The 51,251-nt window shown below is 41.2% G+C and overlaps 1 protein-coding gene across 1 annotated transcript; it reads left to right on the forward strand.

Annotated features, from left to right (window-relative positions):
* Positions 1–5,656: 5,656 nt before the first annotated feature.
* LOC137445010 (sodium channel protein type 5 subunit alpha-like) lies at positions 5,657–44,521 on the forward strand. The gene is made up of 27 exons (XM_068146414.1): positions 5,657–5,911; positions 7,297–7,415; positions 9,002–9,109; positions 11,650–11,778; positions 12,909–13,000; positions 13,835–14,038; positions 16,476–16,484; positions 16,537–16,594; positions 17,264–17,405; positions 18,247–18,441; positions 19,406–19,588; positions 20,375–20,758; positions 21,477–21,603; positions 23,735–23,973; positions 24,765–24,965; positions 26,383–26,736; positions 28,609–28,916; positions 30,977–31,089; positions 33,661–33,815; positions 34,474–34,647; positions 34,898–35,005; positions 36,123–36,401; positions 37,004–37,057; positions 39,737–39,874; positions 40,513–40,617; positions 41,288–41,558; positions 43,323–44,521. The coding sequence occupies exons 1-27, from the start codon at positions 5,657–5,659 to the stop codon at positions 44,519–44,521; spliced, it is 5,703 nt and encodes a 1,900-aa protein (XP_068002515.1).
* Positions 44,522–51,251: the final 6,730 nt, after the last annotated feature.

The following is a 51,251-nucleotide window of genomic DNA, read 5'->3' on the forward strand; positions in this document are numbered from 1 at the left end:
CTCTCTTTCTTCCTTCTCTCTCTTTCTTCCTTCTCTCTCTTTCTTCCTTCTCTCTCTTTCTTCCTTCTCTCTCTTCCTTCCTTCTCTCTCTTCCTTCTTTCTCTTTCTTCCTTCTCTCTCTTTCTTCCTTCTCTCTCTCTTTCTTCCTTCTCTCTCTTTCTTCCTTCTCTCTCTCTTTCTTCCTTCTCTCTCTCTTTCTTCCTTCTCTCTCTCTTTCTTCCTTCTCTCTCTCTTTCTTCCTTCTCTCTCTTTCTTCCTTCTCTCTCTTTCTTCCTTCTCTCTCTTTCTTCCTTCTCTCTCTTTTTCCTCTTCCTCATGTTACAACAAGGGACTAGTCTATGATCATTAAAAGCTTTTCAGCTCTTTTCTCTCAGATCCCTGCGCTGCCACAGAGTTTCTTAACTTCCTCAAGTGCTTGCAACTGGCCGTTTGACAACTTGTCAATTGACTGCTCAAGCACTTACAGAAAATGATCTCTATACAGATTTAAATTATTTATGATTGCAAAGTAGCTGAAAATTAGTCCATCCTTACCATGTGGAAGAAAATGTGACTTAACACTTCACTAATTGCTAAGTGGGCTTGTCCTGTAAGTAGTCATTAAGGAAGCAATGTAATATAAGGAGATCCTAGAATTTGTAGGTGTTCACAGGCTGCTGATGAGTAATGATGTTTGCCCAGTCCTACCTCTGACTGTAGAGTCTTTGCAAGTTTAGCAGTTATCCATAATTTGAGGCAGCAAGAGAATAGGCTTAAAGGATACAAAGAGTTGAATTTATCTCATCTCACTCAAGACATCTCAGGCCATCAGTTCTAGCCACTTGGCACTCTGAGATGTGATTCGTTGCAGTGTGAATGTGAAAAGATGTCTCAGCAGGCAGTGGGAGAGCTAGAGGAGATGAAGCCCTTGGAGATGTCTGTAGTGAAGTGAGGTGAATCCCACCCAAAGGGGCTTCCTGGATCAGTGTTGACAGGCATTATTAGACCTTTGTAAATTGTTTTGTGAATATCCGCACTGCTTGCTACCTTCATTCCTCATTTCAGGGGATCAAAAGGATCCAGATCAAAAGAATGGGATTTAGCTCAGATTTTTTTTTTTTATAGGCAATGAAGAAAATCAGTTACACTTTCCATCACTTTTCTGTCTTAATCTATATATTTACTTATCTTTAGCTGGTCTGTGTGCTCAATTTCATTGACTGCAAAGAGGGTGTGGAGTAGCTAGATCAGCTGTTGACATCTTTCATTCAGATGCCCTGCTGTGAGACTCAGAGGACTGGAGCTGTTGGTCAGGTTGTCTAGGGAAGGTAAACAGAGTTTGAGGTTCAACTTGGAATATTCAAATGATTGTTTCCCAGCTTGGTTCAGGTAAGGTGTGATGTTTCTAAAGGTGGGAAAGTAATGAGCAAATATGTTGACCATTGTCCCCTTTGGCAATCTCAATAGATGGTGTTATTCAGACCTTGTAGGCTGTTATAAATAAGTAGACTAAATGGTATGATATTTGTTTTCCTTATATAGAGACATTAAGGGAAAGAGGAAGCTGCCTTTTACCTTTCAAATTCTATTTAATATTGGGTTTGTTATTACAGTGGTTCATGGAGGGAAAATGTGGTGAGGGACATAATTTGAAACCACAGGAGGATCAAATGGATTGAGACACTCTAGTGTTGGAACAGATTCCTCAAATAGTTGTGCCATCTCTGTTCTTGGAGATCCATTTGGAGGAGTAGGTAAAGGTAGAGACCTAAAAAACTCTTGAGTTCCCTTACAACTTCATTATTAGGTGATAAAACAAATTGCATGTGTTAACATACAACATTTATTTTCACATGTGTTTTAAAGGTCATTAAGACAATATCAGTTTGGATAGATTAAAAAGACAATGTCAGTTGGGATAGATTAAATCATCTGCCTCAAAACTTATCAAAGTTTTTGAAGAAAGAACCACAAGAGGACACAGTCTCAGGCTGTGCCAGGGGAGGTTTAGGTTGGATGTTAGGAAGAAGTTCTTCACAGAAAGAGTGATTGCCCATTGGAATGTGCTGCCCAGGGAGGTGGTGGAGTCACCATCGCTGGAGGTGTTCAGGAGGAGACTTGATGGGGTGCTTGGTGCCATGGGTTAATTGTTTAGGTGGGTTGGATTGGTTGATAGGTTGGACACAATGGTCTTGAAGGTCTCTTCCAACCTAGTTTCTTATTCTATTATAACTTCTGTTAGCAAAATCTTTCCTTATTCAGTTCTAGAAAGAGTTGTCTCATCTTCTGGAAATGAAGATGCAGAAAGATGCAACACAACACACATCCACCATAACAACTTTGAGGGGTGCAGGTGGCATGTCTTTCTAAGGCCTGTTGATGCTCTTGACTCCTGACATAATTACGGGAGATTCAAACAGCTGGATCTATCTAGAGACTCAAATTTTGTTCCTCCAAGCACTGGGTGTTGCCACTGAATAAAAGTCTATTGCAGAAGAGTACAAAAATTACACTGTTTTGATTGTTCCAGTAAGACAAGTCCTCAAACAACTGTTATGTCAGATGCTGGGCCCCTCAGTTTAGGAAAGATGTTGAGTTGCTGGAAGGTGTCCAGAGAGGGGCAACAAAGCTGGTGAGGGGTTTGGAGCACAGCCCTGTGAGGAGAGGCTGAGGGAGCTGGGGTTGCTTAGCATGGAGAAGAGGAGGCTCAGGGGAGAACTTATTGCTGTCTACAACAACCTGAAGGGAGGTTGTAGCCAGGTGGGAGTTGGTCTCTTCTCCTGGGTGGTCAGCACCAGAACAAGAGGACACAGTCTCAAGCTGTGCCAGGGGAGGTTTAGGCTGGATGTTAGGAAGAAGTTCTTCATAGAAAGAGTGATTTGCCATTGAAATGGGCTGCCCAGGGAGGTGGTGGAGTCACCATCACTGGAGGTGTTTAGGAAGAGACTGTATGGGGTACTTGGTGCATGGTTTAGTTGATAGTGTTGGATGATAGGTTGGACTCGATGATCTCAAAGGTCTTTTCCAACCTGGTTATTTCTATTTCTATTTCTATTTCTATTTCTATTTCTATTTCTATTTCTATTTCTATTTCTATTTCTATTTCTATTTCTATTTCTATTTCTATTTCTTTCCTATTCTATTCTATTCTATTCTATTCTATTCTATTCTATTCTATTCTATTCTATTCCATTCCATTCCATTCCATTCCATTCCATTCCATTCCAATTTCTTTTTAAACCAAAGGGATAGTTTCAACAGGAAAGAATTGCCATCATCCAAGATTAAGAAGAATATAATAACTAAAAAAGATAATCCTGGCCACTCTGATCATACTAATTACCTTGGTCAGTCTGGTTACATTGTCAACACATTTTCATCTCTTTCCATAATGGATCATGAAGCCAGGAAATCAAATAATTGAGAACAACTTTTATTCATTAACCGAGGATTGAACTGCAATGGCTTTAACAGCGAGAAAAGGAGAGAAAACAACTTTGACAATAGCCTTGTTTCCCAGCCTGTCACAGGGAAATTCTGAAGAGGAAAACACACTTGGAGGAAATCAGCCTTACTTCAGAAAGGTGTCTAGCTACATGTCTTGGTATTTGAGAAATAGTTCTTAGAAAAAATGTTTGTTAGTTAAAAGAACAAAGCCTAATTTCTTTTCTTTCGGTTTTCTTGTTCTTCATCTTTAATCACATAGATTTCATTCAAGCACACTGAGGTCTTCAGTCAGTGAAAAGATAAGGGAACTTCACATTTTAAAAAGATATCAAATGTCACACTGCTTTGCAGGTATTTCAAGCCTTGAGAAAAGGCCAAATGATGCTTTGCTGCTTTTATGCCACCAAGGGCAAAAATGGTTTTGCATTAACACTTTTCACTGCTTTTGGTCAAATTGCTAAATCTAGTCCTGGCCATATAAAACATTAAATGTATCTCAGCTGCACTTTGTGTGCTGTCCTCCCTGAGACTATGAGAAGCAGCAGTTTTTATGGGAATATGTTAAAAGGTGCTTGAATGAATCAGGAACATTTTTTCCCCCCAGATTACTCCATTTTTAAATAACCATTAGATTTTATTCAGGTCCAGGCTGAGTAGCTCAGAACTGTCCATGAATGAAAAGTGTAGGCTAGCCTTCTACTCCACAGATTGAACCTGCTATCAATGGAAATTTTGCTACATGTGACACAGCAAGCATAGGACTTTATTTCCTTTCCTTAGTATTTCTTCACCTGTGGAGCAATTTATAAAACCATCAGTAAAAACTTCCCTGCCTGGACTACAGCTCTAGTCAAGAACCTGCAGACTCTACCTGTCTTCATGTTTCCTCCTACTTTTCCATCCTTGGATTCAGACAGCAACATGGTGTTTGGTTTTGGTTGGGTTTGGTTGTAGTTTTTTTCCCCCTAGTCAGTCTTGATGGAGAATGGTGTGACACTCACACTTTCTTTTCTGGGATTTGAAAGATGGTTTCATAGAACAGAGGAGAGAAAACCCCAAAGAAATCTGCCACAAACTCAGAATTGTAATGGTGAACTTTTGAGACCAGGTAGACTTTCACAGCAGTGCTGTGTGGAGGGATGGAAGGTCTGGATGATTTGGCACAATGCAAAATAAAGTCATTATTGTATTCCCTCTGTGCATTGCACAGAAATTGTGTCATTTCATGCATCATTCACAGCTCTCATTACTGATACCACAACATCTAAATTACCCTGAGCATCCACAAAACAAAAACCACTTTGGCCAGCTGAAGACTTGAAAACTTGGGAGCAGATGTTAAAGGGTTTCATATTTTGCTACAGTACCACACACAGCTTCCCAACTGCTAGCTTCATCTTGAAAAGTGCAAAATAATGAATATTCTTGTCTGAATGCCTTATTTCTCTTCCAGAAATGTTTCTGGTTTGTGCTGGAAGCAAGGGCTACTTTTCATATTTACAATGCTGTGTGCTTATTGAAGCAGAGAGGGAGGCAGGCTACAAAACAGAAGAGATTTCACTGCAGATAGTTTGCCACTGGCTTTCAGCTGTTGTTTTCCCAACAGTGGCTTCCTACAGTACTGTGAGGACAGCAGAAATCATATTGTATCTAGAGAGAAATGAAATGGCATTGCATGGCAGGAAAGATCCAGAGAGCCAGCACACAGGCAGTAAAACAAAGCCCTTTTTATTCAGACTTTGTTTTCCTGGGATGTTTATAGTGCTTGGAAAGGAAAGGTGAAAGAGCAGGTCATCTGGTAGCTGTCCCTTGAGGACACCTTACGCTTCTCAAGATTAAGCTCTGACTGCAAGTTATGGAGTCAGTTTTGAAGGAGATATTGAAGTGGCAGTGGCAGCTTCTGGGTGGAAGGGCTACGTGTCTCTGGTGTGCTCTTCTTCCATGCAGCCTGAGCAGTGATTCCCATCCCAGATGGGAGCATTTCACATTCTGTGGGTGGAATTGCACTTGCTTCATAGTTCCATGGCTCTGCACTGAATCAACTGTGAAGAAATCTCCACATAGAGCTTTTCAGTGAGTTTAGAAGCTGGTGTCTCAGTTGGTTATTACCTATGCATGGGCAATCAGATGTTTAATTTTCATAACTTAACCTGGTTAGAGTTACTTGACTTCCTTTCCACTTGTTTCTATTATTAGGGCAGAACTAGTGACAGGAAAAGAAGAATGAAAAATGGCTGAGTTCTTACTACCTGGTACCAACAGCTTCTGTAAGTTCACTTTGGAATCCTTGGCTGCTATTGAAAAGAGGATTGCTGACAAGAAGAATTGTCGAAGAAATACTATAGACCAGAAACCTGAGGAGAAACCACGTCCTCAGCTTGACCTAAAAGCTTTCCAAAAACTACCAGCACTCTATGGCAATCCTCCTCCAGAACTCATTGGGGAACCACTGGAGGATATCGACCCATACTACGAAGATCGTAAGGTCAGAGCCCACCAAGATGCTTGGGGTTTAATTTGGTTGACTGTGTTGACAAGAAGAGTTTATGTGAATAATCTGTCAAATAGTTTTGCTTACATCCCTTTGGAAAAACTATCATCCCTTTCTAGGTTATAATAATGCAGGCAGTTGGCACAGCTGAATGACAAGCTGTAATCTTCTTAAAAACAGCTTAATTTTGAATTACAGGAATTAAATAATGCAAACTTGATTAACATTTGAATAAGAATGGAAGCAGAAAAAAATAAAATGAAATGCCTAAAGGAAGAAAAATGGGGTTTGGCTCAGATCTACAAGAAATTATAGTAATTTTGTGAAGTTTCTTAAATTCCTTGGTTTGAATCACTGTTTTCCTCTCTATCATGTTCCAAATGCTCCACTTACACGTACAGTAAATGATCACCTAAGTAGAGAAATTATTTAAAACAGTTGCTTATGAATCCTTAAAACCTACTTATTCAAGCACCATGTTCTAGCCACCACAAGTAGTGCAAAATGCTGTTTTTAATCAGGAGCAAAGGAATGGAAACTAATCCATTGGAAATTATGCTTATTGACTGAGAAATGATTAATACTGTGGTCTAATTTCTGCAGTCTTAGAGCCGAAGGCTCACTATCAACAACAGCAAATAATGACAAAGGCTGCAATTCTCCCTTCTACCTCTGTGCACCTTGGTTCAATGAGAGCTTCATTTGAAGACAGCAGTCACTAGGAAGATTAGTTATGTGCACAACTCTTTGCAAGGTTTAACAAAGAAGCTCATGCTGAGGATTGCTTTTCTTTTGCAGCTTGGCAGTTAGAATAGAATAGAGTAGAGTAGAGTAGAATAGAACAGAATAGAACAGAATAGAATAGAAAGAATAGGAGTAGAGATAGAGTAGAGTAGAGTAGAGTAGAGTAGAGTAGAGTAGAGTAGAGTAGAGTAGAGTAGAATAGAAAGAATAGGAGTAGAGATAGAGTAGAGTAGAGTAGAGTAGAGTAGAAAGGAGTAGAGAGAGTAGAGTAGAGAAGAGTAGAGTAGAGTAGAGTAGCGTAGTAGAGTAGAGTGGAATGGAATGGAATGGAATGGAATGGAATGGAATAGAATAGAATAGAATAGAATAGAATAGAATAGAATAGAATAGAATAGAATAGAATAGAATCAATAAGGTTGGAAAAGGCCTCAAAGATCACCAAGTTAATGGGCATTAACTCTTTCATCATTTTATGACACAAGCACAGCAAACTATTGCAGAGAATCTTCCCCTTTAAACAGACTGAAGTAAAAACCAAGCTCTTGCTCATCACTGATGCAACAAGATACAGCACAAAAATTGTCCTCTCTTCAACTTCCTGAAAACTTTCTTTCATGTTTCTTTTTCTTCATAAGGTTTTCATAGTGCTAAACAAGCAGAAAACAATCTTCCGATTTACTGCTACACGTGCCTTATGGATCCTCAGTCCTTTCCACCCAATCCGAAGAACAGCAATTAAAATTTTAGTCCATTCATATCCTTTTGTTGAATTTATTTGCTCTGTTTGACCCTGGACCCTTGAGCGGTGCTGTGCTCCTGTATTTGAGATCACTGAATGAATGTAGCCTTTTCCTCTCACCAGATTAGTTGGATTTATGAATTACCTTAGAAGTTATTATTGTCCTGGTGCTCTGTGCTGTGCAGAAATCAATAGTGTTGTGAGCACTTCAGTACTCATAAAACTGCTGTTGGAGTCTGATTTTTCCTACCAATTTGGGTTTTGAGACTGATCACTGATGCTGATTTCCTGATGTCCCACCAAAAAAGTCTCACATGCTGAAGCCTTTCCCAGTGAGAACACTAATAAGATCTCTATCCTTTTTCTCATCTTCTGCTTTATTCTGTAAGAATTAAATTCAACTCATGTGCCAAAGCTGATCAACCATTGACCAATTTTAAGAGAAAAAGGCTGAGATAGGCAGGCATGTGTATGAAAACACACAGGAAGGAAAAAGCACACAAAGTTTATTTCATTGGGAAATCAGGTTAAAAATATTCCATCTTTGCTAGATGAAAAGGAACATTTCCATGGATGCTGTTGCAGGGCATGCCCTTGGAATATAAAGGTGATATAGATCCTGTGTCGTACATTAAATGTAGATGTCAAGAATCATTAGGGTACTGCTGCATTTTGGTGCTGAGGAATGAAAACAGAGCAATAACAACACTGTTGCTCACGGCTGAGTCAAGCCCAGTAGAGTCTGCAGTACCCCTGTGTGAATTAGGTTTCTAGCTATCTCCTGGCTGTGTGATGCTGAGTTAGCTACAATGAGTCTGAAGTTTTCATCATAGTAGAGTATAGACATCCCTGGAAGAGTGATGCCTCTCACTTGAGGTAGTAAGTTGGCTGATATTGACATTTCAACAGTCCATCTCCTGGGTTGGTGAGAGCTTGACGTTGTCTAGAGCTAAAGCCAGGGGATTTTTGTGGGAATGAAGAGCATGGATGATGGACAGGCTAGATGCCTTTCCCATGCACATCTACCTCCTGGATTGCCAAAAGGTGTGGTATGACAAAAGGCATGAGATTCCCCTCTGGAGCCAGAAGCTGTCTACACATGAGCTAGGCAGCCAAGTTCCCTTTCATATTCTATAGTCAGCAGATCCCACAGAGCAGCTGGGCAGTTTCAAGAGTTAGTTAAACTTGGGCATCTAGAGTTCTTTGAGACATTTGCAAGTATCCATGTAGACTTCAGAAGAGTGCAGCTCTGCCAATGCAGTCAGGTTTGGGCTTCACCTGTGTGACCTTGGGTGAGTTTTTCACTTCTATGCTATGAAATGAAACAAAAAAATTGCATCCTCTTCTCCTGCTCTTTGAATGATTGAAGATCCTTTACAAGTTTTGCAAATGCTTAGAGCAGCAGATCTCTAGCCCATGAAGAAATCCAGATGGCATGAATAACCATGCTTGTGTGTTGTCCTCTTCATGGCTCAGAATTGACAAATACCTGTGCATGCTGTTCTTACATGTGCCCTAAAATCAACATCTACGACTGCCAGATGATCTAAATGCATTTCTGAATCAATGTCACATTCTTTGCCTTCACTCCCATGATTTACATTATTCACTTTTTTTATCATGTGCACTATTCTAACTAATTGTGTATTTATGGCTCTGACTGAGACCACTAAGAACTCTTCATCTGCTTCATGGAACAAGTATGTTGAGTAAGTATCTTTGGGTGGGTATGGCTTTTAATTTTCTAGTTATATTGAATTCTTGAGACTCATCTTGGTGCCTTCACTCAAGAGTTTATTGGGAATTTAGAAGGAAAGTTGCTTGTGTTAGGGAATGTGGGTCTTTTTAAACTCAATAACTACAATAACTCTGGTGTTACAGGAGAAAGTAGATTAAGTTCCACTGTTGGACTAACCTCATGTCTGTCCTATTGCTTCAGCTTGTTATCCCACTGTCTAAGCTCAATAATCATTTGCTCTTTATCAGAACACATTTCCCAGTGTTCCTGACACTGATGAAGCACAAGAGTTGCTTTCTGCTAAAATTCTTTTCAATAATATTCAAATCTTGAGTTTTGCTCTAAAGGAAAAAAAAGCTTCCTGTCAGAAGTTCCTGTCCTGCAGGATGCTGTTGGGAAACAAAGCTCTTTTCTTCAGTGCTGCCAATGTTAAATTACAATAAACCCATGCCTTTGTAGTCATGCTTAAACTAGATAATCCCAAGTTTTTATTTCCTTAAAATAAAGTATTTCAGCTCTCAACATTTCAGTCTGGGAAAATTCTAACCCAGGGGAGAAGATTGCAAAATACTTAGAGACACCTGAAAATGGCAAATTCTCATGCATCCAGGAACAAGAGTCTGTGTGGTATCAACACAGATATGTTCAGAAGATGCTGAGATATGTAAGTGTAGGGTCCTGCATCTACAGAGGAATAATCCCATGTACCAGTACAGGTTAGGACTGGAACTTTGCAAAGGAACTGGAAAGGAACTTTGCAAAGAAAGACCTGGGAGTCCTGGGGACAAGAAGTTTACCACGAGTCAACAATATGCCATTGTGGCCAAGAAGGCAAATGGTATCCTGGGGTATATTAAGAAGGTCCAGCAGGTCAAGGGAGGTTCTCCTCCCCCTCCATTCTGCCCTAGTGAGACCACAGCTAGAGTATTGTGTCCAGTTCAAGATAGACAGGCAACTACTGGAGCGGCTGTGAAGATGCTGATGAGATAGGAGAATCTCTCCTGCAAGGAAAGACTGAGAGATCTGAGACTTTTAGCCTGGAGAAGAGCACACTGAGAGAGGATCTTGTCAGTGCTTATCAAGATCTAAAGGGTAAGGGGGCAAGAGGATGAGGCCAGACTCTTTTCAGGGGTGCTCAGTAAGAGGACAAGGGGCAATTCACACAAACTGGAACATAGGTTTTGTCTTTGCTTTGAGGGTAATAGAGCACTGGAAGAGGCTGCCCAGAGAGGCTGTGGGGTCCCTTTCTCTGTAGATATTCAAAGTGTGCCTGATTGCAGTCCTGTGCATCCTGCTCTGGGTGACCCTGCTTTAGCAGGGGAGTTGGAATAATGATTCCCAGAGGTCTCTTCCAACCCCCAGTTTATTGTGATTCTGTGACATTTCTTTAGCTATGAGAGCATTAAAGGTTAGATAAGAGTTGTATCTAGTGCTGGCATCAGGTCTGCTGTTCAAATGCATTTCAATAATAATTTCAGAATACTTCTTTCCAAATGAAAAGGGAAGCACTACATGTGTATCTCTTCTTAGTGCATTTACTGACTACTGACTGAATGCCTCATGAATTCTGTAGGGAGATCTCTGCCTTGTTGAAATGCTAAGTGCACTCAGTAAGTCCAGAAGAGCTTTTACTGATAATTTTCCATTAATAAGAATAATTGCCATCTGAAATTGAAAGTCCTGCACTCTTGTATTTCTCTGTGTCTAAAACATTCTGCACAGAAATGGATGCCGTGCGCCCAAAGTAAATAGTACACAGTGCCTCACACGTTCACTTGGCCACTTGAAACCAGAGGAAGATACAAATTTGTGTCTTGATTTTAGCAAGAAACTTGGAGCTTCATGGTTTGCAAATTATGAGGAATCACGTGAAAGTGTTGGGAAAAAAAATGTTGAATGCCAAAAAGAACAGGTCACAATCATTCATGTTAATGGCCATGTCTAGATTGCAGTCTCAAACCCTGTGTAAGTCAGATCAAATCACAGAATCACCAAGGTTAGGAGAGACCTCAAAGATCATCAAATCCAACCTGTCACCACAGACCTCATGACTAAACCATGGCACCAAGTGCCATGTCCAATCCCCTCTTGAACACCTCCAGGGATTGTGACTCCACCACCTCCCTGGGCAGCACATTCCAATGCCTAACAACTCTCTCTGGGAAGAACTTTCTCCTCACCTCAAGCCTAAACTTCCCCTGGTGCAGCTTGAGACTGTGTCCTCTTGTCCTGGTGCTGGTTGCCTGGGAGAAGAGACAAACCCCCTCCTGGCTACAACCACCCTTCAGGTAGTTGTAGACAGCAATAAGGTCTGCCCTGAGCCTCCTCTTCTCTAGGCTAAACAATCCCAGCTCCCTCAGCCTCAAATGCACTGAAATCAATAGCAGCTTTTCCAGTACTTCTCTTCAGCTTTATCTTGGTTTGTTGTCCTAGACAGTAAACAGTCTGCCTATGTCTCTTCTGTTAATTGTTAATATTGCTGTTTTCCTTGCGGCACTTTTCTCCCCTCAGATTTACTTTCACTGGCATTTACACTTTTGAATCATTGATAAAAATATTGGCAAGAGGCTTCTGCCTAAATGAATTCACTTTCCTCCGAGATCCCTGGAACTGGTTGGATTTCACTGTTATCATTATGGCGTAAGTGGGAACAGATAAAATATGGATTACCTGTGCTTGTGATTGAAGTTCTTGTTGCTGTGGTGCAAAAGGTTTCCTGCAGTATGATAAATCAACCCCTGTGGGTCCTAATTGTATCTGAAACTCCCCAGGACATTGACTCTTCCCCTTGTTTTATTGCCCACTGTGTAACACCTGTGTATTAGTCTTTCAAGAAGGGAGTAGAGCTGGGCAGAGCAAGAGGTTTGTTGAGCCAGGGGTGGTTTAGGTTGGATATTAGGGAAAATTTCTTCACTGCAAAGGTTGTTGAGCACTGGAACAGGCTTCCCAGGGAAGTGGTGGAGACACCATCCCTGGGGGATTTGAATGACATGCAAATGTGGTGCTGAGTGACACAGTTTACTCTAGACCTGGCAGTGCTGAGTTAACAGCTGGACTTGGTAGTCCTCAAGGTTTTGTCAACCAAAATGATTCTATGGTTCTGCATACTCTGAATGTAGGTGAATGGATAGATTTCAGTCAGTGAAGTGTATCACAGTATAGCCAAGGTTCGAAGAGACCTTGAGCATCATCAAGTCCAACCTGTCACCACAGACCCATGACTAGACCGTGGCACCAAGTGCCACGTCCAATCTCCTCTTGAACACCTCGAGGGATGGTGTAATAGCTGGGCTGTCAAATACACACACACTAATCCTGTGAGTGCAAATGTAAGTTTGAGATACTGGTACAATGGATTAAATTTGGGCTCTTCATCTCCAAAAAGAAGGTAGCAGGAGCTTCTAATTACATTTCTAGTAATTAGAAAGCTTTTTACTGATCAAGTGCAGCTACAGAGAGGAGATCAAACCAGCTCAGTTAGTGTTTCAGCTTGAAATGAGGAAGTTTGAGTGTTACCTTTGTTTATATTTTAAATGCATGGTATTTTATGATACAGACACACAAGCAGTTGTGCACAAGTCAAGAGCTACCTCATAAGGTCACTAGTAATCAAGAAATGGGTTTCTAAGTCTCCAGAAAAATCCTTGATAGGTAGTCTCTTAATACTTAAAACATGCTTGGAAGGACTGACAGTTAAGAATGACCACTGTTAAATAATTGCTCTGTTTACTCCACTTAACCACTTGATGTACCCCATCCTGACTTTGCAGGTATGTGGGAGCAGTTAGTAACTTGGGGAGTGTGTCAGTCCTTCGGACTTTCAGGGTTCTGAGAGCTTTAAAAACCATTTCAGTAATTCCAGGTAAGAAAACCTATTTGCTGAGTATTTTCTATCACTTACAACTGATTCTTTGCTCCAATCAAAATGTTGGCATTTGCCTTTGTTAATTTCCCCCTCCCCCCCTGTATCTTTCACTGATTGCAGACATCGCTGAATTTATGGACACAGTGTCTCACTTCACCAGGCCCAGTCAGAATAAATCAAGCATTAGAAACAATCTAGTATTTAATTTATCTCCATTATGCTTCTAAAGATTTTGTCAACATCTAATAATGTCAATGTTACAGAATTCTCTTCTAGCTGGTCTGTGAGCTATGGTTCAAGAGAAACTGGTGACTGAAAAGACTTCACTGTTGGTCATCTTCCATAATCCCTTCAGAAATCAGTTTCCTTGTCACTTTTTCTCTTAGTGTGTATTCTCTCTCATGATGAAACACAAATTAAGAACCTATGAGTTGCCTCTGTCTTTTCATTCTTGTCTTTTTTGACCACATTCAGTATTGTTTTCAATGTTTCCACTTTCCTCACATATTACCCATGCTGGAAAATTCATTTGAATGATGCATATTACTCTTTCTGGATAAGAATAACTCAACTAGCTCTGATTCCTCATCCTTGCCTAAATATTTTGCAGGATCGAGTGAACATCTGGAAACTGTAGGGTGAATCAAATGAGGAAAAGCAAATTTTTGTCATCCTCTCATCCAAACTGTACTTGTGTTGCCAATACATTTGCCAGATATTATCCAGTAATTTTAGGATGTTGGTTGTTGTATGTTTCTTTAACTCTAATTGAATATGCCAAATGAATTTTGGTTTTTCATCCCATTTTCCCTTTGTATATTGTCTTCCTAGGACTCAAGATCATTGTAGGGGCACTTATCCAGTCTGTTAAGAAGCTTTCTGATGTGATGATTCTGACTGTTTTCTGCCTGAGTGTCTTTGCCCTTATAGGCCTCCAGCTTTTTAAGGGCAATCTGAGATATAAGTGTACCAAGAACTGTACAGAGCTCAATATTACAACAGATGACTTCTATGAAATGTTTGCTAATGATACAGGTAATTTCTCTCTTTAGTTCTTTTTCAGTTGATAGTATAGACCCCTATGCATGCATGTGTAACCACTTCCTGTGAATAATATTGATGCTTTGATGATTGGTTATTTTGAAGAGTAACTACCTGATAATGGCTTTCAGATTGCCAGAGCATCTTGCAGGCATCCAGGAATGCAGCCTTTCCCTCCATTAGAAGAAATAGCACTCCCAAATTTTCCAGTAACATCCAGCTTGGTTTCCCAGAATGATGTGACAATAACAAACAACATTAGCTCATTCTCTGCTGCAATTCTCTAATGTTCACCCTTCACTACATGCTGAATAGTCTGTACATGTTCATTTTGCTGCCCAGTGAGTTACTCTTCAGCTTGAAACAGAGGAATTTGTTCAAAGTCAAGGTTACTTCTTCATATCATAGGTATCTTATTTTACCTTTTATATAAGATACATACAACATACATTTTTCATGTAGGCATCTGGAATGAGGCTGGTGATGGAAGGATAGAGCACAGATCTGAAAACACACCAAAGCATTCAGAGAAACAGCAACTGTAAGATTCAATTCATAAAGGAAAAACCTTGTGCTAAAGGAAAAGCCTCAATACACAGGAAAAAAAAATGCACTCAAAGTAGACAATGTCCCTGCCAGAAATATGAAGCAGCCTTCATCACTGAAGAAGAGCTCAACCAGCAAGTTCAAACATAGCAGCAGTTGTACAGGGACAGAAGCAGGGGAAATGTATTACTTAAAGGAAACACCCACACAGGATGCTGTTTGTATACATTCTGTGCAAAAGATTTGTCCAGACAGGATTTCTTTAATAACTTCACAGTCCAGGGGGAGAAGAAAAAAAATCTTTGTATAAAAGATTCTTGAGGAAAAACTCTCTGCAAGAAATTCATGCACCTAGCAGAAAAACACATGTGAGAAAAAAAGGCGTTTGCATATACAGAACGCTGTAAAAATTGCAGTTGAAAGCAAGCTTCAAAACAAGCCAGGCAGAACACCACGTGAGACCTTAGATACAAACCACTTTGGCTAAATCTACTAATTTTATGTGCTGAAGAAAGAGGAAACAAATCCCTCTGATTTCTTTTTAATTTATTTTATAATGCAGAACATTGCAGCTGTGTAAAGGCAATGCCCTGGAGAAAGCCAGGCTTAAGAACTGCAAGCTCCGTGTCGCTTCACAAGCTTGTTCACATCCTATGCTGTACAACCTCTGTGCTGGGTGATTTGCACACAGTTTTAAAGACAGTTAAATGACTTTTCCTACCATCACTTTTCACCATCACTGGAGGTGTTTCAAAAGTGATTGGATGAGGCACTTAGTGCCATGGTTTAGTTGATTAGATGGTGTTGGGTGACAGGTTGGACTCGATGATCTCAAAGGTCTTTTCCACCCTGGTTCATTCTGTATTCTGTATAAGCCTGGTTTTCTATTAAATAATGTATTGTATATTATTTTAAGGGGTTCTTTGGTTTTCATTTTGTGGGAAGTTCCCATCTTCAACATGAAGAGCTGTTACAAGCCTCTGAAGCTCAATCACTGAATCTGCTTAAACTTTTTGTCAGTTGGTAAGGACAAAACTGAACAAAATTTGGGTGGAAAGTAACCCAGACAGTGACTTGTTAATATTTACATGGTACTGTCCAGCTGATACTAAGGATTCCTGCTGGCTCTGAATCGTGCCTTCTTACCTGGTAAACACAGCTCAGGCTTGAGAAGCACCAGAGAGACAGGAGAGCTTCCTTGCATCTGCGATAATAAACCCACACCTTAATGGGGCTAATTAGCTCTTGGCACTAAAGCTATTGCTTTGCTGCTCTCTTGGATACCAGAGTGACTCATGTTAAGGGAAATAGAGGAAGGTGTCAAAAAGGGCACAGCTTTTACATCCTCATGAAGGAACCTCTATTCCTCAACTCAGCAGGGTTAGGACCTGCTGTTTGGCTCAGCAGAGCAGTGACATGGCATGGTGTGTATCTTCACAGCCAAATACTCCTTTTTCCTCCTCAAAATGGGGCACCTAATTTTTTATTTCTTTTTTTTTTCCCCTCTCTTATTGGAAACAGAAGTGGTCTGTGCAGCCCCAAGTGGTGTCTGTATACTGTCCTGGAGAGGCCTAATTGCTACTGGCCAAAACTACGTCAGAGCTTGTGCTAATGATTACCAAACCAGGGCCTGTGCTTGAAAATGTGCCTGCCAATTCATCATTTCCTTTATTCAGACAAGGTCAAAGTGATGATGTTTTTAAAACTTCTTTGTTTTTGTTAAAGACTGCCTTGAGTTTGAAATTTGTGCATGCACATATGGCTGTTTATGAACATGGGCAGGACATTTTCCAACCTGGTGCAGTTACTCTGAGCATTGGAAACCTCTCTAGGTCTGTGCACTTACACTTGCAGGTCACTGCTCACCCTTCACTGCTCACATTAGAGGATAGAAGTATTAGGCTAGAAAGTGCTTTGGTTTTAATTTTTTCCCCCCTTTTTTGTAGAATACTTTCCTAGGAAAGAGGGCACCTCAGATCATTTGCTATGTGGTCCTGGTGCTGGGTAAGTGCACTTAAAAATATTCCTTCTTTGTAAGTTTTCTCTGCCTCAGTGCTTCTGTGTTTGCTCAGTTACATAAAACAAAAGCAGAAACCCCAAGCCTTCCTTGAATGCAGTAACAGGAATGCAGACAACAAAATATAGGGAACAGTCAGATAATTTGTAAGGAACAAAGCATGAACATGCAGTTGATTGTTCAGGTCTAAATTCCTTTGAGCCTTTCCCGAAGTGCTGTGTTTCTCTGCCCCATGATCATACAAGAGAACTGAAGACAAGGAAGGTGTCAGATACAGCACAGGACAGGTATGCTCCTCTCTGTGTAGGCTCATGAGTTTTAAACTGGAAAAAGTAAACATGGCTTTGCAAGGGCAGGTTTGAGCAAGGAGGGAGATGTGGCTGCTTTGCAGTAAGGGGCAGAGGACTCATCCTCAGGCTGGTGATGAGGGAGCTGTCCTGGGTTGGTGGTCTGCTCCAGCTGTCTTCCTTTGTTGCTGGGTTGTGGGTGCTGCTTTTTCCATCCTACTTTCCATCCAGTGCCAGCTGGAATAGAAAACCATTTCACAACCTAATGAAATGTGGAGCTGGATAATAATCAGAAACCTCTGATATGATGCAGGTTTCCTTGAAATCTGCACAGCTGAAAAGAGCTCTGCTTTTTATGATTACTTCTAGGACCTGTCCTCCAGGCTACATATGCTTGAGAATTGGGCCAAATCCTGACCATGGTTTCACTAGTTTCGACACATTTGGCTGGGCTTTTCTTTCCTTATTCCGCCTGATGACCCAGGACTACTGGGAGCGTCTGTACCAGCAGGTACCAGCTTTGTGCATAACTCACAATTGGTCTTCCAGGGACAGAAATAGCTGAAGCAGAAAATGCTTAGACACTACAAGAAACCTCAAATAAAAGGAATAGCTACAGGTGGGGGCTGGTCTCTTCTCCCAGGCAACCAGCACCAGAACAAGAGGACACAGTCTCAAGCTGCACCAGGGGAGGTATAGGCTGGATGTTAGGAAGAAATTCTTGATAGAGAGAGTGATTGCCCATTGGAATGGGCTGCCCGGGGAGGTGGTGGAGTCACCATCACTGGAGGTGTTCAGGAGGAGACTTGATGGGGTGCTTGGTGCCATGGTTTATTTGATTAGATGATGTTGGATGATGGGTTGGACGCGATGATCTCGAAGGTTTCTTCCAACCTGGTCTGGTCTATTCCATTCCATTCCATTCCATTCCATTCCATTCCATTCCATTCCATTCCATTCCATTCCATTCCATTCCATTCCATTAAGTCATTAAGCCCATGTCCTCCCTTCTCCCTTCTTGCAAGATGCGACTCCTAGAAAGGCAATATTGAAGTGCTTCCCAGCAGCCCCTATCACCCTGCTGGTTTAGAGACTCTTTAAGAAAATGCTATTGTCCTTCAAAAATGTAACAATGCCTCCTCACTTGTCCTCCTGGGGTATATCAGTGATTCACAGGCAACCATGTAAGAGAGAAAAAGAGGGAGGAAGGGCTAAGCAAAGTATATTTCCATTAGGCTTCCTGAAGTATTATTCATAGGAAGCTGAGTATTTCTGAAGATTTTGGAGACGTAGAGAAAGCTTATTTGATATGTTTTATGGTAATTTTTATCTCTGGGGTGTGTTGCTTACAGACCCTCAGAGCTTCTGGGAAGATGTATATATTCTTCTTCATGCTGGTCATCTTTCTGGGCTCGTTTTATTTAGTCAACTTGATTCTGGCTGTAGTAACAATGGCATACGAGGACCAGAACAAGGCCACCATTGCTGAAACAGAGGCAAAGGAAAGAAAGCTTCGGGAAGCCATGGAATTATTACAGAAGGAGCAGGTGAGATGTAAATTATTTCATTGAAATCATTGGTCTCAGTGTTCTGTTGTCAGTCATGTGAGAAAACACATCACTCCCTGTGTACAGCTGTATATAGTAGTCACTCGTGGGAGTGATTTACTAAAAGCAGTGATTCCTCGAGCTGCAGGAGCAATTTCTTGTTTAGCTGTGCATTTTTCCTGTGAAACACTGAGTTTTGTTGTGGATAATGAGCATTACAGGCTGCTGTTAGTGTAAGACAAATAGTGTTCAAAAATCTGGAAAATATAAAAATTCCACCAGCAAGCAGCTTTCCAAAAGGAAATGGTAATTGTTTTCTTTATTTTTTTTAACTCTCTTTTTTTATCCTGGTGGGCTGCTGAGCAGAGAAATACAAAGTCATTCATTTGATCAAACTGTGTTAACATCTGAGCCACAAGCTATCGCAGTTGAACAAAAAGTCTCTTGGTAACTTTAATGTCTTGGAAGCTTCTGGAACAAAATAATCCTGAGGTTTGAAAACACTGTCCTAAATTCAGCATGGGGAAGAAAGTTAGCCACGGAGTGAATACAGTCCCAAGGATCCCAAATGAAAAGGCTTCATTTTAATACTGCTTGAACATGTATTTGGGGCAATGGATATATTCTACAGCCCCGTTTTCGAACTGAGCATTTTTATTGTGAGCAAACGCACCATACGGAGGGATAGGAGCTATAATGTGATTATTTTGCTCCTGGCAGGCCCAATACATGTGATCATGTAACATACTGCAGGCAGCAAATTGTTCAGTGCTCCATATGCTGGGATAGTCTTTCCTCTTTCTTTTAGTGTTATGGCATATTGGAAGATTTTTTTTAATGAGTTTTGTGAAACACAAATTGTTACAGGGAAATAAAGCAGAGCACAGAAGTGTTTTCTGTCTGCTGCTATTCAAAGCACCCAGCAAAAAAAAAAATATCATCCATGTTCTTCTTTCAATTTCAGTCATTGGCTTTTAAAGGAAATGATATCCTGTCAGTTAGCTCCCTCGAAGCCTCTCCTCTGTCTACCAAAGAAATCAAAGAAAGAAGTAACAGAAAAAAGAGAAAGAAATCCTTGGGGCTGGAAGACAGTGAAGAAGAACAACAATTCCCCAAATCACAGTCCACAGACAATCAACGAAAGTTGGTAATCTATTGTCTTGAGCCTGAGATCCTTACAGATTTTCCACATTTTAATGCTAAAATAAACTGCCTGAAAGCACAACCCAAATCCTATGACAAACACTGTTGGCTCTTAAGTCTTTAAAATAAATAACCTTGGGGGATAAGGAAGAATTAGAGGTCAAAATTAATTTGTAAAGGAAATGTAAGCAAAGGATGGAAGGAAAGTTACAAGAAGAGTTAAAAGATTAATATTGAGAAAACAAGTGAATGACTATTGGAATTCAACTTTTGTGCCCTCATTCTCAGTTAAAAATGTCTTGCTTGAAAAATAAATGTAAAGCTTCTCATATAGCTGATAGGATTTTGTTATCTGTCCCTTAAAATCCAAGTGTAAGCCTTGCAGTATGTGAAGGGGACTCACAAGAGAGCTGGAGAGGGACTTTTTACAGGTGTTTGCAGTGACGAGATAGGGATGGCTTTAAGTGTACATTTAGACTGAACATTAGGAAGAAATTCTTTACAGTAAGGGTGGTGAGACACTGGAACAGGTTGCTCAGGATGCTTCCTGCCTGGAGGTGTTCAAGGCCAGGTTGTCCCTGACCATGGCCAAGGGTTGGAACAAGATGATCTTTAAGTCCCCTTCCAACTCAAACCATTCCATGATTCCTTCCTGAAAAAGTCTAAATCAAATAAAACATTTTGGATGTGCAATAGTTGGCAGGAAATGTTACCAAGCTCTGCACATTTACCACTCCCCAACATTTTCTCTATGATCTGACATCCTCTCTTTATCCTCCTGGGCTTTCAGTCTTTCCTTGGCCTGATGTACGCACATCAGGCAAAGCACAGACCTAGCCATGGCAGCGTGTTCAACTTCCAAATACCTGCTTTGGAAGTTGATTCCAGAATGGATTTGGGTGATGAGGAAACACACAGTGCTGGGGAACACAAGATTCCGCAGCGGTCACCGTCGGTCACGCAGATGGGAAGGCGCTCCAGCATCCAAAGTCTGATGACCCACAGCTCTCACCCTGCCACCCCCAACTACCTGCAGGGCAGCAAGTGGCCTAACACAGATGACTGCAATGGAATGATAGGAGGGGGAAGCAGCAGAGTGCACAGTCTAGATCTAGTGTCTTCTGAAGGAGTTATGCTCCCACCAGTAATGGAAGACCCAGGAAAAGGGGATCTGGTAAGGAAAAGATACTCATTTAAATATATGCTTCCTAATGTGTTTTTGTTTTCTCTAAGTGGCAAGTTTCTCATCTCTTAAGAGTTCCAAAGTAATGCCAAAGAGTCATGTGAAATGAAGTTTACTGATATGAGTGGCTTATAAGCTGTCAGTAGAAAGTGACTTTTAATAATCTGATCAATTCTTTCAGCATTCCTTTACATTTCTGCTATTTGCCACTTGTACTAACACAGTTTTTAAGGGTCCTAGTGCTGGGATTACAAGCCACCAAGGAGCTTTTATATCCCATCCCCTGTCCAAGATAGTAATTTTGATCAATACCTCGAATGTCTTTCACTTTTCTATCACGTTTAGCTTCATGCAGAAGCTTTGTAAGTTCTCCAAGAGGACAGAGATGCTTTTCTACCAGTTTATCCTTAATCTCTCTCCTTTTCCATTAGTTAGGATATTTCCTAAGCCTGTTTCCCCTCGTACACTTATTTCCAAGGTCTGTGCTTGCCCTATTGCTTATTACATGCTTGCAGGATCCATTTACTGCAGCTTTACTGCTGAAGAGTAAGACCTTCATTCTCTACATCTATTACATCTTGTAAAAAAAAGGTACATTTCTCTGGCTGGGTGTCACTGTTCCTATTAACTTTCATAGTTACCCATCATCACTTTCTATTTCATTTTATTCCCGTGGTATCTCCCTAATCATGTTTACTTCTTCAAGCAGGCAGCTGTAAGTGATGAGAGCAGCATGATGCATTTGCCTCCTCATCTGTCAGTGGAGCACTTTAACGAGGCACTTCAGAGACAAAGGGCAGCAAGCGTAGTCAGCATAATTACCAGTGTCTTGGAGGGTAAGTGGTTCCTCATTATGCTTATTTCAATCCTAAGGTAATGCTAGCATGAAAGACCAAAATGTCAATACAGTTCTTAAAGGTTAACAGAGATTTGTAGGTGAGTCGTTGGGAATTTTATCATTAATTTAGCTCTTTTTAAAAAAATATAAAAATGCAGGATGACACAGTCCTTAGGCACTGGAGCACATCCTTTGCCTATTTGTAAGATCTCATTTTGTAGGACAGAGAGCGAAGGTGTGGTAGTGAGAAAAGTTCAATTCTCCCCCTGCCCCCCACAAACCACAGCTAACTCAGGCGGAGAAGCAAAATGGATAAGAGCTTTATTTTTACAAGCAGAATGGGATGCAGTGAGTTTTGATGTTACTCATTTAGGGTAGGTCTCTTCTCCCAGGCTACCAGTGCCAGAACAAGAGGACACAGTCTCAGGCTGTGCCAGGGGAGGTTTAGGCTGGAGGTTAGGAGGAAATGATTGCCCATTGGAATGGGCTGCCCGAGGAGATGGTGGAGTCACCATCACTGGAGGTGTTCAGGAGGAGACTTGATAGGGTGCTTGGTTTAGTTGATTAGGTGGTGTTGGATGATAGGTTGGACAAGATGATCTTGAAGGTCTCTTCCAACCTGGTTTATTCTATTCCATTCTACACAATATACAGTATTTACAGTATATACAAAAATCCACAGGAAAGAATGTAACACAGAAAACTCCCCCCCACCACCCTCGATAGAGGAGGGCTCCCCCCAAAACCCCCTATTCCCCATTCCTCCTTTTTTCCCAGAAAGGGTTAGAAAGAAAAGTAATTATTAAGGGGAAATTCTGTTAGTTCAAAGCAGTTGTTAAGGGAAGAAAAAAAAGAATTAATTTCTTATCTCATTAGTCCAAGGTCAGCGCCAAGCACAGAAAGAAAAAAGAGCTGTCCAGGCTGACTGAAACAGACTGACACTGCACAGACTAAAACTTTAAAGTTACATTCCCACTGATCTACCACTGAAATTTGTTTAGAATTATCTTTGTTTTCCTTTTTACACCAAAACATTCAGCTAGAGTGTTTCAGTAGCTGTCCTTTCTTAAAGGCACAGCCCAAAAACTGTCACAGAAGGGGACTGGAGAGAGAGAGAGGGTGGAAGGAGTTTCTTGAGCATCTGTGGGGCAGAAGGGGCATAATTTTCTCCTCCCAACCCTGTGACTTGTGATGCCACAGGCATGCAGAATTAACAAGATCATGCAAGCAAAACAATTTGTGGCAGTTCTTGGGAAACTGTAGACAGGACCTTTCCAGTGGAAGTTACCCAAGACCAAATTTCAGGCACTGTAGTCTGGATTTTCCTCACGTACAATCAGAAGTCCTGCAGCTGCCATCGACATTCTAGACTCTCTTAAGAGTCAAAGGAGACAAAAAGATATTGAATGTGATGCTGGCAGTGCCCTAGAACTCTCCACAGGGATAAGGTGAAAAAGGCCTTAGCTGCTATGTCAGCCTACAAGAGTGTGAGAAGCTGCAGAGTAGCCGCTGCATCATAAACATTTGTACTTAGTCAGATGGTTGTAGGACAGGTCTGAGACTAAGGCAAATAAAACCTGACCCAAAGGTTTTTGAAGTTTGCATCAATGTATTTTGAATTCATTTTTCTCTGAGTTTTACCTTCAAGCTTGTTGGCTGCTGTAAGGACAACATGAATGGAAGGGAGGTTGTAGACAGGTGGGGGCTGGTCTCTTCTCCCAGGCAACCAGCACCAGAACAAGAGGACACAGTCTCAAGCTGCACCAGGGGAGGTTCAGACTGGATGTTAGGAAGAAATTCTACACAGAGAGAGTGATTGCCCATTGAAATGTGCTGCCTGGGGAGGTGGTGGAGTCACCATCATTGGAGGTGTTTAGGAGGAGACTTGATAGGGTCCTTGGTTTAGTTGATCAGGTGGTGTTGGATGATAGGTTGGATGCGATGATCTTGAAGGTCTCTTCCAACCTGGTTTATTCTATTCTATTCTAAGGTGCAAGGAAGTTCTGAGGCTCTGGGGAATGTGAGGTTTCCTTTTTCTTCTCTAGTCTGTTGAATACTTAAAGTTGTCATTTCCCCATCTTGCTCAGTGATTACTCTTTAATTATAGTGAAGTTTTCTTTTGCATTTAGAACTTGAAGAATCTCAGAGGAGATGTCCACGGTGCCTGAGTGATTTTGCTTTAAAGTATCTCATTTGGGACTGCTGTCCACTTTGGTTGAGAATCAAGAAAAAAGTGTCTGCTTTCATAAAGGATCCTTTTATTGATCTCACCATCACCATTTGCATCGTGGTGAACACTTTGTTCATGGCACTGGAGCACAATAATATGTCAGACGGTTTTAAATTCATGCTTAATGCAGGCAACTTGGTAAGTAAATTCTCAGCTATGTGACATTTCATACCAAGGATTGCTTGATGGATGTTTTTACTTGAGACATTAAGAGTAATTGTAAAAAAATAAAGACTAGCAAACTCTTCATTTATAAGCTCTAAATTTCCAACATAGACAATTCCCAGATTTTATTGATACATCAAACTCTTGGAGTGGGTCTATAAGAGGGCCACAAAGATGAGAAGGACTGGAGCACCTCCCCGAGGAGACAGGCTGCGAGAGCTGTGGCTGTTCAGCCTGGAGAAGAGAAGGCTCTGAGGAGACCTAATAGCAGCCTTCCAGTACCTGACAGGGGCCTACATGAAAGCTAGGGAGGGACTTTTTACAAGGGCTTGTGGTGATAGGATCAGGGCGGGATGGCTTTAGGCTGGAAGAGGGTAGATTTAGAGAGAATATTAGGAATAAATTCTTTGCACTGAGAGTGGTGAGACACTGGAACAGGTTGCCCAGAGAAGTTGTGGATGCCTGCTCCAAGGCTAGGATGGACAGGGTCTTGATCAACCAGCTCTAATGGAAGGTGTCTCAGCCCCTGGCAGAGGGTTGGAACTAGATGATCTTTAAGGTCCCTTCCAACCCAAACCATTCTATGATTCTATAACACATTGGCAAGAAGGCAGAAAACAACCCTCCTGTTTTAATTGAGAGTGTGTTAGAAGCTCATAAAAATGGATTATGTTGACCTGTCCATGAATGCCATTTGTTGGAACACGATCTAAAGACAAGTTCATGGCTACTGTTAGGCTGACGCTGCTGCTTCTTTTTCACAGGTTTTTACAGGGATCTTCACTGCAGAAATGATCTTAAAAATCATTGCTCTAGATCCCTATTATTACTTTCAGCAGCCCTGGAATATTTTTGACAGTGTGATTGTCACCCTGAGTTTAATTGAACTCAGTTTCCCCAAACACAAAAGCAAGAAGGAAAGGCGAAAAGGAGGAGTCCTGTCGGTTTTACGATCCTTCAGACTGGTAATGGCTCATGCTTAGTCACCTACATAAAACTTTATTTTATGAAAATGATAGAGACTGCTTCTGTTGCCTGCAGGTAGGATCCTCATGGCACTAGGAATAAGAAATAGACTCCTCAGCTCCCGGTGACGTTAGAGACATTTGTTTAATGACATGCTTATTTTGAACACACCAAGAAATATTTACAGGAAAAGTGATTCCAGGGTAGGCATGCTGGGAAACTGATGTCAAAATTAACAGCTAGCACAAGGAATTTAGGGGAAAATATGTCACAGTACATATACAGAAAAACAATACTTAGAAGTAGGCATGAAATGATATTAAAATGTTCATATCACATGCCGAGGACTGATCATGGCTGCTCTAACAAAAGATTAGACTCTTTCTACAGTAGTACAGCAGGCAGGCTCCCAGATTTGGCCCTTTGTCTTAAACCTAAGTCAGGGACCTTAATCTTAAGATATTGGTTTGCTGGAATGTGTCCAGAGAAGGGCAACAAAGCTGGTGAGGGGTTTGGAACACAAGCCCTGTGAGGAGAGGCTGAGAGAGCTGGGGATGCTTAGCCTGGAGAAGGGGAGGCTCAGGGGAGACCTTATTGCTGTCTACAACTACCAGAAGGGAGGTCGTAGCCAGTATTGACAATTAGGTCTCTTCTCCCAGGCAACCAGTGACAGAACAAGAGGACACAGTCTCAAGCTGCACCAGGGGAGATTTAGGCTGGATGTTAGGAAGAAATTCTTCACAGAGATTGGCCATTGGAATGTGCTGCCCAGGGAGGTGGTGGAGTAACCATCACTGAAAGCGTTTAGGAAGAGACTGGATGGGGCACTTGGTGCCATGGTTTAGTTGATTAGATGGTGTTGGGTGATAGGCTGGACTTGATGATCTTGAAGGTCTTTTCCAACCTGGTCTATTCTATTCTATTCTATTCTATTCTATTCTATTCTATTCTATTCTATTCTATTCTATTCTATTCTATTCTATTCTATTCTATTCTTTCCTATTTCTATTTCTATTTCTATTTCTATTTCTATTTCTATTTCTATTTCTATTTCTATTTCTATTTCTATTTCTATTTCTATTTCTATTTCTATTTCTATTTCTATTTCTATCTATCTGCATCAAGTGCATTGTATAGATACCAACTTAGGTGGGCCAAATGCTTACCAGGGACTCAAGTTGGCTTGCATCTTTAAGAGGTGTTTAGTTCATGTTTTCAAAGTCACCCAGTTAAGAAAACAACAATTAAAAAACAATACTCTATAAATGCCTTTAAAAAAAAAAGTGATAGTGCCACAGTGCCCAAATACTACACTACTGGAACAGTGCAGAATATCTGTGTTTTGCAGAGTTTGGATGCTGCAGAGATGAGTAACCCCTACCAATGTCTAACACTGTGTTTTCTGTTTCTGCACAGCTGAGGGTCTTCAAACTGGCAAAGTCCTGGCCGACGTTAAACACACTCATTAAAATAATTGGTAACTCCCTGGGAGCACTGAGTAACCTGACCCTTGTCCTGGCAATCATCGTTTTCATTTTTGCTATAGTAGGGGTGCAACTCTTTGGGAGAAACTACTGGGAGAAGAGGTTTAAGATAACCAAAAATGGCTGCCCACGCTGGCACATGATGGACTTCTACCACTCGTTCCTCATTGTCTTCCGAATTCTCTGCGGAGAATGGATTGAGACCATGTGGGACTGCATGGTGGTTGCTGAACAGCCCCTGTGCCTTCTGGTCTTTCTGCTGGTCATGGTGCTAGGAAATTTAGTGGTGAGTTTTCCAATCGTTTCTTCTCCTGTTCAGGGTAGAATCTTTTTAACTGCTGTTTTGTTGACATAACCCATGTGTTATGGTCTGCAAAAGGCTCTCTTGCCTTTCACCTTTGAGCTGCTGTCCATGTCTTCACATTTTGTGTGCTCTGCACAAAGCATCACTTGACCTTTCCATTTTTCCCAATGTGACAAGGGGTACCTTTGCAGTAAACACAACACAGGCAAGCTACGTTTCTTCACATCTTGGGATTTGGATGCAAATGATCAGTAAGGCTTGTGGCTTACCTGCTTGAATTAATGAAGCTAAGTGCTGAAGTCCTTTTATAAATAAGCTTATTTTAATTTTTATTAAGATCGCATTGAATTCACAGTATCACAGTATAACTTAGGTTGGAAAGGACCTCAAGGATCATCGAGTCCAACCTATCAACACAGACCCCATGACTAGACCTATCAACATAGACCCCATGACTTTTCAGCTAATGGCAGATTCTACACCCAAGAGCTAACTCCTACTCTTGCACTCCCTACACAGCCACGCACTCCTGCACCAGGATATAAGGGGCAGGCTGCCTTCCTAGTCCTGTCCTTTCTTAATGCCCAAACCATAAATATCTTTTCAGTGGCTTGATTTCTTATGCCATTCTCATTATCATTACTACACCAAGTTTAATTTAAGAAACCACTGAAAAGAATTAACTTCAGGCACCCCTTTATGGGAAATACCTGCTCTGTGGCTGAAGTCCAAATTGCCCAGTTTAAAGTCCTGCCTGCTCTACACCGCAGTGATTGATTTCAGCCATGAAATGATGTGAGCAGTACTCATATCAAACAATTAAGTGCTTAGCCTACACTCACTGTCTAGGCTTTCTTTTTATCAAAGGAAACAGAGGTATCTGAGAGTGAGATTTATTCCAACCAAAGGTCAATAACTAAAACTGATGGGATGAATTAGTCTCTGGGCATTTAATGTTCTCTGTTGACTGTAGTCTGTGGATGACGCAGGGGTGCTAGTTGCCAAGTTCTAACGTGATAAAAATTAGGATATATAGGTCCTATCTCAAACTGAAACAGGGAAAAAACAATTTCTCCCATTCCCTTTAGAAAAAAATATTTTATTTGCATGTATTTAAATTTATTTACATTTATTTCACTTAATTTCTTTTTATTTAATGGCTTTTTATTTAATTTATGTTTATTTATTTTTATTTAGTTTGTTTTATTTCATTTTTATTTTATTTTATTTTATTTTATTTTTTATTTTATTTTATTTAATTTTATTTATTTTATTTTTCTTTATATTTACCCAAAAGCAGGTTTAACTGCTGTTTTGTTGGCATAACCTGTGTGTTACAGTCTGCAAAAGCCTCTTTTGCCTTTCACCTTTGAGCTGCTGTCCATATTGTCACATGCTGTGTGATCTTGGTTCTGAGTTCTGGGATAGTACTGCATATTTGATGGAATTGCTGGGCCTGAAGCTGATCTCACAGGACTTTGGAAGCAGCTCCACAGAGGCCTGATTTAATTCTACTTTGATTAAGGAAGAGACCTCAAACTCACCAGCCACACTGATAGTCTTTGCTCCTGCCATAATCTTTGACAAGTGGTTTTGGCCAAATAACCCATTTGGCATGCACAAGCCTGGTTTTGCTACTGTTTTAATGTTTTGGGGGAAGATGTGGATGGGAACACTGAAGTTTCTGAGAGAGAAGTTCACTTCATCAACCGCAATGTCACAGTCATCACCTTGTTTTGTTTTGTTCAGTAAAACTGAACTTTGACAGTATCTGTGTTCTTCAAAGTCAGAATTTAGATTTCTGAATGCTTCTCCACAGGCTTTTAATTTTACTGTTCTTTCATTGACTTTCAGGTTCTCAACCTTTTCATTGCCCTGCTGCTGAATTCCTTCAGTGCTGACTGTCTGCAGACAGCAGAGGATGACAGAGAGATGAACAATCTTCGAATTGCTTTTGCTCGGATTCACAGGGGACTTCACTTTGTGAAGAGGGTTACGTGGGACACCTGTTATGGAAAGCTCAGGCACAGAAAGAAAGCCCACAGGAAGAAAATTGAGTTGACTGCACAGAACCCCCTTGGCTTCAAGTCTGAGGAAATGAGAAACTGTAAAGAGAATTACAATAATGAATGCGTTGAGAAAAAGGAGGATAAATGCTCGGGGCTCGAAGATTTTGTTGCCAATCCCAATATATTTGTTTGTGTCCCTATAGCTGAGGAGGAGAATACAAGTGAGGGATTTGAAGATGGTGATAAACTGAGCACATGCACAGACCCAGAATACAGCAAACAGGTAAATGATTTCTTTGTGCTGGAACACTGGAACAATATCTCTACTGAGGGATGCATGCATGGTACAAGACTGGCTCAAACAGAATAGGGTGCCATATGTTTGTCTGTTTCACAGAATGATAGTGATTGGAACAGACCTCTGCAGATCATCTAGTCTAACCACCCTGCCAGGGCAGGTTCATCTGGAGCAGATTACACAGGATGGCATCCAGGTGGCTTTTGAATGAGTTCAGAGAGGAAGACCCCACCACCTCTCTGGACAGCCTAGTCCAGTGCCCCACCACCATCAAAGAATTTCCTTCTTGTGTTTAGATGGAACTTCCTATTGTCAAGTTTGTGCCCATTATCTCTTGTCCTGTCACTGGGCAACACTGAAACAAGATTGTCCCCATCATCATGAAACAAGATTGTCCCCCCATGGCAGGGGGTTTGGAACTAGATGATCCTTGTGGTCTCTTCCAACCCTGAGTGATTCTATGATTCTATAATCATGATGCCCACCCTTTTAATATTGATAAGCTTTGATAAGATCCCCCCTCAGTCTTCTCCAGTATAAAAAAGTCCTGAAATCCTCAGCTTTTCCCTCCTTAAAAGGTGTGGGGGGAAAAACCCAAACAACAAACCTCTAAAAATCCATACATTATTTTCAGGATGAAAATCACCTGAGGCAAAGGGGAGAAAGAGCAAAACATTCAGGCAGCTGGAGTAAAGGATCTGGATTTTCCTCTGAGGAATTCAGCCTGCTTTACCTAGAAAAGGATAGGAAGGTCGAATCCTCATCACCAGAAAAAGAGGTAACAATTGTCTTTCTACAGCACTGACTTTCCAATACTGATCAAGCACAGGTACTTTCCTCCTCCAGGATTTGTTGGGAGTGGAGTTTAGTGGCAGCAGTGGCTCTGAGCTTGCAGTGGCTGGTCTGGCTGCTTAACGATGGAGACAGAATTCTGTGAATGAAATTGAACCCATGCTGGGTTTCTCAGTATTGATTTTGAACAAAAATGTATGTGCAGGAAAGAGAGTGTTCCAAAAAGGGGAAAAACAACCCCACCAAACAAAAAAAAAAAAGCAACCCAACAAGATAATTTGATTCAAATAAATAATTTACAAAACTCTCTCTGCTACTTTCCATTTATTGAAATCTGAGCCCACCAAGAAAACAACAACAACAGGAAATGAGGGGGAAAAGAAAGGAAGCATTAGAAGAAAGATATGCTTCCAAGTGGGAAATTCCAGCAAGTCTGCCTGGGCTCTAATTATCTCAGTTACAGGAAAACTAATACTTTAAATGAGTTTGCCATTATCATATTAAGGATAGTCTTTATTTTAAATGGTTTTTAGCATAGTTTTGAATTAAGTGAATCAAGAACACATTAAAAGGAAAAGTAACAAACAGCAATAGACAAGCATCAAAGAAGAAAAGCATAGGGTAAGTCATCTGTAATAAACTGCTGACACTACATATGTACTGTAATGGGATAGCAAAAAGATTTGCCATAGGAATATATGATATATTTCACAGCTACTGTCATGGGTGTTCATCTCCTGACATGACACCAGATATATATATATCTGGTTCTCCTGTTTGAATGATTCTTTCTGTGATTTCATGGTTTCAACCCAAGCAGTCCATTCAGCTTTGAGGACTCCATCTACATATAAGGAATTTTAAAGCTCCTCAATTTAACCACTTAATGGGTAGGTACATCTGGGCCAGGCAGAGAGATACTGTAATTATACAGCTTTGATCCCTATTTCAATGCACCTTTTTTTACTCCTAAGCTCATATACTTCTAAGATCTCAAAGTCTGATCCATTACCAATGCTACTTGGGCTGCCAGTACAGAGCCAAGTTTTGATTTTGAACTCTATTTTTCTTTTCATGGATGAATTTATTCATTTGAACCTGTTTTACCTGAGTAGCTTTGCAGTGATAGCTCTTCTGAAGGCAGCACAATAGATCTGACAAATCCTGAAGATCTCTTGAGGCAGATTCCAGAGTTTGCTGAAGACTCAAAGACTCCAGAAAATTGCTTTCCAGAAGGTAAGACCCTCATGGTTTCACTACTGGTGAGTGAGAAGAGTAAAACCTGACTTGATTCTCTAGTGAAACCTGACTTGATTCTCTAGTGATGCTCAGCTTATAGCATCAGATTATTTTTAGCTGACTTTAGTTATCTGGAAATAGGATAAATAGCCCAAATCATCATCCCTCTCTAATCAACAGGGAGATGGTGACACCTGAAAAATAAACCCACTTCCCTTTAAATCCAACTACTTCTAACTACAACCTGAGCAAGGGCATAGACCCAGTCCCCCCCAAATGATATTATTATGGTGAAATGGGATTGATTTCACACTGTTGGATAGCATCCAAGTTACTTTGGGGACTTAACGTAAAAGAAATGCATGTAATCAGGTCTCACCCAAAAATGGCCACTGTAACAAGGCACTTGGCACATCAGACGTCGTAGTTTGCAACAGTATATACATTTATTCCTCAACTAGCATTTTAGGAGCAGAGAGAACCTTCTAGGAGAGGTTCAAGGTCAGGTTGATCAGGGCTCTGAGCAACCTGACCTAGCTGAAGATGTCCTTGCTGTCTGCAGCAGGTTTGGACTGGATGAACTGTGAAGGTCCCTTCCAACCCAAAACTTTCTATAATTCTATGATAATCTGGGAATCCCTTCTCAAATCATGATGCAACATGTAGCTTTACAAAATGTTGTGTAACAGCATTGTAGTTTTCATGGGATGCAAATTCAAATGTACTTTTGATTACAGATTACAGAATTAGCCAGGTTGGAAAAGACCTTCGAGATCATCAAGTCCAACCTACCACCCAATACCATCTAATCAGCTAAACCATAGCACTAAGTGCCTCATCCAATCTCTTTTTAAACACTTCCAGTGATGGTGACTCCACCACCTCCCTGGGCAGCACATTCCAAAGGCCAATCACTCTGTGAAGAATTTCTTTCTAACATCCAGCCTAAACCTCCCCTGGCGCAGCTTGAGACTGTGTCCTCTTGTTCTGTCACTGGCTGCCTGAGAGGAGAGACCTAATTGTCAGTACTTAAGGGTTAATCATTGCCCACTTGGCATTAGTTGTGAGAAAATGAACTATATCAAGTCTGTTATATTGAATGAACTGTAGGAAATTCTTTCTGATGCTGCAACTTGAGCTTTGCTCACCCAGCCAGCCTGGCTGGCCACCACTATTTCCACCCAAACCCCAGGTTTTATTCAGTTCTGCTGTTTGCTGCCCATTCAAGTTTCCCTGCACAACAGAGTCATCAGGAGGGACTTCTCCAGCCTAGCATATGCAGATGGAGCCCAACAGCAGGTCCTGCAGGTCCCATAGCTCTTTGAGCCTTCTTCCCTCCTCTGCTCCCAAAAGCAGAACCTTTCTCTCATCATTGCCTTCCCCATCTGAGCACCACTTATCTGATGAGAACATAATAAATCAAATCTGGCTGTAATTACTCCCATCCCATCATTGGCCTCTTCTGCAGAGCTGGACTTTTTTATTTGCCTTGTGCCCTCTTTGGGTCAATGAAACTTCAAATGCATAGGTTTAGGTTTGAATCAATAATAGTGAAGCATGCAGAAATCATTTGAAGCTGGAGAGGTGTTGCACCTGAATGCAAAGTGTTCTCTATGTAGTAATAATGTAGATGTTTTTACTATTATGTTATACATCATAAATCCTGAGAGAGATCCACTGTACCTAGATTGCAGTTTGCTTTCTCCAGGGAAAAAAAAAGGCAACCACCAAATGTTGCATTAATAATGCAGACAGCAGATTGCTGAGCCACAGCAGTTCTTTTAGAACTGCTTTATTGATGGGATTTCTTCTCTTTTTTTTTTTTTGCCAGTACAGCCATCAGAATAAAAGAAATAAAGATTGTTTATTTTTTTCCCCCTCTTTCCTTGCTCCAGAGAAGAATCATAGAATTGTAGAATCAACCAGGTTGGAAAAGACCTCAGAGATCATCAAGTCCAACCTAATACCTAACACCTCATGACTAACTAAACCATGGCTTCAAGTGCCCTGTCCAATCCTTTTTTGAACACCTCCAGGGATGGTGACTCCACCACCTCCCTGGGCAGCACATTCCAATAGCCAATTACTCTTTCTGGGAAGAACTTTCTCCTCACCTCCAGCCTAAACTTCCCCTGGTGCAGCTTGAGACTGTGTCCTCTTGTTCTGTTGATGGTTGCCTGGGAGAAGAGACCAATCCCTACCTGGCTACAACCTCCCTTCAGGTAGTAGTAGACAGCAAGAAGGTCTCCCCTGAGCCTCCTCTTCTCCAGGCTAAGAAATGTGAAATGTTTTGGTTTGTGCTCCATAGTCACAGGCTGGAGTGTGCCTGCTGTGGCCAAGCTGAAGGAGAATTCAACAACTGAAAGTGCAGCAAATCTGTACCAAACATGTTCTGCACAGAAAATTGTGCATTCCTTGCCTCATCTCACACCCCAGCTCCACATTACTGGAGAAACTGGGGTTACAGAAAGAAAGATGAACAGACTTGCTTACAGGTATTTCATCCTGTTGCATGCATGCATGCATGCACATTCCTTCCACACGTTTATTCCTGCCTCTCGCTTTCAGGTTGTGTTCAGTATTTCCGTTGTTACATGGGGAGTACCTTAAAGGCTGGAAGAGGAACATGGTGGAATCTGAGGAAAACCTGTTACCGGATTGTTGAACACTCCTGGTTTGAATCCTTTATCATATTCATGATTCTTCTGAGCAGCGGAGCCCTGGTTAGTGTAGCAGCTTCACAGATGCATTTAGAAGGATTTTTAGCTTTAATTTTCACTCATTGAAGTTGGTTTTTAGCAGAAAACATGGCAAACACCTTTGAACTCCTCAGGAGAAAACAGCAGAGGCTCCACATAGCAGTTGTTTATTCGCTATTGTAATGAGCACAAATCCATTATTCATGCTGTTCAAATTTTTAAGAGAGAAGGAGCAAAGCTAAAAACATATAAACCTCCAAAGCTGCTCCCCTTTTCTTCACTGTACAATGGCTGTTTCTCAGGAAATTATTTAACAGCCATGAAACCTAAAGGAGTGTTTATATCATTAAAACAAAGAAATTATTCTCAGTAGGGGGGGGGGGGGTGGTGGGGGGAAGGTACTTGGCTCTCTTCAGTGCATAAACTTCTTGAAATAAATTCCTAAGAGTGTATACTTTCCTCCTAGGATTCCAGGGTGCATGATGTATGTATCCTTAGGACTGCACTCCATGGAGAAAAAAGAGAAGGGGTATGAAGAATTGCACATAGATTTGAGTAAAAAATGATGCTCAAATCTGTGTAAAACAGAACCTTGAATAACTGAGGGGTCTTGATAATGGTAGACTTCCACTTTACAAAGCTCACCTGACTTTTGTCATTTATCTGCATATTATGATTTCAGGCATTTGAGGACATCCACATAAATAAGAGGGAAAGAATTAGAGATATGTTGGCATTTCTGGACAAAATATTTACTTTCGTCTTTGTTCTGGAAATGCTCCTGAAATGGGTGGCTTATGGCTTCAAGAAGTATTTCACCAATGCCTGGTGCTGGTTGGATTTCTTCATTGTAGGAGTAAGTTCTGCCTTGTTTTTTTCTGTGTGGGTCCTGATGCAGAATATAGTGGCAGAATTACAGAGTATTTCCTGGATGCAAAGTTAAAAGCACTCTCTTGGCTTACCTCCTTTAGGGATGATTTCAGGATATCGCACTCCAGGCACTGCACTGCAAATATGGGGAGATGTGGGATGGGTTTTATTTAAACAAGAATAAAGGAAGCAAAGATGAGGACATTACCAATACTTTCTTTTCTCTTCCCATTCAGGTTTCTTTAATAGACCTCTTTGGCATTTCATCTGGTCCTATGAAATCTCTTCGGACTCTCCGAGCTCTGAGACCCCTAAGAGCATTGTCACGGTTTGAGGGCATGAGGGTAAGACTGAATGCAAATTAAAACTTGTGAGTACTTATAAGCATATAACAGGTTTGTAACTCATGACTGTGCCTTCATGAAGTTCGTATCTGTGCCCCAAGTTCACTTTAGGACCTATAAAATGAATCTTTAGAAGGCACCTCTGCTGTGCTCCTCTGTACTTGGTTGCTCTTTAAAGACTTTCTTCAAGTGATCCCTCCTAGGTGTGGTTGAAACTACAACTGGATTAAGCAGAGTGTTGCTCTACTGCTGCTCAATCCTTCTTGTTTTCCCATATTACTGAAAAAGCCAAAACCAAAATAGAGAATAAGAAATGTGAGCACAATTCTCAGTGGTGAACTCAGATGGAAGCCTCATCCAGAGGAAAGAATCACCTCCATTCTGCAAGTTTTTACTGGCTTGGTCTAGAAAATCTTAAGACTATTAAGAGGCACTTATTCAAAGTGTTGTTCAAATACACTTTTTCAAAACCCAGGATTCTTGCCCTGAATAGTGTTTGCTGACTTTTTCCCTCCCTTGCTTCCTGGAACAAGGAAGCTGCTGGCCCTTAATTACATGGAATTACAAATCTACCACTGTGTCACATGTAAAATGCATCTGTACTCTGCAATGTGAAACAATATGATCGCTACAGTGGGATTTGGGCAAAAGTCTGGTCTAAAGACTTGAAGACTCCAATCATAATCCACTAAAAATATCAGATCTGGTGAAATACTAGTGGAGAGTTATTGCAGGCCCTTTTAAAAACTACTTGCTATAGTCTTAATAATGCAGCACTGTGCACAAAGTGCTTGTGGAAATTTTATGCTATGGAAGTTTAAAACAAACCCCCAAGCATTCCCCCTTCCAAAACAAAGTCATCAAACTAGGTTGGACTCATGCTGTAGTACACTGGTTCATAGCAGCCCCAGAAGTATGAACAAGTTCACTGAAAGACTGAGATTATATAGACCTTTGAATCTTTGTTCAAGGTACAAATGACATCTGAGACTAGTATTTACATGGAAAACTTTAGGTTTCTGTTTGCTGAGATGACTAAGTGACTGCTTATTGCACTAAGCAAAGACTGGACCCCATCTTTGTTTAAGTGTATTTTTCCTCTCCCATTTCATCCAAGGTGGTGGTCAATGCCCTGCTGGGAGCCATCCCTTCCATCATGAATGTTCTGCTTGTCTGCCTCATCTTCTGGCTCATCTTTAGCATCATGGGAGTGAACCTCTTTGCTGGGAAGTTTGGGAAATGTGTTAATCTGACAGAAGAAGATGCACCATTAAATGGTTCAATCAATGACAAAAGAGACTGTGAAATGTATAATAACACAGGGAAAATATTCTGGGTCAATGTTAAAGTCAACTTTGATAATGTTGGCTCTGGCTACCTGGCTCTTCTTCAGGTGGTAAGTGCTGCTTGACTTCACTAAAAGTACCATGTCAGATGGGCTTGACCAGCTGTCAACTCCTAACTCATCTCCATGGGTTATGGAAAAGAGAGGTATCACACAGCCTGCTCTTCCCTTGTAGCTGGCTGTTTACACACTAGTACTGCTCACAAACAGCAGTGGAAAAAGGAGACAAGACTTTGCTGTGATTTTCCAGGTGATAAAGTAAGCATCTGGTGGACAAGTGCTGTTTCAGCCTCCAGCAGTTTCATGAGCCTGAGGGGCAAATACTGACCTAATCTGCAAAATACAGACCTCCCCTGCCAGCCATGAGGGCTGAAAGGCCTTTAGCAGACCATGCTAATGAAAGTTTGCTCTGTAAGCATTCTAAGAGAACATGTTCTCTTCCATTCAAACAAGCTTTCACATCCTGGCAAGGCTGAGACTTAGCACCCATAGAGCAGGAGCAAGTTTCCCTAAAATGAGAGCTCGGTGCTTTGTGTGTGTGTGACCACACCAAAGGCTCTTACTCCAGGCTCTGCCAACTGCCTACTGCAAACTGTGGGAAAACTTGTGGACCCTGCAAGTTTAACTTGTTTCTTCATTTTCTCTCATTCTAGGCAACATTTAAAGGTTGGATGGAGATCATGTATGCAGCCGTGGATTCACGAGAGGTCAGGCACTACATTCTAATTCAGATTTATTGTCCTTTTTTTTGTAAACAGAACTGCTTTCTGCAAAAATGCTATGCTTTTTGCACTTTCACATCTTCTATTTGTCTAGGCTAAATACTTACAGTAATTATTTTTTATCAGCTGATATAAACATTTCACCTGCAGATGACTCATGCTGCCCTAAAGTTGATCCGTTGTAATGGGGAGATGAATTCCACTCCAAATCCACCCACCTAAATGCAGTTACATATAGTGTAAGGTCTCCATGCAGGTTCAATTCTAAGTGCCCTTTAGGGTTAATGGAGATCTACTCAGTATGCTCATAGGGATCTAGGGAGCATTTCAGCTCACCCTGGACATCTATATTGCTCAGCTGAGCACCTTTTTATACTACATTGACTCTACTAATAACTGGACATCCATCAGCTAATGGGGGACTAGAGAGTTCCCATTTACACATGACAGCTTCACACATCTTTTATGAACCTCAAGATTGGAGTAGACCTGAATGTTTTACAGTAGCATATCTTAAAGTCTAATCCAAAACATAAACCCAAGACTCAAAGTGTGGTGGCTGAGCAACCATTTAAAATACTTTATAAGGCATCACTAGAAGCAGTTTGTCTACTGTTTGTAAAGTATTTAAACAGCCATTCCTGTTTGCTGTCTTATCAGAAGCATCATCCAATGTTCAACAGAGCAAAGTCAGATGTCTTTGGAGGCAAAGAAGCTGAAATGAAGAAGCTATCTTAATTTGATCAGCAGTTCAAAGGAATCAAAGAATTTAAGTGTAGCCATATATAAAAATCAGGCACTTTTCACAGTATCACAGTATCACAGTATCACTCAGGTTGGAAAGGACCTCGAGGATCATCGAGTCCAACCTATCAACACAGACCCCATGACTAGACCATGGCACCAAGTGCCACGTCCAGTCTCCCCTTGAACGCCTCCAGGGTCGATGACTCAACCACCTCCCTGGGCAGCCCATTCCAATGCCGAATGACTCGCTCGGTGAAGAACTTCCTCCTCACCTCGAGTCTAAACCTCCCCTGGCACAGCTTGAGACTGTGTCCTCTTGTTCTGGTGCTGGTTGCCTGGGAGAAGAGGCCAATCCCTTCCTGGCTACAACCACCCTTCAGGTAGTTGTAGAGGGCAATGAGGTCACCCCTGAGCCTCCTCTTCTCCAGGCTAAACAATCCCAGCTCCCTCAGCCTCTCCTCATAGGGCTTGTGTTCAAGGCCTCTCACCAGCCTTGTTGCCCTTCTCTGGACACGCTCAAGTGTCTCAATGTCCTTCTTAAACTGAGGAGCCCAGAACTGGACACAGTACTCAAGGTGCAGCCTAACCAAAGTAGAGTACAGGGGCACTATGACCTCCCTGCTCCTGCTGGCCACACTATTCCTGATGCAGGCCAGGATGCCATTGGCCCTCCTGGCCACCTGGGCACACTGCTGGCTCATATTCAGGTGGCTGTCGATCAGCACCCCCAGGTCCCTCTCTGTTTGGGAGCTCTCCAGCCACTCCGACCCCAGCCTGTAGCTCTGCATGGGATTGCCGTGGCCAAAGTGCAGCACTCGTCACTTGGACTTGTTGAATGCCATCCCATTGGACTCTGCCCATCTGTCCAGTCGGTCGAGGTCCCTCTGCAGAGCCTTTCTACCCTCTAACTGACTAACATCTGCTTGTTTCACTTTGACAACCTGGTTTTATTGCTCTCTGTTTTATTTTTTTGCTTTTATCCATAATAGCCATAGAAGGTTTTTTTTTTTTCACTAAGAAGGAAAAAGAAATAAAAATCTAGGCCAAGATTTTTAATGGCAAAGGCTTGGAATTAGACTTCTAAATCATTTTCTTGATTTTTTTGAAGTGATGAGCAATTTACAGCTCCTGTTCTTACTGGAAAAAAAGCTGAATTGATGCTTCTGAAATGCTTGTGAAAATCATGTCAAGAATGTCCAATTCAGCAACTGTTTCTGTTGACTTTCCTGGGGTCTCAATCAATTGCAAAATGTAGGATTTTAAGTTGGATTTGTTAAAGGGGGAAACCCCACAACAATCAGCTTTCATGAAGAAAAAAGAAAGGGGACGGGGGGGGGGGAATGTTAAATAAAAGTCAACCTCATTCTGCATTAGTCAAAGAGCAAGTTTTGCTCTGCATGTTTTTATCCATGCACATATATCAGCATTAATGAAATGATCCTGGCCTGCAGAAGCTACACAAACCAACATTATAGAAGAAATCAAATTAACAAACTGTCAGAGAATACACACAGTGTGGTACTATTATTTTGAGCCTTATTTGCTGGTTAATTCTCTCTCAAGTGTTGTGCTTGCTGCAACATTTGAAAGGTTCACGTTTAATTCCAAAGAGGATAGCAGCCAACATCTGAGCAATAATACCCCTATGAGGTCCTAAAATTCTGGTGCATCTAGCAGTCACAGTATGAATGTAATTGTCTTCCACCATTCCACTGCCCTTCCAAAAGAGCTGTATACATTTAATATTCTGGGTTATGCATTATTGGCACTGTGAAACTCTACTGATTTTGTCAGATTTATTAGTAGGGTTGTAAATCTGAGCTCCTTCTGGATTCAATCTGTAAGAGGCTCTGCAGTATGAAGATTATTCTGAATGTTGTCATTGGTCATTTTTCATGTTGCTTCTCATTCTTGCAGAAAAATGAGCAGCCAATAATGGAGTCCAATCCCTTTATGTATCTCTACTTTGTGAACTTCATCGTCTTTGGATCTTTCTTCACCCTGAATCTCTTTGTTGGTGTTATTATTGACAACTTTAACCAACAAAAGAAAAAGATAAGTATATTGTTTGTGCTTCCAGGCATCTCCTACTCAAGCAACACCTTTAGAGAGCAAAGTCTTTGCTGTACATAGAATCTAAAACTTCTATTGGCATTTACAAGAACATTTGTAATTAAGCTATCAGAAGTAACACCAGGGTCAATTTCTTCCTCCTTTCTTTTCTCCCTTATACTGAACAACTCTTTCCCCAACATTTCAAAGGCAAGGACAGCATCTCAGCAACCTCTTAAAATATAGTCTTTTTGGGGGGAGGAACTGAACGTGACAGAGACTCGTTATTTAGCAAGCCTGGTACAGATGCTCTGGTGAGTATTTTGGCTATTCAGCAAGAGCAGGATGTGGCAAGCCAGGAACAGATTTGTTCTTCTCCAGTTTTTCAGTAGGTGCTTTGTTTTCTGTTTTCATACTTTCTGAGCTTACCTGGGTTTCACCCCAGGACCTCTGCTCTGTGAATGTACGGCTTGTGTCACTCTTTTTTTTCTTCAGATGCATTTACACACTATGAAAAAGGTCAGTACCAGCAAGATGTGAAAAAGGAAGGGATGTTAACTTCCAGCATTTTAGACTTTAGACTTTATAACTACAAAAAGGTTTGGTTTCTCACCAAATAACAGTGCCATTTCCTTATATACTTAGGGGGGGAGGATATTTTTATGACTGAAGAACAGAAAAAATATTACAATGCAATGAAAAAGTTGGGATCCAAGAAGCCTCAAAAACCCATTCCAAGACCACTGGTAAGACTATATGAATTCTTCAGAGGGAAAATGTACTGCAGAAGTGCAATTTGACTCACTGGAAACTGTGTATGTTTATCTATTGGATATAAATCATCTATACTATCTTGACATTGATGCTCCGACAGCGCACTAAGGTCAATTCCATACCAAAGGAATTACACTGCAAGACTTTAAAGGTTAAATATGTATTAATTTCCTTGTTGGGATTTTCATATGTGACAGGATGAGGGGCAATGGCTTCAACTAGAGAAGGGCAGATTTGGACTGGATATCAGGAAGAAGTTCTTCACTATGAGGGTGGCAGAACAGGTTGCCCAGGGAGGTGGTTGAGGCCCCTTCCCTGGAGATATTCAAGGTAAGACTCAACAAGGCCCTGGGCAGCCTGATCTAGTTGGGGATGTCCCTTCTGACTGCAGGGAGGTCAGACTAGATGACCTTTGGAGGTCCCTTCTGGCCTGGACTATTCTATGATTTGATGATTCACCTTGGAACTGCTGACACTTCAGGATGGGAAGGGATTTTTAATGCAATTTTTTGCTCTGCCTTTCTTAAGTATCTCTGACTTCTCTCTAGCTGAGTGACTGCAACATAAAAAGTGGAGCTGTTGGAAATGTGTATGGAAGAGTACTCCTTACTTTTGTGACCAGCATATGTTTTTTTCTTCTAGAACAAATACCAGAGGTTCCTTTTTGACATTGTAACATGCCAAGTTTTTGATGTTGTCGTCATGTTTCTCATCTGCCTCAACATGATCATCATGATGGTGGAAACCTATGAGCAAAGTGAAATGAAGACTAACATACTTAACAAGTTCAATATACTCTTCATTGCCATCTTCACTGCAGAGTGTGTATTGAAATTGGTGGCTCTGAGGCAGTACTACTTCTCAAATCCCTGGAACATATTTGATTTAGTTGTGGTGATCATGTCACTTGCTGGTAAGTGAAACTGGTTTGGTAAATACTTTACTAAATCAATTATTATTCTTTTCAGGAAAAAAAAATAGGTAGAATTTATCACTGCAAATGGATGTTGAAATGGAAATCATAATACTGTAAAGTCTTGAGGAAAAAGAACTAAACCCCCCACCAGGATTATATTAATATGCCTTTTTTTCCCCCCAATTTCTGCTATTTTCTATTAGCAAAAGGATTAAAAGGTAGCTGTGATATGCAAAATAGAATAAAGGCATATAGAGAATAGAGAATATAAAGAGTAGAATAAAGGCACAAGAGAGTAGAGTAGAGTAGAGTAGAGTAGAGTAGAATAGAATAGAATAGAATAGAATAGAATAGAATAGAATAGAATAGACCAGACCAGACCAGACCAGACCAGGTTGGAAAAGACCTTCAAGATCATCAAGTCCAACCTATCATCCAACACCATCTAATCAACAAAACCTTGGCACCAAATGCCCCATCCAGTCAACTCTTAAACACTTCCAGTGATGACGACTCCACCACCTCCCTGGGCAGCACATTCCAATAGAATAGAATAGAATAGAATAGAATAGAATAGAATAGAATAGAATAGAATAGAATAGAATAGAATCTTTTGTGATGGTTCTTTAGGTGGTTTTCCCCTAGTCTGGAAGACAGAATGAATAGTGCATCATACCACTTCCACATTATATAGTAATTTCTATTGTTACAAATCTAGTGCTGACTAAGAAATCTTTGATCAGACAACAATCATTGGGTTTTGTCACTGTGTTTGGAAGAGAGAATTAAAATATAGAGAGAATAAGAAGCCTGGAGTTAGATTATAGAATTCAGTTTCTGGAAACTCAGGCATAGCTGATTGAAAATAAATGTTCACATTGTGTAACAGAGTAGAAACCAACCCCAGAAATGTATTGACTTTTATTTGAAGAGACTGCAGTGGAAGAATGGAGTAAAGGCCTCTTCTACCCATTTGAACTCTTCTGCCAGTTTAACTCTTCCTGGTGCCAGTGATGCCAGAAGGCATTTACATGAAACAAAACTTTAGGATCTGTAGTATGATTTATGTTTTGGGCAGGGAAGATTCCAGCAAGAATATGGCTTTTCCCTGAGAAATTAAGTCCCTGGAGGACAAATCCAGAAAAATGCATACAAAACATCTACTCCTAGAAAAGCCAAACCTCTTCTAGTCATACTAGATCTGTCACTTCTTTTTTCATGCAGACTAAAGATAAAATACATCCATGTGCAGCTATGTCCCTGGAGGAGCTACAAGCCATTGTAGAGCAGCAAGCACAACTCCTGTGTTTATCACTGGATTTGCTTACACATCTCTTATTATCTAAAAGATGACCATGACATTGTTGTTGAGTCTTCTTTTCTTTGGTTAGCTTTGTAGTGTCAATAACTGAGGTCAAATTTAGAAGGCAAATACATAACCTTCACCTGCTGAAGTAGTCATGAAACTAGTGTCACAGAAAACCACTAGTCCATGAGTGTCAGCTGATGGATATTTGAAGTTGTGCATAGAATGGTGTTTCCCATCCATAGTTCTGTATTTTGGTGGCTGAAGGATATAGTTCATAATTGCTGATTTCCACAGCTTCTCTCCCAACTCTAGCTTCTATTGAAAGTTGTTCTGCTGGGGTCCTGGTGCACGCATCAGATATTTTTCAACTGTATAGGTACTATCACTTCATCCTACTTACTAGCTAAGCAGAAATGTGATGTTTTAACCAGTTGTTATCCTTTCCATTTTAGCCTCACTGCTTTCTGGCATTGGTAAAGCATTTGAACATATCTTACCACCTACACTCTTCAGGGTCATTCGCTTGGCTCGGATCGGACGAATACTACGACTCATCCGGGCCGCCAGAGGAATCCGAACTCTTCTCTTTGCCTTAATGATGTCCCTGCCTGCTCTGTTCAACATTGGCCTCTTGCTTTTTCTGGTCATGTTCATTTATGCCATTTTTGGCATGACTAACTTTGCCTATGTGAAGATGGAAGATGGCATCGATGACATGTTCAACTTCCAAACCTTTGCTAACAGCATGCTGTGTCTCTTCCAAATCACCACATCAGCTGGCTGGGATGGTCTTCTCAGTCCCATTTTAAACACTGGGCCACCATACTGTGATCCAAACATACATGGTAGTATAGGTGAATGTGGTAAACCTGCTATAGGTATTATTTATTTTGTAAGTTATATCATTATATCATTTCTCATTGTTGTAAACATGTATATAGCTGTTATTCTGGAGAACTTCAATGCTGCTACTGAGGAAAGCACAGAGCCTTTAGGGGAAGATGATTTTGACATCTTTTATGAAATCTGGGAGAAGTTTGATCCTGAGGCAACTCAGTTTATAGCTTTCTCTGAGCTCTCAGACTTTGCTGATGCTCTAGCTGAACCTTTACGTGTACCAAAACCAAACAAAGTTGAACTCATAGCGATGGACTTGCCTATGGTCAGTGGAGACAGGATCCACTGCTTGGATATCTTGTTTGCTTTTACCAAACGAGTGTTAGGAGATTCTGGGGTGCTGGATACTCTAAAAGTACAAATGGAAGAGAAATTCATGGCTACCAATCCATCCAAAAAATCATATGAGCCAATCTCTACTACACTCAGACACAGACAAGAGGAGGCTTCTGCCACTGTCATCCAGCGTGCCTATAGGAGTCATTTGTTCCTGCGCTTCCTAAAGCAGGCTTCTTACCTGCACCATCACAGAACTTGCAGTGTTGACACCCTTGGAGATGGTGGTCCAGAAAAAGAAGGACTTATTGCAGCTATGATGAGTAAACACTATGGTATGAGTCCTGACAAGTCTGAAACATTGTCCTCATCATCCTTTCCTCCATCATATGACAGCGTCACAAGAGCTAGTAGTGGCAATCTTGTGGATGAGCATGGAGAGATGGCAGGTAATCAGCCAGCTCCAGAAATTAAATAGTTCATTGGTGATACTGTTGCTAATAAGATTTTTGAATATCCACAGCAGTTGATAATGTTAACACATGTCAGCTGAGTCAACCTCCCTGTTAAACAAAGCCTGTTGATCATGGTCGGTTAGCTATGGCAGATGCTAAGCCACAGCCTTTGGCTCTGCTATTTTTCAGCTTTGCTCAGTATTCTACATAGGCAGAGAAGGGTTTTGGATTTGTTTGATCAAGGGCACCCCACTGCAAGGCCAGTCCCACAGTGCCTGAGTGCAGTGGCATATTCTCAACAGTGGCAGGTAACATCTGCTGATGTTACCCCCAGCTCAAGCAGCAGATAGAAGCCCAAACATCTATGGATCTACTGAAGAACAGGGGGGAAAAATGACAGTGTTAAGATAAATTACTGAAAGGAAAGGAGCTAAAGTTTTCCCTTAGTCCATTCCTAACTGATGCTCTCATTATAAACCTGTACTGATTTATTTGTATTCTTTTTGTATGTTTGGGGACTGGTGTACCACTGCATGATCCACAGGTATGCCACACTGTACTGGACTTCTTCCAACATGATTGATTGACAGAATCAGGTCATGGCATGTATTCTATTGTAGTTATGTTACTGCAGATGAATAAAATAATAAATGCAACTCAGTCCTACAGGAGTTGTACAGAGCTGAGTACAACTTTGCTTCATATTTTTTCTGTGAGGATCATTCATTTTAACCTGGTTTCCTCTGGCAGAGAGGTGAAGGCAGCCATGCTGTGCGGTAGTCACTCCATGCCAAACTGTTTATTACATACTTTCCTCAGGCTTCCCAGAATGGTTGTTTCATGCTCAAGCTCAGTCCTGCCAATGTGGTAGAAAAAGGGAGACACAAAATAAGCATTTCTGCTTGGAGGAAACTGGCAGCATCACCTCACTCACTCCCTTAGAGATCAGAAACCCATGTTGGGGAGTGCCACATGGGCTTCATCTGAGCTGCCCTTGATCATGGTGGTGAATCAGGCATAGCCATAGAATAAGGCCATGGCCTAAGGTAGATGTGTCCCATTGGTGGTAAGAGACTTTCCCCCTCCTATCTGTGCTTCTTTGATGGGAGGACCAGTTTTCTCTCTCCTGCAAAGATTAGAGGAAACTAAAGTACAAGTCATGAGGACAACCTGGAAATCTAAGTTGAAGCATTTGGGTCTAGGGTTAAATTCTACTTCTCATGAAACTACGTGTGCACATGGCCTCTCGTGATCCCCATCACATATCCCTGACAAAGTTCTTTGTTGTTCTTCATGTCCTTACTATCTTGAGCCTCTCTGAAAACCACACACCCAAAAAGGATGCAGTCTTTTCTCCTTTGTCCATCTACTTTGGAGAGCCTTCCAGCTGATGCACTTTGCACTCTATTGACTGTTGTGTTATCCCTCACCATGCACTAGAAGTAGTCAAAAGTTAACCTTTGTATGTCAATTTCTGATGTAAATTTTAAATGCATTGCACATGAGCTAGTGTAAGATGCTTTATATTTTTCTTAAATGCAAGGCTGTAGTTGTGTGGTCACTGTTGGAATTGGCAGGTTCTGGCAAGGCTCAGGCGAGCTTTTCCCTTCACACTGATTTCAGCCAAATAGGAAACTGAGTTTTGCAACAGAGTGGGACCTACTGCGTGCTCCACAAGTTGCCTACCCTCTTCAGCATGTGTTCTCAAGGGTGGCAGTTATATGTCCTGGCTCGTGTCACTTTCCTCTTTTCCTGTCTTCTTCATCTCTTCAGATTGTGAGCTCTTTGGACAGAAACTCTCTTTTGCTATGAATGAGAAATTATACCTAATAATGAAGGTCTGTTTTCAATCAACACTGTCCACTGACTGCAAATAAATAATATTTATAATAACTTTGAAATTTCATTTCCTTGGTGCTGTTCCCTTAGAAGTGCTTTGACAGATAGAAGCTAGTTAGTTTTTGACTAATACTCCCTTAGATTTGTGGATAGGTGTCCAGTGAGTCTGCATTGTGCTGAAGAAGTCAAGAGCTCTCTGCCATTGGAACCCAAGGAACTCAATTCCTTCACAACAAAAATACCTTAACAACCATAAGATAATAACATTAAAGAGTCTTTGAATTTAATGCAATTAAAACCGTGAGCTGCATCACGACGGTGAAACTTGTTGAATGCTTCCTCCTAGCGGTTCTAGATCAAAATGACACATTCAAAGTGAACAAAAAATTAAAAATAAATAATTAAAAATTGGTGCTGCTATCTCAGAGATACAGATTGAAAACTCGACGGAGATCTAACTCCTATAAAAAGCAGTATTATCAGGTTAGGAAGGATGTTGACTTGCTGGAACGTCAACGTGTCCAGAGAAGGGCAACAAAGCTGGGGAGGGGTTTGCAACACAAGCCCTGTGAGGAGAGGCTGAGGGAGCTGGGGTTGCTTAGCCTGGAGAAGAGGAGGCTCAGGGGAGACCTTATTGCTGTCTACAACTACCTGAAGGGAGGTTGTAGACAGGTGGATGTTGGTCTCTTCTCCCAGGCAACCAGCACCAGAACAAGAGGACACAGTCTCAAGATGCACCAAGGGGAGGTTTAGGCTGGATGTTAGGAAGAAATTCTTCATAGAAAGAGTGATTGCCTATTGGAATGGGCTGTCTGGGGAGGTGGTGGAGTCACCATCATTGGAGGTGTTTAGGAGGAAACTTGATAAGGTGCTTGGTTGCATGGTTTAGTTGATTAGGTGGTGTTGGATGGTGGGTTGGACGTGATGATCTCAAAGGTCTCTTCCGACCTGGTCTATTCTATTCTATTCTATTCTATTCTATTCTATTCCATTCCATTCCATTCCATTCCATTCCATTCCATTCCATTCCATTCCATTCCATTCCATTTCTATTAATTAGCAAGCAGAGAGCTTGGAGGGAGTGGGAGAAAGGGTTATGCTAAAAGAAAGCTACCAATTTAAACACCAGGAAATGAATGAGAATTTCCATGTCAAAGGGAATTGGACTGTGAATAGAAAACTGAAACTGTATTAAATAACTCATTGGCTATGTAAGGAAAAAAATAAAGGTGAGATTGAATGAAAATGAGGCAGATTTAGATGTTTTAGACAACTTTAGAATTAAAGGTAATCTATCTCTATGAACATGAAAAATATCAGGTAAATAGTCTCCTTCATTTTCAGTGATGACAATAGCGGATGTGGGATTCTACTTTCCTTGGCTAACAAGAAATGCTCAAATGGAATTGTGAGTACATGCAAGGAGGAACACAGAAGGGAGTTGAAAGTAATGGAATCTGGGGCTCACATAAACCCTTTGCAAAAATACTGTTGAGAGCTGGCACCTGAAACTGCAGATCTGTCAGTAAGGATTTTGTGAGAATCTGTCAAATCAAGAAAGGTAGCAGGAGGGGGGGGGGGGGAGGGGAATCCACAAAATTAAACCCAAATGTGATACTTGTATTTGAAAAGGAGATAACAAGCAACTCAAGCAATCAGAGACTTGCTAATCTGGACTGAGTATGTTGCAGTACTGAGGAGCATATTTTGCAAGGGAAGACTTGAAGGAAGTGGGAATTTGAGTAAGACAGATTTGAAATTCATCTACTAAGAATGAAGAAGGTGGTAGATCATATTCACTGTATTTTGATGAATGAAGGGCAGCAGGGCAGAGAATAAAGTTCTCTGTGAAGGCCTAAGCAGGGACACTTGCTGCCAAGCGATGGAAACAGAAGAGCATTGTAAAGACCTGGATAACTTACTGGAACAGAAGGGTTGCAATGTGCAGTGTGATGCAGTTATCAAATGGAGAGATGCAAATGAAGATCTAATGGCTGCAAAACTCCCTGGCATGCAAGATGTGCCAACGCAATGGGAAGGCATGGGTGAGGATACAGCAGCACCAGTGCATGCACTGAGAAGTGATGCTGAGGAAGAATACATATGAATCAAACAAGAATTAAAGGGCTTCTATCATAGGCAGAGGATTAAAAAGGCTTTGGGAAGAAGCCTAGTTTGTTTAATCCTTCAAAACAAAAAAAAATGATAGGAGAGGTGTGACTGTATCTGAGGGAGGAATAAATCACAGAATCATAGAAGAATTGTTTCAGTTGGAAAAGATCCCATGTCCACCCATTTTTTAACACCTCCAGGGTTGCTGACTTCACCACCTCCCTGAGCAGGCTGACCTTAAGTTTAACTTGTAGTAACTTTTGCAGGAGGGGGTAGGGTGTAGAACAGCAGGCTGGCATAGTTTCATAGTTTCATAGTTTCATTCAGGGTTGGAAGGGACCACAAGGATCATCTAGTTCCAACCCCCCTGCCATGGGCAGGGACACCCCACACTACATCAGGCTGGACAGAGCCTCATCCAACCTGGTCTTAAACACCCCCAGGGACGGGGCCTCGACCACCTCCCTGGACAACACATTCCAGGGTTTCACCACTCTCATGGGGAAGAACCTCCTCCTCACATCTAGCCTGAATCTCCCCACCTCCAGCTTCATGCATGATCACAAGTCATATGCAGGGCATATGCAGGGCAAGTTTTAAAGTAATTGCAGGCAAAGAGATGAAGAAGGTTTTGGTAGGCATTGAAAGAAGGTTTATGCAAGCTGATACGAAGAGCAGATCCAGAGGACAGTCTGAGCAAAACCCAAGTGACCTTAGTGTAGAGTGTTGTGTTATGGTATAACCATGTCATGTTATTACTGGTAGGAAGTGGAAAAATAAGTATAAATGCTCCCCAACATCTTGCAGGTGAGTGTTGGGCTGCATTTGACTAAAATGATTTGTCTGGCTGGAATCACATCTCCGGGCTTGGCCACATCACAGAGAATGTCTGCCCCCTGGTATTTGTTTCACAGTTAATTAGCCTTACACTTAGACTCACAAGCCTGCCTTTTCATTCAAATTAGCTTGATTTCAGCTCTGAGCCACTGCTTCTTGATATACCTCTAATGCTACATTAAAAAATTCTTTAGTACCTGCTATTTTCATTCAATGAAGGCACTTATTCACTACCACCTCTCTATTTATTATTTTAATGTGAGTGGAATGACCTCCTAAAGCCTTTCACACAGGCATTTTTATCATCAATCAAATAATCTTTTGGCTCTTTTCACTTTCTTCCTTCATCTGACCTACCAATGGGGTAGCTGCTGCCTGTCATCATCGTTATTGTCTTGAGAGTATGCAGCCAATTTTCCTTCTCCTGGGAGCTGACTGACAAGAGCTTTAATGCATTTGGTAGGAAAAGGGTTAAGCAATTCAGCCATCAGGAGCCAGCTGCAAGGTGTTGAGCCCATTTATTCCCATGAGGACCTTGTCCTCATAATCATACTATGATAAACCAAACCCAGGTTAAGGGGTTGGGATTTGGGGCTTTGTTGGGTTTTGAAGGATTTTCTTGCCAGTTGTGAGACAAGGTCATATGAAATTGATACATTAGGAAAAAATCCTGTGTTTTTTATCTCCCCCTCCATTTTGATTAAGCTGTGTTCTGAGTTAGCCCTGTATGCATTACCAAGCCTTTTTAGCAAATGCTGTTATAGCCTCTCTTACTTAAACTGTGCAAACTTCCTGAAAAACCCATTTTTCATTTATTTGCACAAGGCTTAGCAGCCCATTAGCTGACATCACTCCCAACATCTCCTCCAAGCAACATCTCTTCAGAGAGAGGTAAAGTGATTACAGAGCAGTTTACTGGGGGCCATGCCTGCTCCTGTGGTCTCTTTCTAGACTGTACCTTCAGGTGCTTTGCTCAGGAGGTCATGATTTCCACCTTTTCCTCAAGCTGAGAAAAATCTGAAATATGGTGGCTCCTACAGAGAGCAAAATGGCAGAAAAATGCATAGCTATATGTACTAATCTAAAGTAAAATCCAGTCCAATAACATTAATATTGAGGGTTTTGGCTGACTTACTTTTCTCAAGCTATAGAAAAGCAAATGGAAGGACTGGGTCTGGTTAAGTTAAGGCAGGAAGAGTCCCATGTAAGAGCTGCATATTTCTGTATTGCATTGATGTGGCCAGACAATCCAAACACAATTTGTCAATAACACAACACAACCTCAGCTCTAAGCTCATGAGAAAGTCAATGAAGGGGAGAAAGGCATCTCCAGAGCTTGATTGATCTTATTCATCTAGGGATGGGTAATTGTATATCTCTGCACTGACCCTTTGTAAAGGTCATTATAGGACTTTCACAGAGAGAGTTGTTAGCCATTGGAATGTGCTGCCCAGGGAGGTGGTGGAGTCACCATCCCTGGAGGTGTTCAAGAGGGGATTGGACGTGGCACTTGGTGCCATGGTTTAGTTAGTCATGAGGTGTTGGGTGACAGGTTGGACTTGATGATCTTTGAGGTCTTTTCCAGCCTTATTGATTCTATGAGTCTATGATCTGGACTTAAATCTAACTTTTAGACACTTTAATACAAACACATGAATCCCACTGTAACTCTCACAAGACTGCAAAGAATGCACAAACCTTACAGTTGCGAAACACCAAACTCTGATAGGTGTACTGAAGAGTCACAATTTTGGGAGAATGTCTTGGTCTATGCAATAAAGTCAAGGCTGCTTAGTCTGGTGAAGGATCTCCTTCCTTTCAGTCTCAGTTTCTTGTGCTACATTATAACCCTAAATTAGTCATGGCCTCTGTGTCTGATGAGACAATAGGATGCTGTATTTCTTGGAGAAGTCCTTGCTGGCTCACTGGAGCCAGATATTCAAAGCATGTGGACTTGGAGATTTC

Source organism: Melanerpes formicivorus, unplaced genomic scaffold (genome assembly GCF_026170545.1).
Source record: "Melanerpes formicivorus ecotype bairdi unplaced genomic scaffold, bMelFor1.0.p_v2 SCAF_13, whole genome shotgun sequence".
NCBI classification, from domain to species: domain Eukaryota; kingdom Metazoa; phylum Chordata; class Aves; order Piciformes; family Picidae; genus Melanerpes; species Melanerpes formicivorus.

What these genes read in the sequence shown, in the direction of transcription:
- LOC137445010 (XM_068146414.1), top strand. Translation starts at nt 5,657, where the DNA reads ATGGCTGAGTTCTTACTACCTGGTACCAACAGCTTCTGTAAGTTCACT. An exon ending in TCATGGAACAAGTATGTTGA is followed by an intron (nt 9,110 to 11,649) that starts GTAAGTATCTTT and finishes TTCTCCCCTCAG; the next exon opens with ATTTACTTTCACTGGCATTT. An exon ending in ACCCAGGAAAAGGGGATCTG is followed by an intron (nt 20,759 to 21,476) that starts GTAAGGAAAAGA and finishes TTCTTCAAGCAG; the next exon opens with GCAGCTGTAAGTGATGAGAG.